This window comes from Dermacentor silvarum, chromosome 9, assembly GCF_013339745.2.
Source record: "Dermacentor silvarum isolate Dsil-2018 chromosome 9, BIME_Dsil_1.4, whole genome shotgun sequence".
NCBI classification, from domain to species: Eukaryota; Metazoa; Arthropoda; class Arachnida; order Ixodida; family Ixodidae; genus Dermacentor; species Dermacentor silvarum.
This window is the reverse complement of record NC_051162.1, coordinates 45,465,337-45,537,425: the sequence shown is the minus strand read 5'-3', so window position 1 is coordinate 45,537,425 and position 72,089 is coordinate 45,465,337. Positions and strand designations below refer to the sequence as shown.

General features: G+C 47.8%; 1 protein-coding gene across 2 annotated transcripts; it reads left to right on the top strand.

The window, feature by feature from the left end:
* Positions 1-14,351: 14,351 nt before the first annotated feature.
* LOC119464718 (uncharacterized) lies at positions 14,352-67,532 on the top strand. Of its 2 annotated transcripts, none has more exons than XM_049655568.1 (5): positions 14,352-14,509; positions 45,601-45,728; positions 45,797-45,885; positions 60,867-60,980; positions 67,334-67,532. In XM_049655568.1, the coding sequence occupies exons 1-5, from the start codon at positions 14,399-14,401 to the stop codon at positions 67,465-67,467; spliced, it is 576 nt and encodes a 191-aa protein (XP_049511525.1). In that variant the 5' UTR covers positions 14,352-14,398; the 3' UTR covers positions 67,468-67,532. The 2 variants fall into 2 exon arrangements, 1 of the variants encoding a protein (XP_049511525.1); XR_007463211.1 differs by lacking the exon at positions 14,352-14,509 and adding an exon at positions 26,353-26,530.
* Positions 67,533-72,089: the final 4,557 nt, after the last annotated feature.

Below are 72,089 nucleotides of genomic sequence, written 5' to 3'. Positions count from 1 at the left end.
GTCTACTTTTATGGAAAAAAAAATTCCGAAACTTGTTTCCGCAGCGCGGAATCGAACCAGGGACCCCTCGCTTCCGAACGCGCGGCGCTAACCACTACGCCACGAAGCGCACATGGACACACGCACCACGATGACAATAAATACCCAACATTAACGAAAGACTGCGCGTTTCTAACGCATTGGTGCTAGCGCGTTACGGCCCGTGTAAGAAGCTGGTGTAAGACGCTGTGGCCTCTCCGCCTTACCCCCGTATTCATAAACGCTCCTCGACTTGAACTTGACTTGCCACCGCCTTGGGCAGCGCGTTCGAAACGCGTTGAAGGCGGTGGCAAGTCAAGTTCAAATCGAGGAGCGTTAATGAATACGGGGGTTATACTCTCTCAGCAGTCATGTGATGGCGTCGGCAAACGCGGTGCACGTTCCGGCATGTGTAAACGGCTGCGTAAGACGCTGTGGCCTCTCCCCCTTACTAGAGAGTACTGCACGTTTCTAACGCGTTTGTGCTAGCGTCCCCTTAAGCGGGAGATGGTGCAATTATAATGAAGGGCGCTGTTATAAAATAGGAATGACGTCACATATGGCGCGTGTCATTGGTGGAAGTCAATCGTTCGATTTAGTGTGGCGAGACTGGGCGAATTGCACGGAAGATTCACGGTTTACCGATGGTTCCCTCCGGAGCTTCGCCCACTCATCATTCACCCCGTGGATATGCGGTGTTTTTTTTACATGAGATTACTAAAAAACTACTTGCGCTCTACAATGTCAGAGGAACACATTGTTAGGCAGGTGCTTATATACGTCCACAGAGACGTCGGCATCAACGTGTCCGAAGTCATTGACCGCTTCACTAAACTTCCCCGCCGAGTGAAGTTTGTCTTTTAGATAGCGAAGCGGCAAAAATCAATGCAAGTAAAAGTTCTGTTCCTTCAGGTCCATAAACTCGTAATTATGAAAACGTATGACTGTTCATAAGTTTCTAAAACCGCAGAAATTTTCGCCGTTTATTCAAACAGTTAGCATCATGATCAAAATTATTGTGTGAAAACGAAAATTGCCAGGACATCAATAACCAATTTTTACCGATCTTGTTTATTGAAAGCCCGGCCCTCGCGGCGTTTCCCAACAAACACACTCGGATATTGGGTAGTTTAACTTGCCGCATCATCTGTGGCTTTCGTTTGGTCTTTTCTTTCCTTTTTAGCTAGCCGCTTTTACTTCTTTTTTGAGCGGAAGCAATACCCTTCCTTAATTTTGGGTGCAGAAAATTTGTCGCCGCTCTGCAGGCAGTTAAATTATACATTTTCGTACTGATTTCTGCATTATTCCTCTATTATCTACCCATATGGTGCTGTCGCAACGGCCGCATGGCCCAAGTACATATCACGAGTTACTTTCAGACATAGCGCAAAAAAGTACGCTCAACACACACGAAGACACGACAGATGCGGACGAGCGCTACTACCAACCGTTTATTTCAGTCAACAAACCCTCCGATTTATAAGGTGAACCACGTACACCAGTGTCACGTCCCTTTCCCATGCGAGGTGATAAAAAGAAATCTAAAAAAGTTAACAGTACTTTCTGCCTCGGGCAACAGAGTTCAAATAGTTCAGTTCGGCACTGGGCAAAAGAATTGGCGCTACGCTTATACAAATGTCTGAGTTCTTGTGGATGTAGAATGCTTCTAGAGCCACTCGAGCCGTGTAGTGTGTTGATTTGCCTAAGATAGTGGTCTCATAAAATCGTGCCTTGCAACCACACGTAATGATGTGGGCAACCAAATGAGCATACTTGTCCTCTTCTTTCTTAACTTTTAGCGCATGCTCCCTGAGCCGGTTGTTTATGCACCGTTCGGTTTGGCCGATGTACACCTTCCCGCACAACAAGGGGATGGAGTATACCACTCCTGTCGCACACCCCACGAAGCGGCTGTCGTGGCTGGTTTGGCAACCTCCTTTCCTGTCACCGCAAATTCGAGGGCAGAGCCTGGATAGCTTATTAGGAGCCGTGAAGACCACAGGAATACGATGCCTGTTCGCGACCTTCTTCAGGTTGTGCGAGACCTGATGCATATAAAGCATGGCTACGGGTCTCGCCATCCATCGCTGGGTCTCAGCCCTTTCCGCTCCAGCTCTCTTCTTTACCCTCTGCAGGATAGACTCGGCCACCGCAACAACAAGCAACTCAGGGAATCCCGCTGCTAAAAGGCGACCAATCTGATTGTCAAAGCTATGCTGCATTGAATGCTGGCATGACTTACGGAGCGCAGCATCCAGACATTGTAATGCGATGCCCCTTTTTACAATTTTTGGGCGGGCAGAGTCAAAAGGCAGGGGACACTTCTTAACCAGTGGGAGGTACTCTCAGCGAACATGGCCTACACTAAATTTCAGCCTGAGATCCAGGAATTGTAACCCCTCAGTTCCAAGCAATTCATGAGTGAAACTCAAACCCTGCCCAGCTTGAATAAAACATCTAAAATTCTCCCAGGGGCAGGGAAACCGTCCTCTTTCTTTAAAAGAATTAAAAAGTCATCGACGTACCGAAACACTTTGAATACCTTCCCCCAAATAAAAGCCAAATTAAGCGCACTGTCAATATCAGCTAAAAATGTGTCGCATGGAATCGGAGCCACGCAAGACCCAATGCACACTCCTCTACGTTGCAGGAAAGGCTGCTCGTTAAAAACACTAAATGTTACACTAAGATAACATTCTAAAAGCGTTAAACAATGAACCGACAAGCAAGCGGAGTTTTGGAAATCGCATTCGCCACTCTGTTCAATGCGCTTCCTAACAGCAACTAAAAGCTTATCTTGAGGTACTGAATAAAACAAGTACTCAACGTCGACAGACAAACCATAATCGATACTCTCGTTGTGTTTCACATATTCAGAGACTTCTTCAGATTTCCTCACGCGGAAAGGATCAACAACCGTGAGTCACTTAAGGCTCTTCAGTAAAAACTGACTAACACTCTTTTGCCAAGCCCCCCCCCCCCCCCCCCCCCTTCGCTCACAATGGTTCTGAAAGGGACCTTATGTTTTTTACAGAAAAGAAAACCTTCAGACTGTTCCCCTTACTATTTCTAATAGCACTAGCAAGAGCGTTCACTTCCAAGTCCTTACAAAATTTGATGAACTTAGTCTAAACCCTCACTGCACTTTTTTAAACAGCCACAAGTTCTTGTCCACTGCCACTTGGGCTTTTTCATTGAACATGCCTTTCGGCATCACAACAAATCCACCTTCCTTGTCAGCTTCTAGGAGAACCAAACTGTTCTGCCAAACTGAAAGTAACTATGTTAGACCAACTAGCCCAACAGGCGGTCCTTCCGGAACATATCACGATTTCTGCGATCATAGTTTTGTTCTTGCCTGGATCGTCTGTCTTTCTATACGTAAAGCTACTACTATGTATGGCTGCGCAACATGTCTATTTGTCTTGTTTGACGCATTACATACAGTGACGCTTGCTTAAATACGTGGATTTATTGGATACTTATGCATATATTTAAACATCTTGTTGCGAGGCTTTGTGTATACAAACAGTGCATTTTGTTACCAGTGACATTTTTGTGCCCTTTATCAACTTGTATCTTCGCACTTATATATTCCATTCTATTTTCGCATTTCTAATGTACATCTTGCAGAACTCCTGCTTCTTACATGTACTCACTGTTGCGACTATATTATCGGTGTAATTACAATACACGACCGGTAACAACTGCTCATGCGCAATCTATTGCAACGAAGGACATCGTTATTGAGGTTTTTCTCTGGCGGTTGCATATGTACAGTCACGAGCAAAAGTTTGTGGACTAAAGGTATGGTATGATCGTATGATAAAACTTTATTACGGTCTCTCGGAACGCGCGTCAGCACGTAGCGGGCCACTGCCACGTCGGTACAGAAAGGCCGAGCCTCTCTGCTACCACAATTTTATTTTTTTCCTTCGCAGCCTGGGCATTCGGGCTGAAATCAAGAGCGCAAGCCTACGTGCGCGTGATGGACCAATACAACGTATTAAGCCAATTTGGGGCCGTGCAGCTGCGCTTGAATATATTTAAATTTTTTGCTGATGCCATGGTCTCCAAACTTCTGCTCGCGACTGTACAAAAAAGTAAACAAGGTTCTTTAATGACAAGGATTTATCAAAATATTTGTGTTTAACTTGTTATTTTCATGGCCTTTACTTTTTTCACACCAGCTGTATTCACTGCTTTGCTGCTTCGTGTGATATTTTCTTTACTAATTGAATTGACAAAAAAACGCGGAAGCATTGATATCAGTTATTTCTGCCACAATTTTTGGGACATGCTAATATATTCTTTTATGAAAAAATACATATTTTACTTGACAGTGGGTAGCATTCAGTAGTTTGTTTGCAGTCTCTAATATACTATGACATTGGCAATGGCAATGTAGTGATCATTGATGTATTTGATCCCTCGATAAATTCTCTAAGGAGGAGGCCGCGCTGTAACGTGAGCCCCCCACTCTTCGAACAAAATTTCTGGCTATGCCACAGTGCAGTGAAGCAGGTCTTTGAACACTGACCAGTTACAGATGATTTTCTGCATTTACACCCGTCGCTTACCAAGAGCTTAGAAAAGGTGTTCGGCTGAAATGTAGCAAATTTTCTTTACGAAGCCACTAATTTACTTTGTTCACAGGAACCTCCCTCAGAAAACTGACGTCAATCCGAGCATTTGTTGACGTGATTTTACTCTTTGCGGCGTCGGCCATTTTCTTTACGGCGCGGTTTCGCCGAGGTCACTGCCAATGGCACCGAAAATATAGCAATGCACCTAAGGCTTTCGCCTTCGAAAAACAAAAATTCCGTGGCAGTGAACATAACTCGACCAGGCACCTGCACGCAAATGCGCAAATGGACTCGTAAGCTGAGGCCAACCGAGATTAAGGGTGTCAATCGTGCGACTGCATATCCTGATACATGCGCCCATCGCGACCATTTAGCAAGCTTACATTATTATTTTAGAATCAGCTTTCGAGAAATGAAGCGACAAAAGGGCATTTTCGCTTTTTCGATTCGATCGGACAAAAAGTTGGACGAGGAAAAGATGGCCGGAAGGCGGGGGGGGGGGGGGGGGGGCGGAGGCCGCTCTTTCAAGATTCTGCACCCGCTTTCTCGAAGCGGGGCTGAGCCTCTAAACGCCCATCAATAGCAGCAAAACTGCTGATTCACAGTAGACTAGCTGGCCACTCGTCTTATATGCGCGGCGGTTATCAGATCAGCCGTTCCTGATTCGCGCTGGTCCATGCTCGACGGTGAAAGCTGTTGGCGTGGTCCTTTTTTTTCTTTTCTTGTTAAAACGTGTATTTTGTTATCGTCCAGTACACTTCGTGCGTCATCGCGCGAATTTTGAATCTTAAAGGTCCGTACGCCACGTGGTGTAAAAGCTGTGAACTAAAGGCGATGTCCGGAATTGCTGGGGTTGCCACGTAACTTGTGCAAAACTTTAATAATATGCAAATGCCATATAGCTGGACAGTACAAGGGTAATGTTGTTTGTCGTCGCTTGGAGATACTCAGATTATTTTCTGCTTTCCGCCTAGCGACATAATTATTCCTAATCAATTCTTCGACTTTTAAAATATTATAATTAGATGAAAAGTTACAATCAGGCTACCATAAGAAAATTTTAAAGCAACATGAAAAACGCCCGATACAGCTTTCTGTTGCTCAGTACGTGCTACATAAAAGTGTTTGGCTAACCAGGAGAGAAGCCCGCGAATACAGGCAAAGTGCCTCGAGCGGCCACTCGCACGGCAATTTTTGTTTACTTCCGTGAACAGTCCACAAGCTATGAATTTTGCCGATTATTCATGCGGATTACACCATATTTGTCTTGCAGTGCACATAAAAAATTTCTTTAAATGTTAGATTGAAACCACATTTTAATGTCAAACAATATGCTAGCTTAATCATAAATATAAAATCCTGATCAACTTTCACACATTTACATATACAATTACCATATTTCAGCTGTGTTCGTGCATCACTGAATAAATGTAACATTACAAGTGAATAATACGACTGAAGAACATTTTCGTGAATGTTGCGGCATGAAATAGGTCAACGTATTTGAAAATTGCGAGTGGCAAGAAATGTGAAGTTTGGTTGCTGTAAGTTGCAATATGGTATGTTCTAGTAGTCGCCAGTCGAAGAGTGAAATAATTCATCTAAACTACTTTTATACCAAGTGGACCAGAACTCCCTGTACATGTCTTTTTCCCTCTCTACTGGCAAAAGCCAGGCTTATGGACGCTGAATACGAGAGCGAAAAATAGCTGCAGGCAGCTAAAACATATGTGTTTTCTGCCATAGCAATAATGAAGTAGCGGTCCAGGTGTAGGCGCAGCTGTGGGGACAAAGCATGTGCGTCAAAGCGACTGTTCTCTCCCGGAGACCCCCTCAATTGTCTGAGTGCCCTTGCAGAGTTTCAAGGAAACGTAGTGGCACTTGTACTAGAACAGTCTGAATTCTATTTTCGCACAAGCTTCAAAGCGATATTAATCACTAAACAATGACGTACAAATCCTTGGATAAGTGCGAACACATTTTCTCTGAGGAGAAGCATACGACTCGACTGCTGTCGCCAGTAAATACATTGAAACTTACCGGTAAAATGAGCAAAATAAATATCACTGAGCAAAGCATTCTTCCGCCAGTGCAGAGCCGGAGCGAAAGGAATGTAACTTGTATTTGATAGCATAAAATGGGGTATTTAATGAAGCGTATTTTCACGTGACACAGCTTTTCATATCGGTCAGAGGCCGTCGCTTGCGAAAACCACAGGTAACGACAACATGGTATACAATTACCATTATATTTTCGCAACAGCACTTCCCACGCGCCTTGCTTTGGTATCATTATGTAGAGGAAATAAGCGATTACACTATTATGCATGTGCAGCCGGCAAAGATGACGCTGCTGTCGTGCCCCGCATGACGTAATCGCAGCTAAATTTAGTCACTGGCTAGGCACTCAGAGAAGCCTGGCGTGGCAGCACTTTGAGATCCGAGCGGGAGTGGTCGCATTTCAGATAACTGACTATTAGTACTACTGACTTAGTATTATTAGGCCACCACTAGTGGGGAAGGGGGGGGGGGGTCATTTGTTTGCCATAGTGCCCAAATACCCTCCACAGTGCTTCCGGTGCTAACATAAGGGTTAGAAACTTGCAGGTTAACAAAGAAGCTCGGGAACAAGGACCGCACAAAGAGCGATGGAACGAAAAATCTTAGAGAGTGGAAGAGAGCGGTGTGGATCAGAGAACAATGGGGGATAGCCGATATTCTAGTTGACATTAAGCGGAAGAAATGGAGCTGGGCAGGCCATGTCATGCGTAGGATGGATAACTGGTGGACCATTAGGGTTACAGAATGGATACCAAGGGAAGGGAAGTGCAGTCGAGGTCGGCAGAAAACCAGATCGGATGATGAAGTTAGGAAATTTGCAGGCGCAAGTTGGAATACGCTGGTGCAAGCGATAACCAGGGGTAATTGGAGATCGCAGGCAGAGGCCTTCGTCCTGCAGTTGACATAAAATAGTCTGATGATGATGATGATGACCCTCCGCAGAGGTAACGTACCCACTACGAATAGGAAGCAAGCAACTGTAAGACTTCCACTATTTGTAGCATCAGTTGGGCATGTATGCTTTCTAAGAATTGAAAAACGTAACATATATTTCGTTACCATATTTCTACCGTATCATTGAAAATACGTCCACCAACGCCGTCATGTCATGGTCGTCAATGGATACAGTAATATCGGCGCTATCAATTTAGTCGGTCGTCAACTAATCATACTGCTGTATCGGCTGCTCGTTCAACGGTAATGGGGGATTCTCGGCAAACTGACATGTGACAAGCTTTCTCCGGGACATCGTGCAAGTGAAAATGATGTCTCGGATATGGGGAGCGTGACCGGAAACCGGCGGAATCTACTCGCCAGCTATGACTATAAGCGTCGGGCTACTCTGTTTCCTTTCTTTTCGTATATTAGATGCGATCACCTTATGCGCCCGGGCTGCCGGCGTCTCCTGTCGTAATCGTCGTCGTGATCTTCGTAGTCGTCGTCGTTGTAGGTAAGCAAGCGGCTCGTGCTCGCGCTCCGCACGCACTCGTGCAACTGCTGCTGCGTTCGTCGTCGTCGTCGTCTTCCACAGCTGGCTGCGTTGAAGCCAAGGAGGTTTTAAAAAATTTTTATTGCGATAGCAATTATATGGACACTCCAAAGAAGATTTCTTCCGTCGGCGTCACCGTCGTCTTCGCCGTCGCCGTGAGGTTCCGTATGACGTCAATGGAGATGAAATCGTCAGCGCGCGCCGCAGAGCGCTGTGTGTGCGAGTGAAAGGGCGCGAGGGAGGCGCGCGTCCACGGGGAGTGAACCCACGGCGGAGAACAAACGCGCGGTCTGCGCCGTGCTCCCTTAAGGGCTGCAGAAGTAGGCGTCTCTTTCCTCCTTTACAACCACCATATATGTAGAGCAAACGCGCCTTCTTCCGACGCGCAAAAGGCCGTGGGGGGGGGGGAGGGGGAGGGAAGGGAGGCGACGTTTAGCTGAGGCACCAAGTGCCTATTTATATCAGAGGCTCCGGCAACAGTCACCAACGCCGCACGCATTTCGTGCGAACGGAGGCAAAACGCCGACGGCGTCGACAACAGTTCTGCGTGTTGCCGGTGCTGCTACATGCCCAAGTTTATACAGCTGATAAAGCTACTATCATTACTCCGTATAGCTCTCTAGAAATTTTCTATCGCAATTGATGCTTCGCCTTTCAGGTGAAACTGCGACAACTTTTTTTAAACCTCCTTGGTTGAAGCAAGCGGTTCGTGCTCTCGCTGGTCACGCGATCGTACCACTGCTGCCGCGTTCGTCGTCGTCGTCGCCTTCCACATCTGGTTCCGTTGCCGCTCATCCTTCCAGCGTAGAATTTCACTTCTGTTTTGTCGTCTTAATGAGGAGGCGGCGTTTACGGGGTTATGAGCCATTGCTTAAGACAGTGTGAGCCCATTAGCGGTGCATCACTGCATGCTTCGCACCTCCCCAGGTTTCACGTTAGTGGAGCTGCATTTCGCTCAATGAGTCATTCGAGCACCGAGTTTTTTCGGATAAGCACACAAAGAGGTGTCTCTCAAATTGATTTTCCCTTTTCCGATGGTTGTTGAAGTCACGCGTCACCTTCTTTCAGTAGATTTCAGATGTCTCATTGGGGCTGCCGTGGAGGTGGTTATGGCTCAGGGGAACGAGCAGACGCGAATATGCGCGGAATATTAACAGCGGAGCTGTTTAAGGTGGCCGTAAGTTGTGCCGGGAGCCGCAATACCTCTCCGAGCCATGATGCCACTGCGTTATATGGTGTTTATTATGAATAAGGAAGATACGCTTAATTCTACAGCCCATCAGGGAGCACGGCGCAGCGTTGCCTTGCAAACCCATACCAGCTGTGCGATAGCTTAGCCGAGCTGGGGGAGAGATAGCTGAGAGACAGTGAAAGCAGAGTATCGTGCAGCATAGCGGATGCGAGGAGGAGAGGAGGAGTGAGGCATGTGGTAGTGGGACGAATAGAGCTGCTGCTGACGCCGATCGCGTTTCTCCGCATTCGCGCCGAACGTGCCTGGTGTCCGTGACTGCAGCCGATGCCTCTGGCGGTGTCTCGGCAGGTTTCGAAAAGAGAACTGGATACTAGTTGCTTCCGAAAGACTGAAAAGAGAGCTAAGGAAGCTGAAACCAAGCGTCGCAGAAGAGAACCTCGCGACTTTAGATTGAGGGTGGTGGTGGTTGTGAAAACGTTTATTGAACAAAGAGAGAGGGTGAGGCCCGTGAGCTCCATGAAACTAGGTGTCGTCCTTAGTCCGAGACGTCATTGGTCGAAGCCGCTACTCGAGCCCGTTGGACCAGAGCTCGTTGTTTCTCTAGTCAGGAGCTGTTGAGCACGGTCGCATCCCAGTCCTCTCGATTTGGGTGGGGAATATGGGATAGTATGGGATTCTATTGGCAGGCCCAGCCCATGTGATACAAATCTGCCAAATCACGACACTGCTGGCATTGCCCATTGATTTTGGGATCGAAATGCTTTACTATAGCTTGGCAGAGCAACGTATTAGTTTGGAGGCGCCGTAGGACGCGTTCTTCAGTTTTAGATAGGCCTTTCACCGCAGGGGGATACACCCGGCGCTGCTCGCAGAAGTAATCTCGAATTTCACTGAGCCGTAGTAGGTGAGTAGGACAATCAGGCTGTTTAGGGCAACAGGGAGGTTCTCGGGGAATAAGTGCGCGGGCTGCTGCGTCTGCAGCTTCATTACCTCGAAGGACCTGATGGCCTGGAGTCGAGACTATTTGTTTTGGTGCGGGATCTCGATCCCTGATGCCGAGTCTGAAAATTTTGTTGGCTAGTGGAGAGATTTGCCCTGCCAAGTAGTTTTCACAAGCCCTTCGAGAGTATGTGAGTATGCATTTGGATTGAGGTTGTGCAGCCACCAAGGCGACAGCGACCTCCTCTGCTTGGTTTGGATTCGCGGCTCTCAATGAGAGTCCGTCCACGTGAGTTCCCTGATGTACAACCGCCGCAGTGTAATATCCCCTGGGCGAAGGTCAGGCTACATCCACATATTAAACCCCAGAACGGGAGGCAAGCTCTCTTTCTTGCGCTTTGGCAAGCGCCTGTCTTGTTCCTTCATGTGCTTCTTTCGTCATACTACGAGGGAGTCGGGGCACCCAGAGTTTGGTGCCCCACAGCTCTGGGATGCGCTCTGTGTGTTCAGGTTCGCAGTTGTGTTGAATACACAGGTGGTCCAGCAGGCGACGCCCCGGGGCGGTCTGCATAAGCCGTGTGTATTGATTTGTTAGGTGCGCCTCCCTGAGCTCCTGAATAGAGTTAAGGACCTCCAAGCCAGATAGTTTCTGGTTGGAAGTGCTGATGGGCAGGTCTAAGGCGCGTTTGGTTACTTTCCTGAGGATTACATCAGCCCTGTTCTCTTCGTGTTTAGTCATTCTTAAATACGGAGTTGAGTAAAGAATCCTGCTGGTGACAAAGGCGTGGGCGAGCCGAAGCGCGTCCCTACCTTGTAACCCCTCGCGTTTGTTTGATACTCGGCGGATCATACGTCCTACCTATTCCCCTACTTTGCTTAACTTGTCCAACGTAGTTTCGTTTTTTGTTCTAATATCGATGCGAAGGCCTGAGATTCGGATCTCAGAGACCAGCCGAAAGGAACCCCTTGATAGAGTCAAGTGCAGGGTCGTCCTGTCTTTTAAGTTTGCTCGGATATGTAGGAGTTCGGATTTAGCTAGAGCACGCTGCAATCCGCATTGCAGTCGTCTAGGTGTCCACGATGGAGGTGGCCTGCTGGAGACGGTCTACCATTTCGCCTATACTGCCCTGATTTGCCCAAATTGTGATGTCATCGGCGTATAGCGCATGATGTACCCCCTCCACCTGTGCCAAGACCCGCGGGAGCTTCGTCATAGTTATGATAAATAGCAACAGGGAGATGAACACCCATTGCTGTGTCCCTCGCGTACCCATTTTAAAAGGTCCATATTCCTCATCGTCTATGCGGAGAATCGTCAGCCTATCTGAGAGGAAGTCTCTGATATATGCAAATGTTTTCCTACAGCAATGAGTGTCACTTAAGTTGGTCAGAATGCTCTCATGTTTAACATTATCGGACGCACCTTTAAAGTCTAGAGCAAGAATTGTCCTGTCATTGTGTGTCCAATAGGTGGGTTGGATGATGTCTCGATTTAATTGAAGGAGGTTGTCTTGTGCAGAGATATGCGGCCTAAAACCAAACATGGTATCCGCGAAGTATCCCTTACTTTCGAGGTATGGAGAGAGGCGGTCTCGAAACATGGCTTCCATGAGTTTGCCTACGCACGAAGTAAACGATATGGGCCTGAGGTTGTCTATACTAATTTGCTTGCCGGGTTTGGGGATGAAGGTGACTAATGCTGTTTTCCAATCGATTGGAAGCGGTTGGCCGTCCCAGATCGTGTTAATGTATTACAATAGATGCCAATAGGTATTATCCGACAGATTTACTAGAAGTGTTACAGTGATATGCTCCCGGTCAGGAGCGGTGCCCCTGCGCATTTTGCCCAGCGCCGCTTTCAGATCATGCATGGCAAATGGAGCATCGAGTTGATGGTTTTGCCTGCCCGCGTATTCGTAAGCAGTCTTGTGGGGATCCAGCTTGAGGCATAGGTACTCATCGCAAAGAGCATCCGCCAGCTGGGAATTGGTTCCATGAAAGCCATGCAAGGCCCGGCGGAGCTATTTTTGTTTTTGTCGGCTTCCACTGCGCCAGCTGCCCTCCTCGCCTTGGAGAGTCGGAGGCAGCGCCAGCTGCGGGAGCCAATCCTGTTTTGCTTGCCTGTTTCTTGGCGGCTGCCGCAGAGCCCGTTGGCTTTATCTTGGCGAGCTTCTCTTGCATTCGGCGAACCATGAACTGAAGATATTCATCTTCTCCGGGTATAGGGTCTTGCCGTGCTTCCGTGGCCTCGAGTTCCATCCATTGCGTCGTGCTGGGGTCATTGCATACCTTCGCGGCCACCGCCATGGCTAGGGAGCCTCGGCGTTCGCCCCGCCGGCGTTTGGCTTAGCCGGGCTCGTGCGTGGCGGGAGCTTCAACCAGTGGTAAATTGCTGAAAAAAGGCCCACCTGGACAAATATTGTATCCAGAGGTTCCTGGTGACATCACGGAGACGCTGAGACCAGTTTCGAGTGGATGTAGGGCAAATTTCGGTGACACTCATCGATTTCCGACGGGGTCGACGTGGCATGCGTCCGACCGCCGCGTCCTGACAAATGCGTTCCCGCTGAGATTGAGGGAAGTCGAGAGTTCGGGTAGGCAAAGAAATCAAGATCCGGAGGCTTGTGAACGTGGCCGTTTGAATTCATCGCGCTAGTACGCAGAACATCGTGAAGAAATCCTGAGCGCCAGGAACCTAAGTGTGTGGTTTGCCACTACTTTACTAGGCTTTCCCCAGCTCCGCTGGTCTCTGGTGTTGGTGGTAGTAGAGCCACGCATAATTTTTTGTGGTCGATTTCCCCGGATTATGTTCAGTGGATTGTTGTGCTGCTGTAAGGCTGCATAGCCCTAATTCCGCGCTAAAGTATTCGTCCCAATATGATGATTGAGGGTTGTCACTGCAGATGAAACTAATTGCAGAAGGTCCTGTTTATTCTTACTATGAACGCTTTCACGCGCGCTGGAGGCTGGTGTATCTTATTAAATTAGGTCGAAGTGATGAATCAGGAACTCGGTTTCCGAGCAGCGTTCAAAATTTCTGTCTTCAACAACGTTTACAGCCATTGTTTGTGTACGCCAAGCATTACCTTTGTGCACAACCTAAGGCACTAAATGTGTAGGATTATTGGCTTTATTCGGAAGCATTGCAGCAACTAATTATTTAGAATTTTATGAGTTCACTTAATTGGTTCACAAGAAAAAACCCCGCATAATTGAGTTGTTTTCGCACTGATATGTTATCGCTTTGACAAAACGTTGTGATCCTGGGTCAGGAAATGGGGCTCACCATACGTATTAAAATGGTTTCGAAAAAAAAGCAGTTAGATTTAGTCAATAAAATGCAAAAATGATCGAATTACATTTGCCAGTAAAGAGTACTTTTAAGATGCAAAACAATTAAACACTTGTGTCACCACAACAATCATTCTACGTTAAAAGACACGTTATTGAATGTGCAAATAGTCCTAAAGTTTTAACCCTTGTAGCAAATAGTCAGTGAGTGGCGCACATTTGTCAGTTTAATAGTGATGGTATTTTTTGCACAGTTCCAGCATGCTACAGAAATGCATTACCTGTAGCCTACCAACAGTAATGTAAGTAGGTTGCCTGGGCAAACGGCAAAATGCATCCCTGCCTAACGCAGAATTTTGTTCAGAACCATTGTTCATGCACATGACGGTCTAGATTACTTATGTCTTTCTTTATGTTTTTTTTTTGCAGTGAGAATAAATATGACGCTGCGTTTTTATGGCGCCTGCACTATTGAACAAACAGACCTGAGTGCTGCCTGTTTAATCGAGAATCAAATGTTGAGTCTACACGATGAACATTTTTTCCTTTCGTGCAACATCTTTATAGACTTGTTGAATTCAGTATTTACTGATGACGGTATACAATCTCAACACTGCTTATGTTCTCGAGCAAGGCTGAAGATGACGTAAATTGCGCGAAAGGTTTTCGAAGAATGAGACGTTATGTTGGATTTGAGACCACCGAAGTTCGTGGAATACCACTTTCGGTATCCGCCATTGTTCTGCTTCCGACACAGTCGGTAAAAATAATTTCTTATAAAAGGCTGTGTAAGAACTTATGTCAACTTTCGTTCACGGAGAAGATGATGATGCAGAAGTGTGTTATTCCAGCGCTTGTAGGAATCATTCCAGTGCTACTATTTGCGCTTACAGATTCAACGGTGCAGGAACAGCCTCCCTATGACATAGTAATGGTAAGAACCCATTTATGTTTAATTGAAAAACTATAATTTTAGGCTGCGGAAATCCTCCAAAACTAGATGACAACAGCTGCTGGTGATATATGCTATAACAATGTCATTAGGAACCTTGTTTGAGTAATTGCAATGAGTTTACAGTGCCTAAATTGCACTTATATTAGGTAGACTTCACTAACCATACAGATAGCGAATCACTTCTTTTAATGAACGTTGTGGTTTTTATTGTATGATTATTAGTGGCGGACTTACAACTGAAGTTTATTATGAATACGAAATGTGTTTTTCTGCGCGTGAAAGAAGCCCGCGAATAGACACAATATTGTCGCGCGACTGGCCTCTAGAGGCAGTTTGCGTGTATTTGCGAGCTATTTTCACGCTAGGAAAAAAATACTTTTATGTAGCACGTATTGAGCAACAGAAACTGTATCGGTTGTTTCTCATGTTGCTCTACAATTTTCTCATTAATACTTTGTATCTAATTTTAATTATTACTTCACAAGTTTATTACTTATTAAGACTAATTTATGTTATTAGGCACTGAGTATATCTCCAAGCGCCGGCAAACATTACCTTGAGTCTGTCCAGCAACGTGGCATTTGGATATGTAATAGTATTGGTGCACGATAGTTAGGACACCCTTTATATAGCACGCATTTATTTCTGCATAATTATACACCACATGTGTAACGACTAGTACATAGAAGAGAGCGGTCAGTCAACAATAACGAATCTGTTCGAAACACAAGATACTCAGCTGTCATTCATAAATTGCATAAACAGCCTCTCAACAAAGACCCTAGTTGTAAACAAATTTTCGAAGAAATAATAGCTGCTGTGTGGAATGGAGCATCACAAGAACGGTAGGATAAATGCTTGATGGATAATAATCACAAGGTATGCACAAATGAGAAGTATATGTTGCTCAAGGACTTGCGCCGTAGACTCATGCAAAATGCCCTGTGCAAGGAAAACATCACCGTTCGTAGCGTTAAATATAAAATTTTAGTAAAGAGGCTGCCAAAAACACCCAATGACACACTACAATATAAGCTCACAGTTTATCATGCAGGCTTCCACCGCAATACTGAAGACAAGGTTTACATTACCCATTTCGTTTCGGCATTCTGTCGAATAACTTGACGTTGTTTCACTTCTGATAATTAGCGTTACTTTGTTTAGCTGGCGGTGAAGACTAACACCACTTTAATAGTTGTTACGAATATTTCGTTTGTTTTAAACATTCTAAAACATCGAATAGTTCATTTTTAAACACGAATAAGAATATTTAGTGTGTAATATTCGATGCGTATTCGAAACTAGAAATGTTTGCAAATTAGAAGACGCCTAAGCTGCGCCTTTAAGGGGCCCCGTCCGCATCGCATTTTTCTTTATGAGTAGGCTTCACCGCAACACACGTGGATAAGCCAGCTTACAAAGAACAAGCTTACACCAATCTGCCAAAAGTCGTCTTCACTTTTAAACAAAAGTGCATTGCTGGGAAGACATATTTACAGGGACAATATTGGCCGTCTTATATCAAAACGCGAAGGCCGTAGGACCTTTTTGATAATTTTATCGTTTGCTTTTTCCCTGAGGAGCGCGCGTGTCCCAAAGTCCCAGTCTGACCTGCCCAGGAGGCAAGCGCCATCTCGATGGTGTTTCTGCAAGTAAGCTACCCGGGCGCACGCCGCTGTTGTATGGTAGAAATACTGGTAAAGAGGGCTTGTGTTTGAGATTCCTCGTAACAGAACTATGTTGTCTCGTACATTCAAGTTACAATCCGACACTATCATGTACTGAAGGGTGTAGTTAGGTCGTACTTTACGATTTTTCCTACGGATTTTATTTTGAGCAATTCAATTAGTTCACTAACAACCCTGTGCCACGCGGAGGGCCTGCGTGGCTGGAAATTATTTTTTAGCCGCGGACGCCGGTGCCGACGCCTACACCGATGCCAGATTTTCTGCGACACGGGGCCCTTAACGCTGTCGCGTTAATGTGTCTAGACAAAAGACTCTTTTCCGAACTGCATTTTGTTTCACTGAAACATGTCCAATCCACCTTGTAGGTGTGTCTTCTGCCATCTCTCACTAAGCGACCATACGCTGGCTGAACACAGTGTTCTCAGTCCGGGTCAATTTCTAAGGCATATAATTCTACAGCCTCAAGAGATAGTGAGGACAACACTATGAGGTTGCTATTGCATTCTTTTTTGCATTACTTAGTAATTGAGGAGGAATACTACCAAATACTACAATTCATGTTCATGTAGCTCTTGTAAGTTGGCGTTAAACTTGAAAAATAAATCTAATCAAAAGAAAACAGCTGATTTACGAGTTAGAAATGGTACAAAACTTGTAATGGTTCGTAATTTTGCTGCCCACTTCAGAACACTTTCCTTGATCAAAATCGTCCGTGGTAACCTGTGGCTTTTGAGTTATGGTAAGCACGTCTAGGTCGCTGGTTCCGAGCTCAACCTCGGTGTCCGCATTTCTATGAGGGCTAAATGCAAAAATACTCGCCCCTTTAGATTAGGGTGCGTATTAAAGAACCCCTGGTGGTCAAAATCATTCCACAGTATTATTATGGCGTGCCTATTAATCAGATCCTGGTTTTGCAACGCACAAGCCCAGAATTTAGTTTTTGTCCTCAATCGACTCGCGTCAGCTTCCACTGAAGAAGGAAAACCTGGTTTCTGCGTGGTGAAAACAGCTAGCATCACACTCTGCGAAATTAACATCGAAGCCAAATTATCTAACAATGCCAACATCACACCAGTCGAAAAAAAAGATGAAAAGATTCGTGGAGCCACAGCATTCAGCATTTGCTAGGCTTAGATGACGACAAGAAGATCCTCCGTGATTCTGTCGAATTCGCTACCAACATTCCAAAACTGACATCAACTCAACCTTGCTTTATTCTTCTTTCCCGGCCGTCCACAATAAGAGCAATCAGTATACATGTGTAGTTCAAATTTGCTTTTGTTGCTCTTGCAGCTTTCCACTTTCAAATTCGCGAGGGCTACTGCAATGCTTTGAATCTGAGTGTCATTTTGAACTTAGGAACCTGTCTTAATTTGTGAACAATGCGTTTGTCTGGAGTAGAAGGAGTTCTTTTTAATAATACTGAAGCGTTACGCGTGAAGTTGGGTAAAACCATCATACACCGCCTGCCGGTCAGCAATATCTAAAAAAATAAATTATGCTGATCCCACACACGGCACAAGTCAGAGCCGGAAAAACAAAATCGTGCATGTTGGTAAGAAATCTGCAACAAAAGCCAGCGACCAACCGCCTTGCCGCCGCTCCCCAAGGCGGCGTAAAAGCGCGAAGCAGTGCCACAACCGACAAGAGCGTCGAAACCTTGGGAGAGCACTGGGTTCTCATGCGACTGCATGTGCGACTGCATGTGCGTCTGCTAGAGCCGCACTTGCGGAGAACTTTCTGTGGCGAGGAAGGAAAAGTGGCAAAGCGTGCACGAGAGTGCTGCTAAAAAAATCCAATATTCTCTGCCGCGTTACGTTCAGCACAACATAAACGCATTGCCTAAAACTGGAAAATAAGACAAAAACACAACTGAATTGCAAATTTGGCTAATTGTTATCCTTGTCTCTTCCACTTAAGGAGAAAGGCGTAATCGTGGCAGGTGGATGCTACGCTGATTCAGTATTGCCACCAAGAAACCGAAAGCGCTGTTTACCTCTGCTAGAGTACAAGGCGCAACAACTTATGTAAACATGCTCGCCCCTGTAGCTTTCTCTTTAGTGCCATCGAATGTTGTACGCATGTAAAGTTGTCGCGAGCAGGACAGGATTGAGGACAGATACTCGTACGATGATGACAAACAAAAAAACCGAAGCAACAAATTTGGTTTATTAACGCAATGTCGCCCTTCAGCGCGTCTATTACATGTAGTTAGAATATTTGGGTAGCGTTCGTTGTTTTATTCCGTAATTGTATACACAGAAAATACCTAAGTGTAGTACAGATTGCTATACGTGCACACTGACTCGTTATGTGTGCTATCCTAGGTTGAGTTATTCGGCCAAACACCGGAAGCATCCAGCCGCAACTTCGGTCACCAAGTCCGGAAGGTTTCGCAAAGAAGGCGTTTTTTTTTTCAGAACTCTCTTATGTTCTTCTATATCTATTGTAATACAGTCGAACCCCAATATATCAATTCTGATGGGGATCACAAAAAGTTAAATATATAGGTAATTCGATATTTCAAAACGAGTTTACTGCTGTTCATTATACACAATATTTTGTTATATGTGGGTTCAATATATCCGCATTCGACCGTAATAGTGTGTTATTCTTTATCAATTATAGGCTCCATTCAAGTTGAAGTTAGGAAGTTAGCACGCCAACTGCATATGTTATCTCTCCGCGATCGGCATCCAACGCCAAATCCACCTTTGACTGCTCCATAGAGGCAGCGCACTCACGAGAAACATTGCGAGTCCCTCGGTATTGGTAATCATGGTTCTCCCATGGGTGCACGTCCGACCTACTCACCAGTCGCCGCATAACGCGCGCAGCGGTTATTTTTATTTCAATTAGTCAATAAGTCTATTTATTCAGCTTTTATGTACGAAAAAAATGACAAACGATTACGATGCTCCCTAATGCGAAATTTGAATGCAGCTGCATAGTGTTTTCATTTTGCGATATATTAGAGATAAAAAAAAGATAGAGACCGTGTCACAGCTGTCCCCGATTTGGCGTCGGCGCGAATCGATCGACGGGGTAGACAAGCCGGTTGGTCGTTCCGTACTCGCGCGAACAAAGTTAAAAAGAGTCAGAGTCGGGAGTAAACAAAAAAACAAGATATTTATCGGCTGATAAATATACACAAAGTAATAAAATACAATAATAAAAAAACACAAGGCAGACTAACACACCTGAACTTAATATAACACAATTATGACGACAAATAGATAAGATGAACAATTAACAATGGATATAAACATGAAACAGGGCGTGGATGAAATGTACAAGAATAACACTTAACAGTAATTCACTAAACAAAGTTCAAAGAAATCAAAGTTCAAAAGAAAACAAATGGTGTCATACGAATGGCCCGGCAGCAGCATCAAGTCCATAAACCGTGAAGTCGGTGCACAAAGCTTTCCCGAAGAATGCTGGCGGTCCGATCCTGTCGAGGTGGATGCGATTGCTGGGCTGGGTTTCCCGGGAGTCTAGATCTGACGACTTCCCTCAAGCAGGTTGAGCTAACTTGAGGTGAACTACCGTGAGCTTCGTTGCAGACGCTGGTTTGACGTCTCGTACGTCAACAAGTTCTCCGGAGTTCCGACATGGCCAGGCGGCCCAGGCGATACTGGACGGTACTAGCCCCCCGACGGCTTTTCAGCAGCGCATAGGTTCAGCTTCTAGAGTAATCAGCAGGGCCCAAAACCTGCGCTTAAATAGCCTCTCCTTTCCCTAGTTTCCTATATAAGGAAACTGCCGGTATGCAGAGTTCTCCTAGTTAATTCACGGCTCCTCCCAAAAGTCTTGGCCGAGCCCCTTTCACCATGGACGAAGAACGGCAGATTCTCCTCTCTCCCAAGGTCAAGGGCTAAGGTCGAGCCCTGCACTACCACGCGGACGTACACGCACACTTCTGGGTCCGTAATCGGCGTGTCGCGTCTCGAATCGAGATGTCACCCCGTGAGGCCACGACGCTTTTGACGCCCGTAATTCGGCGTGTCGCTAATCGAAATAATACGCCGCATAGTGAAGACCCCATGTTTTTGACGTCCGTAATTCGGCGTGTTGCTAATCAGCGTCAAAATTCCTCGAAAACTCTCGAAAATATGTCGCTCCGTGACAGTCGCTAATCAAAATTATACACCGCGTAGTGCGCACACCACGTTTTTGGCGGCTGTTAATTGGCATAAAAAACCACTTGAACTCTCGAAAATATGCCACTCCGTGACAGACCGAAATCACCACACCGACTGGCAATTGGCCAGTGCCGTCCATGCCTTCGCTGAGGGAGGGGCAGTATGGGAACATTGGCATGATAAGCGGCAACGGAGCCAGCCGTGGAAGAAGGTGACGACCAACTCGCGAGCAGTGGCACAAGATCGTACGCCAACGCTGAAGCCAGGAACAGACGCCTAAAGCTACGCCCTAAATTGGACAGGACGGTGAGATAGAAGCTGCGTCAAATCTCTCCTTGACGGGCCTCACCATCCAAACATATTGACAGTGACGTCAACGCAAATAATAGCACAATAATTAGAAATCGCAATAACATTTTAGCACACTATAATTTGTCACTGTAAAAGTATCTTTAACAAGTAGGTAACCAAACAGTCATGCGCACCGAACAATCGAGACAAGATGTAATCAAGGTGTTGTATTACAGCACACAGTTATAACATCAATTAACGTGTGTTGGGTGCGCGTTAAAGAACTTTGCCCAGGTGGTGAAAATTGTTCCAGAGTTCCTCATTACACGCGCTTCATAAACAGATCGTAGTTCTGGCTTATAAAACCCCAACATTTATATATTTTTTTAACCATCAACAGAAAGCAAACAAATATGAAGAGCTTTTTTAATGCATAGCAGAAAACCGGTACAAAAATTCACCGATGAATACGATACTCCCTAACGCTCTAAACGTGTTTTCCATTCACGATATATTGGCTGGTGGGGACAATCTGTCTTGTGAGGCACGTTGCAAACGGACCGAAGTGTGGCGCGACCGCATCGCTAAACAGGACATCGAAAGAGGCAGCGCGTGGATGACGCGTGAGTGCGATTCACAGTAGCCGCCGCCTGCAGACAGACATCCACTCATGCAGCGCTTTGTTTCATATATGGTATCGGTGGACGCGCTCGCCGCGTGCCTTATCGTTGGCGTCACCGGCGAAGAGACTACGCGCGCTACTCTGGCGCCATCTTGTAGCCATTGTCACCACAGAGCGCGTCTTGCGCGGCACTGCGCTTTTGTTCTTATGTTTTCGCCATACACTCTTCCTCCGCGTGCCGCCTCATGATTCCGCTATACCCACTGCGCTCCGCGTTCGCTCTTTCATTCTTGGCTGCTCTCGGTCGCTCGGTTACGCCAAGGACGCTGACGATAACCCCAAGAACGGGAGCTGAAGAGTTGCGCTCGAGAAATTCGATACAACCAGGCAGACTGTACATTTACGGGAGATAATAAAATTACATGGCATGTATATTCTCGAAAAGTTTCTCGTTGCGAAATTGGTTGAAGCTTGAGCTGAGTATCATCAAACCATACTTGGATCGGCTGTTTTGGCAACAGGAAGGCATTGAAACTTCGAACTTATTAGGTTGAAAAGCCAGGAAGGAGTGTTGAAATGTTGTGCTGGAAACAAAAAAAGAGTCACCTTTGGATGTTGTGCCGCTATAAAAACATACGAATTTGTAGTTAAGAAAGCGTCCTGTTCAATGAACTTATAGCGGGTCGGTGGATTGGAAGGTACATTTGCAACAACACGAAGCACTTTATTTTGAAATGCAGCAAGTTTATTGCCATTTGAAGCTGTGGTATAGCCCAAGCAACGAAGCAGTCACTGAGTGACGAATAGCAAAAAAAGCATAGTAAAGGTTAATATTTAGGTTCATAGGTTGTGTATATGTGGCGCCGTATTATTCTTCATTTCAAGAAAGAAAGGTCGACGACTGACTTGAGAGTGGACTATGCCATAAATTTAAAGCTATCGACGTTAAGAGCTAAGTAGAATGGCTGTGGGTTTAACGCATGTCTTCCATTCGAGTGAACAAGTTCCGCAGCAGTTTCTTGCGTGTTTGTTTTATATGAATTATTGGAAGGCAATTTTGCTAATGTTACATTTAATTTGTGATGTTGGTTATTGATTCGAGCGGAAGGCAATAAAAATAAATATTTGTATCATCAGCCTATATCGCATAATCTTCAGTAAGGGCTGCCCTAAATTGGAAGCTCAAAATTTGGAGAAAAATTAAGCTTCATGGTGGAGCATTGCATTCCAAGCAGCAGGACGTACGAGCAAAAAAAAAGTGTTACACGTTTGTAAAACGCTAAGGAAAAAGCGTGATTGCACGTTTCGCACAATTTTGGCACACTTTTTGTCACTCTTAAAGTACGTTTATGGTGAATTGGGACAACTTTCCATCAGAGCGCACGACAGAACTCACCGAAATTACCACACCTACTGGTAGTGGGTCAGTTCCGGCAGTGCCTTCGCTGAGGGAGGGGCAGTATAGGACCTCTGAAATGATGAGCGGCGTCGGAGCCAGCTGTGGAAGACGACGACGAGTGCGCGAGCAGTGGCACGAGCCCGTCTCTGTGACCGCGTGACCTGTGCAATCAGGCACGCACTAGGCACGCCCTTAGTAAGCCGCAACCGTGAAGCAGTGGTGGCTTCAAGGAAGCGTGCTTGTCTTTGCACCCCGGAGGCCTGGCTCCATTCCCACTCAGACCGAATTGTGCCACTTTTTTTTTTCAAAGGCACTAACTTACTTTGTTTACAGGAACCTCCGTGAAAAACGTGACGTCATTCCGAGAATTTGTTGACGTGACTTTACTGTTTGCAGCGTCGGCCATTTCTCGTGACGGCACAGTTTCACCAAGGTCACCACCAAGGTCAACGCCAACATAAACACCTAAGGCTTTCGCCTTAATGAAAGGCAGTGTCGCTCAAAGGGCGGAGCACTGCAAGCGATAGGAAGGTTTTAACGATCATAAAGCAAGGAAGACGGACTTCATGAACGAGAAGAAAGAAGGACAGGGCAGAGAAGAAGACGAAGTATCATTCTGTATGAGTGTTCGTGATGGCAGAATAAACGGATGATTACATTTTGACGCAGTCGTACAGTTTTGGACTATGTGGGCGTTGTTCACGATCGCCCGACGCGAAGACGGCCATCTACTTGCCAAGACAAGCCAGAGAGACGAAGACGTTGCCATCGACCTTCCAGAACAGGTCAGCACAGCGGACTTGTTGACCTTCCTAGCTCGCAAGGCTAACATCACCCTTCAAAAATGGGCGGCAAGGTTTCAGTCAGAGTTGATCTGCAGGCGACCGAGTTCGAACAGTGGGTTCACAGATTAAGTAGCCACAACGCAGTGACAACCCAGGAGCAAAGATTTAGCCTAGTTGTGCAACACCTTTTGCGCACGCAAGAGCAGCGAATGCAACAAAGTGAACAGCTGTTGAGGGTTTTAACGTTAGCATGCAACGGGCGAAGTGGTTGTTCCAGATTTTTTTTTGACGATACTCAATCCAGACCCTTGATCTAGCTTCAGTTTTTGGAATGTGCATGCTCGCAGAACAAGTGTAATGATGACTGTGATCGCATCAACAATATGCATCGTTTTCTTACTGGAAATGCTAGGAAGTGGTCCGATGTGAGGGTACCAAGCCGTGCATCAGAACCATGGATCGAATGGAAATAAATTTTCGTTCGTGCATTTGACCGGAATTGTGTTGAATGTTGGGACAAGGCTGTTTTTTTCGAGCATCGAGAAGGTACAGCTGTCGAGTACTAGTTTGAAAAACTACGAATCTTGCAACTTGCCGACCCGACCCTATCTGAATCCTCTGTAGTCGCACTAATATTTCTTAGAATGATGAAGGCGTCTCAGCGCGAAGTTCTTCCTAGACCACACGCGGCGTTAGAGCAACTGTTACATTCCCTGAGGAACATATCCATCAATGTGTTCTCATCCTACAACCAGATAAGTAACACCAATGGCCGATCCTCCACCACAAGCTTAACGTGTCACCAGAAGTGCTCTTGCTGCAACGGTTCTTGTGGCCACGCCCCAGTGCAAGAATCAGCCTTCAATGGGAATCACGAGCAAAACGACAGGGACACGACTTCACGAGCAAAACGACAGGTCGCGACACGACTTCAGAGTACGTCAACGGTGCAGCAATCTGAGCGTACTGGTGGACTGGTGGAAGCAACCTGCTCGCGGATGACCTGCAGCACGGCCGAGGACAAAGGTTGCACAGGTTCCTGGGTGAGAGGGAGCAGCGAGAGCTGGCGGGCCACCTGTTCACGAATGAAGGTTTTGATCTGAGGCAGCAGAGACCCGTCATCAGCCTGTCCGCGAGCAGTCACCAAACTGGAAAGGGAGGCAACGTGAGGAACAGTTTGGCGGGCGAGCGCTCGTTGCCGGCGTAATTCGTCGAAGCTTTGGCCGTATGCGACTACGGCTGCAACGGTGGTAGGATTCTTGGCCATGAGCATTTGAAATGTGCCGTCGTCAATGCCCTTGAGGATTTCTTTAATCTTATCTTCCTCAGTCATCGTTCGGCTGACGTTGTTGCAGAGATCGATGACGTCCTCGATGTAACTAGTGAAAGTCTCGCCGGATTGTTGCACTGGGTGGCGACGGCGCTGTTCGGCGCGAAGCTTTCGCATGGCAGGACGGCCAAATACCTCCACGAATCCAGTCTTAAATTCATTCCATGTCGCAATAGTTGCTTCATGGTTGCGGAACCAGAGGTGGGCTACATCCGCAAGATAAGAAATAGCGTTGGTGAGCGTTGTCCGATTGTCCCATTTGTTGCGGTTGCGACGACGAAAGCCAGTCGTCGACGTCAGTATCAGTGGTGCCACTGAACACAGCTGGGTCTGGTTGACGAACGGCACCGCAGGTGACTGGCCCAGTTGACGAAGTGGGTCGCTCACCGGCGTTGTCTGGCATGGTCGTGGCGGAGCGGCGGGTAGAGTGCGGCTCCGGAGTTCCAGGGCGAGTCGTTAGGATACCCAGAACCTCTACCAAATGATATGATGTTTATTGGCGTTTATTCCCAGTCACGTTAGGTCCAGCGCAAAAAGCACCCGAGTAGTTCCAGCCGAACGCCAGCGCGAGGAAGACCAGTAACACGGATCCTCTTATCTTTGTCTTCCTCACTTCAGGAGCTATGCGACCACAGCGACGCTTGTGCTATCTTCGTCATTACAAAACAAATAATAAATTCAAGAGAGACAACGATTTATTAAGAAATTAACATGTTCTTACATGAGGACTGTTAAGTACAACTCTTCCCAATTTTCTCATATACGATCACATTATACGAATTATACAGGCCAGACGTCCTAACACTGCCAAATACACTTCCGGCCATTTGAAGTGCACATGTTTGAAGAAATCTGTTTGGTGAGCACACGGAACGTAGTCTAAGAATCACTGTGAATGTCGTGGAAACAATAGCAAACTACTACCATCTCCAGATTTTTGGATTCAAAATTGTGCCTCTTGTGACTGAGAATGATCTCATACGCTGAGAAGGAACGCCCGACGGCAGTGAACACCTTAAAAAGTAAATTACAAACATAAAAGCCGCATGCACATAACATTTTTTTTCTTCTTTTGCTCTTCACTCTCCTTTCCCCTGACGGCTCTCCGCGGTTTCGAATTCGCCAACCGCTCGCGCAATGTCAGCGCGGTGGCGTATGCTGGCCGGCGCTTCCCATTTCAATGCTGCTAGCATTGCTTTGCGGGAGTTGGTTGATCTAAAGGACTAGGTTGAACGCCATAGAGTTCCGAACAGTCAGTGTTGCCCGGTAACATGAATAACGGTCTCTAACTGCAATCGAAAGCGAAACTTCATGCTAAATAGTGTTCGTAAAGGCACCGATATTGAAAATAGGCATTTATAGGCATTTAGAGGTATTTATAGGCATTTAGGCACAAACGCCAAATTAGGCATTTATAGGCACTATAAAAACACTATAAAAGCCCTTCTTAACCTCTGATTCATGCTCATATATCCAAGTGGGGCGATAGGAGCGCAAGGAACAAAAAAGGCATTTACCTAAAATCCGGTCTCTAGTAACGATCATAAAAGGAGGAATAAGGACTTTGTGAACGAGAAGAAAGAAGGACAGGGCAAAGAAGAAGACGAAGTTTCATTCTTTATGACTGTTAGTGATGGCAGAATAAACGGAACATTACAAAGGTTTAGTTTTACGTTGAAGCACCTGGGACGGTGTTCCAAGAATACGCGTGGGCGACATGTTGGCGGCGCGACGAAACACGTGAGGAAACTGTGGCTGCGCAGTAGAAACTGCACCTTTTCAGCTGCGAGGCGCCTCAGAACGTTGGAATGATGAGAGGCACCCCAGCGGCGTTGCAGGTATCCCACCTCGATAGTGCATGAGATTGGACCGAATGGGGCACAATTATATTGCCTAGTATTTGACGGCACTAGTATTTGTGGGCACAATAATATTGCCAGCTCTCTGCCTTTCTTCAAATAAGCCTCTCTCTCTCTCTCTTACCAGCGGCGCAAGTGGTGCTGCCCTAGTTCCACAGGAGAGCCAATTCAGCACACCGTCACGCTGCGTTGAATTGGCTTAGCCGTTCTTGCTTCCAAATGTACCGCACTTCCCCCGAAGCTTCGAATAACCCAAAAACATCAACGAGTGGGCCATGGCTCCGTCATCACTATTGTTACAGCACGGCGGTGTAGACGACAAAAACGGCGCCTTTGTCCGTGTAACTGCTACAGTTATACAAGTTGCGTAAATTACTGACAGACGAGCAGAGCGGCCAAAACGTTCTCACATTGAAAGTTATTGGAATATCAATTTTAACAGCGGAGCTGTTTAAGCCGGCCGTAGTCCGTGATTCGCGAACAGAAAATGTGGCCGATCCTGGCGGTAATGCAGAAAGAGTCCTAGCGCAATGGCACAAATTCCTGTAAATTAGCGAAGCTGAGCCTGGCTAAGTCTATCTAAGCGTAGTTGGGATATTCATTGATAGCTAATCAATCGCTAATCAACTATAGATGAGTAATGAATTAATTCCGGAAAATGCTGGGGATGCCTTGGTAGTGTTTAGCCAAGCCCAAATACGTGGCCAATACCTTGCGATAGCCAATCGACAGCCAATCAATATCTAATCGATAATCGATCAATGATGAACAAGTTCCGGCAAATGCAGGGGATGACTTGGTAGTGCTTAGCCTAGTCCAAAAGCCAGGAGTAGCTAGGTGCCCATCAGCTCCGCTGCTTCTTTAGCATTGTGCCTCCAGTGCAAACTGCGCTATTTATTGAGTATTTTATTTATTTCTATTTTTATTTGTATATACTGCAGCCAAACTTTGGCTATGACAGGATTCTAATTTATATGTACTTGTTTACTAGCCTAGACGAGCGTTATCTCCGTGCCTATCTACTGATGCTAAATCGGCTGTAACTCAGCATGCCACCTGTCCTGTATTGGGGTTCCCCTGGTGCTGCTGTTTATGTTAAGTAGTGTAACAAAAAGACAAGGCATGCAAAGCGCCGGTTTCGTTCAGGTACTCTTTACTTCTGCATCCTCGCCTTTTACTGCTATAGCAATTATACGGACACTCCAAGCGGATTTCTGCCGTCGGCGTCGTCGTCGCCATGAGGTTCCGTATAAAGTCAAAGGCTCATAAAATCATCGCTGCGTGCTGTATGCTGTTGTGCGCGTGAATGCACGCGAGGGACGCGCGCTTTCACGGAGAGCGAACGCAGTGCGGAGAACAAACAGGACGTCTTCCGTTGCGCGAAAGGCCGTGGGGAATGGGAGGGTGGAGGGGGTATCTTACGAGGGGCGCAAGGGGTACTAGAATCTCGCACGCGAAAGGAGTAAAGCGGGAAGGCAACGCGGGTGGGAGGGGTAGTGGCTTCTGCTCTGCGAGACACTGCGCACTTGCACTTTGCGCGGCTGCGGGCAGAGGCGCGCACTGTATTTTGACAGCTATCTTCAACACGGCTTAATATGCGTTGTTCTTTCGCCGCTCAGTATCCGTTGAAGCGATAGACCGCACGAACCTTCGCTTGCTCACGCCAGCGTTTTGACAGTGGTTGTGTGCGGTCATCGGTGGTTTATTCATGTTTGCTTGTGCGCGCTGACACCATGCTTGTTGATTCAATTAGTAAGCGAATGTTTCCAATTGTATCAAGCCGATACAATTGCAATCCTTAATCGCAATTGATGCTTTGCCTTTCGGTCTAAACCACGACTTTTTTCTACGGTACGTGCTTCTGCACCCCTTTCTATACACTCGGCCAAGACTGCGTATACTCTCCATCTGAAAGAAAGCACAGCTTAGTACTCGTGCACGCTGTAGAAAATCATCATTATAATCGTGTAGCGGAATGATCCAGCGTCCGAACGTGTTTAAAGTGTTCCTTTGTAAACGCACTCGATTGCTGAATGTTAACTTGCGTCCAGACAAGTAGATTCGGAACTTCTCGTCGACACTCCGGGCAAGAGCTAAGCCCTTTAGTTCGTTGGAATGGTAATGGCACTCTGCGTGCGAGAGTGCGGCTGGCGTTGGCGACGACATGCTCACGTGTATTTTGGTAACGCTGAATCAAAACTGCCCTACACAAACCTGGCTTGCATTGGTGTGAAATTCTGTGACCCAATCTTATTTGAAGTGGCACTAAACAGGGCTAGGCGTCAGCTGCTGCTTGAGTGTCCGGAATGCGTTGTCCTGTGGCGGTCCCCATTCAGAATAGACTCTTTAATTAAGGAGGGTTGTGAAGCTGAACGCACAATTTTCGACAAGAAGACGCATTTTTTATTTTTTGTTTATTTTGGGTTCCTAGACGTAAGAAGCTCATTACCAAGTTTGGTTGCAGTCTGAGCTGTAGAAAAGAAAGGTGAATTTTACTCTCGTAACATGGGGGCGCACTAGCCGTCGAGCGCGCCCATGAACGCTGTATTTAAGACGCGGCCGCACGGCAGACAAGAAACTAAACAGAGAGTGAACGGCCACGATAGAAAGCGTTTTCACCAGCGGAGCTGTTCAAGCCGGCTGTAAGTTGTGGCTCGAGCCGCAAAACCTCTCCGAGCTATGAAGTCACTGCGTTGCCTAGCAACCCCATACCAGCTGTGCGATAGCTTCGCAAGACTCCGCGCCCAGATACTGCGCGCAGCGCGTCTGCTCCGCTTGCCATAAACGTTCCGTGTAGCAGGTGTGAAGGCGGGGTTGCTCGTATGGGGACGGTAGTAGCAGTCATGGGGAGACCGATGAAGAACCACAATCCCGAAGACCCCCGCAGGGGCGTCTGCGTCAGCAGGCGTTTGGTGAGTTGCGCCACCACGTACCCGAGCACACGAGGGTTGGACCCTCCCGCGTATAGCCGTGCGCGGCTTAGCCGTGTCTGGGGAAAGGGGGATCCTGGGGGTTGAGCCGATGCTGGGTGTTCGGACCTTTAAGGCCCCCCGGCGGAGGCAACACACCTCTTCGGCCTCTGCTTCACATAGACGGCACCCCCGGACTGACCCACCCGGGGGAAATCGGCAGTCGCCCTTTCCTGTCCTCCTCCTCAATCTTCGTCTTTCTCTCTGACTTTCAATCTTTCCTGTCTCCTACTCACTTCCTTTTACTTCTGATCTTCTGGGCGGCAAGGGTTAACCTTGTGTGGGTAGCCAACCTTGGATATTCCATATTTGGTTATAGTGGTGACGTACAGCTGGCGTCTGCAGGCCTTGTGTTTACAGGCCCTGCAGCGTCCCCTTGTTGGGCTCCATGGTGGGTGGCTGGCGTTGCTGCCGAAAACCCAGATATTCTTATGGCTAGTCCTTTTCCACCACTCCCTGATCGCCGTCTGAAAAGAGGGCGCACCGAAGATGTGTTCCAGTTTTTTGGACGCCAAACACAGAATTTCCCCAGATTTCATGTCATTCACTCTGAAACCTCAAACAAATCGGTACGAACAATGTCACCATTTCTTGTCTCAAAGTCTTTGACTAATATTTTTGGACCAGGCTTTAAAGCATCCAGGATGGCAAGCGGGGATCTCCTCTTGGAGCTCCGTCATGTGAAACAATATGAGAAACTGCCCAATCTAGTATCATTTGGGGACACCCAAGTGACAGTAACCCCACATCGTACTATGAACACCACCCGTGGCGTTATCTCAGATGATGATTTAATGGAGCTAACCAAGGCTGAACTCTTGGAGGGCTTCAGTGAGCAAAATGTGATAAACGTTAAAAGAATTAAGATGAGGCGCGACGGCAAAGAAATCAAGACCAAGCACCTAGTACTTACTTTTGGTTCAAGTGTCCTGCCCGAGTCCATCGAGGCCGGCTACCTCAGACTTCGTGTTAGGCCATACGTGCCAAATCCTCTTAGGTGCTTCAAGTGCCAGCGATTCGGGCACAGTTCACAGAATTGCCGAGGCCGGCAAACTTGTGCTAAGTGCAGTGCCAATGAACATTCCTCTGAAACTTGCAATAACACTCCACGTTGTATCAACTGTGATGGTGAGCACGCCGCATACTCACGGTCGTGCCCGTCATGGAAGAAAGAGAAAGAAATTGTGACTATTAAAGTCAAAGAAAATATCACATTCAAGGAGGCACGTAGGCGGGTATCATACCTGCCCAAAAACACCTTTGCCGATGTGGCGCGTCAGGGGGCAGCGACACAACGGCTTCCGGCGCCTGCCCGGCCCGCAAGCAGCGAGCCCGCAGTGACGCCATCCGCCCCCTCGGCGGCTGCAGCTAGCGCTGCTCCGCCAACTCACAAGAAGGGGCCATCGACCTCTGGGCTGGTGGCCTCCAGGGCCTCGTCCCTCGAGGCGAGGCCTTCCCGTCAAACCAACCGCTCGCAAGAGCGCGTGTCCAGCGCCTCGCAAGAGGCGATGGACACAACAACTGGCCAGACGGCGCCGTCAGCGCCTAAGGAGCCGCGAGAATCTCGCGATCGCTCCAAAAAAGAAAAAGCCCGCATCACAGGGCCCGACAAGGGCTCTGTAGCTTAAGTTAGTCTCCTTTACACACAGCACAAAAAACACTTTCAACATGAATACACAAATTATACAGTGGAACGCCAGAGGACTCCTACACAACCTCGATGACGTCAAAGAAATCCTACAAAAGTTTAATCCGAAGGTGCTGTGTGTACAGGAGACGCACCTTAAACCTACACAATGTAACTTTCTCCGGCAATACGCCATCTTTCGCAAAGACCGCGATGACACCTCCGTGTCATCCGGCGGTGTTGCTATCGTAGTTGACAGAGGTGTTGCCTGTCGAGAACTGAAACTTCATACGCCCCTAGAGGCAGTTGCTGTCCGAGGGGTATTGTTTGACAGACTAGTCACTGTTAGCTCTATATACATCCCTCCTAATTATCATCTTAATAAAACTGAATTTCAGAACTACATAGATGAACTTCCGGCACCATATATAGTTGTCGGAGATTTAAATGCACATAACACATTGTGGGGAGACTCTCGTTGCGATGCGAGAGGACGCCTAATTGAAAACTTTCTCTTTTCTTCAGGAGCATGTTTACTTAATAAGAAAGAGCCAACTTACTACAGCATGGCGCACAACACATACTCCTCCATAGATTTAAGTATCATGTCGAGTACACTGATTCCGTACCTGGAGTGGTCCGTTCTGAAGAACCCTTTTGGGAGCGACCACTTCCCAATCATGTTAAAACTGACAAAACAAGATCTATGTTCCCCACACATTCCCCGATGGAAGGTTGACTCGGCTAACTGGGAACGTTTCCACGAACAAACTTATTTAAGCAGGGATGATATTGCCTTTTTAAATATAGATGATACTGTAGCATATATAACCGGCTTTATAATTGAGACTGCCACAACATGCATCCGTCAAACTAACGGACTGGCTAATAAACGTCGTATCCCGTGGTGGAACGAAGAATGCAAGGAAGCACGGAAAAATCAAAACAAAGCTTGGGGACGACTTCGCGACTCTCCAACCGCCGAAAACTTGATTAATTTCAAACAAATAAAGTCCCAGGCTAGAAGAACACGTCGACGTGCTAAAAGGAAGAGTTGGGAGAAGTACATCTCCAGTATAAATTCTTACACGGATGAGACGAAAGTGTGGAATCGAGTAAATAAATTAAAAGGCCGGGAGGTACACCCACTCCCCTTAGTAAGTACTCAAGGAGAGAGCCTGGAAGATCAGGCTGGTTGTCTGGGCCAACAATTTGAATATATCTCCAGTGCGTCCCACTACACACAAGCATTTTTGAGAGTCAAAGAACGCGAAGAGCGACAGCCCCTAAAACGTAAAGGTTCATCGAGTGAGGTCTACAACTATCCATTTACTTTAACTGAACTGAAAGCATCCCTCGCTTGCTGCAATAACTCTGCGCCAGGCGGTGATCGTGTCATATATGAAATGATTAAGCACCTGAATCCTGAAGCGCTGAAAACACTCCTGTATCTTTTCAATGTCATGTGGGCGCATGGATATATCCCGTCCTCGTGGAAGGAAGCTATAGTCATTCCCGTGCTTAAACAAGGCAAAGACCCGTCCCTAGCCAGAAGCTACAGGCCAATAGCGCTAACAAGCTGTCTGTGCAAACTATTTGAAAAAATGATCAACAGGCGCTTAATGTGTTTCCTTGAAAATAACAAATTACTAGACCCCTTCCAATGTGGTTTCAGGGAAGGTATGTCCACAACAGGCCACCTTGTTCGCATTGAGTCTTATATTAGAGACGCTTTTATACATAAGCAGTTCTGTCTTTCAGTGTTCCTCGACCTAGAAAAAGCTTACGACACGACATGGCGCTACGGCATTCTCCGAGATCTCTCTGCGATGGGTGTCCGTGGCAACATGCTAAACACAATCGAAAGTTACCTGTCTAACCGCACATTCCGCGTAAGAGTGGGCAACGCTTTGTCTAAGTCATTCACCCAAGAGACCGGTGTGCCACAGGGAGGCGTGCTTAGTTGCACACTATTTATTGTAAAAATGAATTCCCTGCACACAGTCATTCCACGGTCAATGTTTTACTCCGTTTATGTCGACGATGTGCAATTTGCCTTCCAGTCATGCAATATTGCCATCTGCGAACGACAAGTGCAGCTTGTAATAAACAAATTGTCCAAATGGGCAGATGAGAACGGTTTTAAAGTAAACGCTCAGAAGAGCACTTGCGTACTCTTTACAAACAAGAGAGGCATAATGCCTGTCCCCATTATACAAATTAAAGGAGATGCACTCTCTGTCAGCAGCGAGCATAAGTTTCTAGGCATTATTTTGGATTCCAAGCTTACATTTATTCTTCATATTAAGTATCTTAAGGCCAAATGCCTGAAGACAATGAACCTTTTAAAGCTTCTGTCACGTACGACTTGGGGTAGTGACCGAAAGTGTCTGCTTAACCTGTATAAAAGTCTTGTCCTCTCACGCCTTGATTACGGGTCTATTATTTATAATTCTGCAACGCCAAGTGCATTAAAAATACTAGACCCTGTTCACCACTTAGGTATCCGCCTCGCGACTGGTGCTTTCAGGACAAGTCCAATCCAGAGCCTCTACGTAGAGTCGAATCAGTGGTCACTTCATCTGCAGCGGTCATACAGCAGTTTTACATATTTTCTGAAAGTGCAAGGAAATATTGAACATCCGTCTTATTCAACAATAAACGATGTGACCGCTGCCACACTATTCCACAATCGACCTGCAGCGAGAAAGCCGTTCTCTTTGCGTGTGAGGAATCTTAGTGAGGAAATGGGTGTTCCGCTGCTTGATCATCGTCCTATGGCCCCAGTGAAACTGTTACCTCCGTGGCAGTGGCAGCTCATAGATTGTGACACATCAGTTTATAGAAGTCACGAAACACGCATCAGAGGCACACATTAAAATGCATTTCCTAGAACTTCAGTCCAAGTACTCGTGCACAGAGTATTACACAGACGCTTCTAAGTCACACGCCGGGGTTTCTTATGCAGCCGTCGGCCCATCCTTCTCGGAATCCGGTGTACTCCACCCGGAAACAAGTATTTTTACGGCTGAGTCCTATGCACTTTTATCAGCTGTAAAGCATATAAAGAAATCAAAACTTCAAAAGACTATCATATATACAGACTCTCAAAGTGTCGTGAAAGCCTTGATGTCATTCTGCAAACTAAGAAATCCTGTACTCATTGAGCTCTATTCTGTTCTTTGTAGAGCTTACGCAACTAACCAGCATGTCATTATATGCTGGGTGCCTGGGCATAGAGGCATCGAGGGCAATGTTCTTGCAGACCAAATGGCCACATCAGTGACATCAACCGCTATTAACTCTACAGCTGCTGTTTCTGCAACAGATTTGAAACCTTTCTTGCGAAAGAAACTGCGAAGCCACTGGCAACGCTTGTGGGACACACAAACAAGTAATAAGCTTCATTTGATTAAGCCACAGCTAGGTTACTGGCCCCCCATAACTAAAACACGACGAACTAATGTCCTGTTCTGTCGTCTAAGAATAGGACATACATATGGCACCCACAATTTTTTGCTTATTGGTGATGAACCACCAACCTGTGGTAGATGTTGTGAGAGGCTGACCGTCCTCCATGTCCTCGTGGAGTGTCGGGAAGCCGAAGCCGAGAGAAGGAAACATTTTCCGGTAGCATACCGCTACAATATCCCTCTACATCCCATGCTATTTATTGGTGAAGAACCGCTTTTTAATGCTAAAGCAGTCCTCGATTTTTTTAATGATGTTGTGCTACATGTTATTAGCCCAATAAGTTCGTAGCACATCCTCTCTCCAGAGGATTTCGCTGTGATAATTTTTGATAGCACATGCCTCCAGGCCCTTGTGGTTCAAGGGCTCTGTTTAGGTAGTAGTGCTTCTTGCCAATTACTGTATCTTAAATATTTTAAATATATTATTCTTCCTTCTCAATGCATTCCTCATTTCATAGTACACATCATTAGTCATTGCCATGATTTTAGTACATATATATTTTACGCACTTTACAGCGATAATTTTAGGCCCCTTTACAGCCATGTTTCATCTACTTCTCAGAATTCATTGCTCGACGGCACATTCACAAACACTGGCATGGCGCTCTTTGGCCATAACTGGCCCTTGCGCCATAAAACACCACACATCATCAATCCCGAAGAGGAGGCCGCTTTCCGGGAATCATGCCGCTTGGTCAAACAAGAATACAATCGCCGGCGTCGAACTGATCCTGCAGAGAGCGCCGAGGAAGCCTTTGCCAAGCGACGGCGCAGAATCGAAGCTGCGCCTCGCTTCTCCTAGCCCCGGCATTGCTCCTCCGCCGCCGCGCCAGCGATGGCGTCACTGCGCGTTGCATAGCGCAGCTTGCAACACCTACACGGCGTTCCACCGCATTGCAATGCAGACACCGCGTTCCGGCAGACCCTCTCCGTCAATGCGGTAGCCCAGAAATCACTTACCCAGTTTCGCCCAGACATGTCATTGCTTCGGGCTGCAATTCTTGCTTTGCTTAGTCATGACAACACTTTGTGAAGCTTGGCCATGACATCACATTGATCATAAAGATCATGTCGCCACGACGGCGACACACCCGACTCTCGTACACTTCGCACTAAGTAAATGTAGCATGGGACAGCCGAAGAAGTACAAGACTCCCGAAGAAGCCGCTCAGCTGTAAGCTCGTCGTGCCGCCAGCTGGGAACGAATGCGGCGATTGCGTGCTACTCCGGAGTATCGCGCCGCAGCCGCTGCTGCTAAACACGCCAATGCACGCCAACCCAACGTGGAAGAAGCGAGGAAGAAGCGATCACCAGCTGCGCTGTTTACTCCAGCCTTGCACCGCTAGTGCAAGCTGCCCACTTTTTATTGCGATAGCAATTATATGGACACTCAAAAGCAGATTTCTGCCGTCGCCGTCGCCGTGAGGTTCCGTATGACGTCAATGAAGATGAAATCGTCGCCGCGCGCCGAACGCTGTATGTGCGAGTGAAAGGGCGCGAGGGGCGCGCGCTTTCACGGGGAATGAACGCACGGCGGAGAACAAACGCGCGTTCTGCGCCGTGCTCGCTTAAGGGCTGCAGAAGTAGGCGTCTCTTTCCTCCTTTACAATCACCATATATTATTGCGATAGCAATTATATAGACACTCAAAAGCAGATTTCTGCCGTCGGCGTCGCCGTCGCCGTTGCCGTCGCCGTAGCCGTCGCCGTCGCCGTCGCCGTCGCCGTGAGGTTCCGTATGACGTCAATGGAGATGAAATCGTCGCCGCGCGCCGCCGAACGCTGTATGTGCGAGTGAAAGGGCACGAGGGATGCGCGCTTTCACGGGGAGTGAACGCACGGCGGAGAACAAACGCGCGTTCTGTGCTGTGCTCCTTTAAGGGCTGCAGAAGTAGGCGTCTCTTTCCTCCTTTACAATCACCATATATGTAGAGCAAACGCGCCTTCTTCTGACGCACGAAAGGCCGTGGGGGGATGGGGAGGGAAGGGAGGCGACGTTTAGCTGCGGCACCAAGTGCCTATTTGTATCAGAGGCTCCGGCAACAGTCACCAACGCCGCACGCATTTTGTGCGAACGCGGGCAAAACGCCGAGGGCGTCGACAACAGTTCTGCGTGTTGCCGGTGCTGCTGCATGTCCAAGTTTATACAGCTGATAAAGCTACTATCATTACTCCGTATAGCTCTCTACAAATTTGCTATCGCAATTGATGCTTCGCCTTTCAGGTGAAACTGCGACAACTTTGTAGAGCAAACGCGCCTTCTTCCGACGCGCGATAGGCCGTGGGGGAGGGGGGGGAGGGGGAGGGAAGGGAGGCGGCGTTTCGCTGCGGCACCAAGTGCCTATTTATATCAGAGGCTCCGGCAACAGTCACCAACGCCGTACGCTTTTTGAGCGAACGCGGGCAAAACGCCGACGGCGTCGACAATAGTTCTGCGTGTTGCCGGTGCTGCTGCATGTCCAAGTTTATACAGCTGATAAAGCTAATGTCATTACTCCGTATAGCTCTCTACAAATTTGCTATCGCAATTGATGCTTCGCCTTTCAGGTGAAACTGCGACAACTTTTTTTCGCTCTTTTTAATCATTGTAGACTTTTCATAGTTCACTTAATTCTCTCCATAGAAAATCAGAGTGCGAACCTTTTCTCGGCTGCATCCTGAGAATGCTCGGAAAATGTGAAAAGAATGGTAAAATAATTCGTCTCTGTTGGGTTCCAAGTCACCTGGGAATCCCGGGAAATGAAAAGGCGGACAAATGTGCAGCACTCACAGCCTGTAACAAAATTAGACAAATAAATCTTCCATTCAAGGACTGTGTCCGGGTGGTCCGTGCTGCGATCACCTCAAAGTGGCAACACGAGTGGGGCTGCCAAGTAAACAACAAACTACAAATAGTAAAACCCATACTACAGGAGTGGAAGACATCTTATCACCAGGAACGTTTCATGGAAGTCATTCTATGTCGCATTCGCATCGGACACACACATCTCACACATAACTTTTTATTGAAAAATGAACAACAAACGGTTTGTGATCACTGCCAAGAATCCCTAACTGTGAATCACATTTTAATAACATGTCCGGCGTTGGAGGAAAAAAGACAGAAATATTTTTATGAACTTTACAAAACACTAACACCACTTCATCCATCCCTGATCCTAGCTGAAAATGCACTTATATCTCTAGACGATGTTTTTAATTTTTTAGATGAAACAGGGTTCTTAAACAAATTTTAAAGCAAATGATCTTTGTTGCTTGAAGCGCTTTTATCAAATTATATATTTTCAACCTGTGCATGGCGCATCATAGCCTTAGTTGCTTTTGCGCCACAAAACCTTACGTAACTAACTAACTTTTCATCGAACGTAAAGGAAACAAACAGCAAACTAAATACAAAAAATAAACTCATAATTGCATCTTCGGCGCCCTTGTCTACGAGCGAAGACGAGTTGAATAAATTGCCGCAGAGGAGGTTCGCATAGAATAGGAAGGTCAACCCTATAATACAGGGCACTTTAAATTATTAGTTTTTTGGGGGGCGAAATAAAATATCGTTTTCCATAATCTTCGAGCGCATTTTTCTCAATTTGCACTTTTTGGCCGAACGAAACCTTTAGGAAAAGTTTGATTGCCAAACTTCTTCGCCAAAACCTGCTTCGAAAGTAGTCTTGGGACTAAAATATGGCGACGAACAAGATGAAGTTCTTCTTTTATATTTCAAGGTTTTATTACCACAAAAAATGATTGCATATCTGTCACACAATCACAACGAAAAAAAAAGTTGTCGCGGTTTCACCTGAAAGGCGAAGCATCAATTGCGATAGCAAATTTGTAGAGAGCTATACGGAGTAAGGATAGTAGTTTTATCAGCTGTACAAACTTGGACATGCAGCAGCAGCGGCAACACACAGAACTGTTGTCGACGCCGTCGGCGTTTTGCCCGCGTTCGCACAAAACGCGCGCGGCGTTGGTGACTGTTGCCGGAGAGTCTGGGGGCGGCTCGGAGGTTTTCGACGAGATCAGAACGGGACACACGTCGAGCAGCGTCGGAAGTCTTTACCACCTTCTCGCCTCACAACGTTTTATTGCGATAGCAATTATATAGACACCCAAAAGCAGATTTCTGCCGTCGGCGACGCCGTCGCCGTGAGGTTCCGTATGACGTCAATGGAGATGAAATCGTCGCCGTGGTAAGTGGTTCTTGAGGGAAAGGGAAAGGTTGGCGCTATCTTCTGCAGCCCTTGAGCGTCGCCGTGCGCCGAACGCTGTATGTGCGAGTGAAAGGGCGCGAGGGGCGCGCGCTTTCACGGGGAGTGAACGCACGGCGGCGAACAAACGCGCGTTCTGCGCCGTGCTCCCTTAAGGGCTGCAGAAGTAGGCATCTTTCCTCCTTTACAATCACCATATATGTAGAACAAACGCGCCTTCTTCCGACGCGCGAGAGGCCCTGGGGGAGGGGGGGAGGGGAGGGAAGGAAGGCGACGTTCAGCTGCGGCACCAAGTGCCTATTGATATGAGAGGCTCCGGCAACAGTCACCAACGCCGCACGCATTTTGAGCGAACGCGGGCAAAACGCCGACGGCGTCGACAACAGTTCTGCGTGTTGCAGGTGCTGCTGCATGTCCAAGTTTATACAGCTGATAAAGCTAATATCATTACTCTGTATAGCTCTCTACAAATTTGCTATCGCAATTGATGCTTCGCCTTTTAGGTGAAACGGCGACAAGTTTTTTATATAAATAGGCATTTTGTACCGCAGCTAAACGTCGCCTCCCTTCCGTTCCACCCTCCCCCCCCTCCGACGGCCTTTCGCGTGTCTGAAGAAGTCGCGTTTGCTCTACAGATATGGTGATTGTAAAGGAGGAAAGAGACGCTTAATTCTGCAGCCCTTAAGGGAGCGCGGCGCAGAACGCGAGTTTGTTCTTCGCCGTGTGTTCACTCCCCGTGAAAGCGCGCGTCCCTCGCGCCCTTTCACTCACACATACAGCGTTTGGCGCGCGGCGACAATGGCCCCTGTCGCTCCTCTTCCTGCAGCAGGGGCTGAGGCACGTCGACCGCCTCCACCATGCTCCTGATGGCAGAGGCCTGCTGCGTCGCCTCCAGTCCCGGCCTTCCTCAAGGATGGGTCAGCTGTGCCGCCTCTACGAGGAGGTGGTTGGCAACCCACCGCCGAATGCGGTACAGCTGCCCCCACCGCAGAGGCCTCCTGTCCCCATCGCCACGGAGCTGCCCGGGATTTCGAAGAGGCGCTCACCCGCTTGCGCCCTGCAGCAGACGGCCGCCTGCCTCCTGGACGAGACCCTCGGAGACCACCTCCTGGTGTACGTCGACGGTTCGGTGGTACCGGACACCGGCTCTGCCACGGCGGCCTGCACGGCACCAGCCCTGCAGAAGAGCAGGCAGCGTCGACTGCCCAGACACGCCAGCTCGACTGCAGCGGAGGTGGCAGGCCTTCACCTGGCCGTCGACCTACTCTCTGAGGAGCTTCCTGGGGTACCAGCGGCCATCCTCTGCGACTCCAGGGCAGCCCTCCTCGGCCTGCAGAGGCCAGAAAGCGCCAGCCTTGGAGTCGCACTGCTGTCTACCCGGCTGACAGCGCTGCAGGACGCAGGCCACCCGGTGTCCCTGCACTGGATCCCCGCCCACGTAGGGATCCCGGGCAACGAGGCAGCCGACACCCTGGCGAAGGACGCCCACCACACCACTGTGCCCCTCAGTCGGGCCGTGACGGAGGGCGACTTCACAGGACTGAGGCTGCGGCGACACCTGGCGACCCACCACCCAGACAAACGGGTGGCACTGGGATGCCCCCCACGACCACTCCCCCAGCGAGGCCTGGCTCGCAGGGAGACCTCGCTCCTTCTCCGGCTCCGCATCGGCTGCAGCTGGACGGCAGCACGCAGCTACCGACTGGGACGAGCGACGTCCCCGGCCTGCAGCTCCTGCGGGGAGCCGGAGACGATCGAACATCTCCTGCTGGCCTGCCCGGCGTACCTCCAGCAGCGGGGCCCACTCCTGCAGGAGTTCCGCCGCCTGGGCCTCCCCTGTGGCAAGGAGGAAGATCTCCTCTTCCCCGGCCGACACCACCTTTCTGCACTTCGAGGCGTCGTGGAGTTCCTTGACTCGTCAGGGCTCTCCGCACGCCTCTAAGGACATTTCTACAAGCGGGAAGGCCTCACGGCCTCCCACTCCACCCCGGGCCTGACCGGCCTGGCACAACACCCCTGCAGACTCTGCAGCACGCCAAGGCCTTCCATCTCGGCCTGATACGTGCCGCCTATGCCTGCCGGTTTTGCTTCGCCCAGCCATGGCGTCTCCACTCTATCCCTTCTTTCGCTCCCACTTACCCCTCCCCGTTGGCGCTGAGCCGTGCTCCCTCAAGGGCTGCAGAAGATAGCGCCAACCTTTCCCTTTCCCTCAAGAACCACTTACCACGGCGACAATTTCATTGCCTTTGACGTCATACGGAACCTCACGGCTACGGCAACGGCGACGACGACGGCGACGGCAGAAACCTGCATTGGGGTGTCCATATAATTGCTTTCGCAATAAAAATGGAACTTGACCTCAAAGTGATGGCATTTAACAGCAATTTCTTGAAAAATATGTGACTGGCCTTATCCTGCACTAAATCCCCGCCCCCCCCCCCCAGAAGGTATCTAACAAAAACTATCAGTGTGCCTTCATTATTTTTCCAATGATACTTTTTCTAAGATGACTTGCCTAATTGGTCCGTATGATGACCGTCACTTTTTATATTTCATCTGTATTAATCAATTTTAGATGATGTACTTAAAACAAGGAGATGCAGAAACCTGTAATTTTTTATAAATATGTATGCAAGGGTTCACAACTTAACTTTCAGCCCTGATTCCCCCTTTGACCAGGTCTATGAGTGGAGCTGTCGTTTATGTGAAGTTGGGGACAAATTTGCGCAAGTACGACACAATTCCTAAAAGAATATGTCGCAGTTTCACCCGAAAGGCGAGGCATCAATTGCGATGGCAAATTAGTAGAGCGCTATACGGAGTAAGGATAGTACCTTTATCAGCTGTATAAACTTGGACATGCAGCAGCACCAGCAAAGCGCAGAACTGTTGTCTACGCCCTCGGTGTTTTGCCGGCGTTCGCACCGAACGCGCGCGGCTTTGGTGACTTTTGCCGGTGCCTCTGGGGGCGGTGTAAAGGCGAAATCCTTTTCGAAGGAAAGAGCAGGCTTCGTCGTCGGGGACGGACAAGCCTTTATACCAAGAGACAACACGTCAGCTCGCCTTCAGGGTTTCATTTCTTCTTTTCCCATGCACGCAATTCCGCGTGCCACGCGCCCTCCTCCAAACCTCGTTCTCGTCGGCTTCTATGCGCCGCACACTGTAGCAGACGACGCTACCACTATACTTGAAACAGGCTTTTCAACAGGCGGCTCGGAGGTTTTAGAAGAACGGGACACATCAAGCAGCGTCGGAATTCTTTACCACCTTCTCGCCTCGCAACGTTTTATTGCGATAGCAATTATATGGACACTCCAAAGCAGATTTCTGCCGTCGCCGTCGCCGTGAGGTTCCGTATGACGTCAATGGAGATGAAATCGTCGCCGCGCGCCGCCGAACGCTGTATGTGAGAGTGAAAGGGCGCGAGGGACGCGCGCTTTCGCGGGGAGTGAAACCACGGCAGAGAACAGACGCGTGTTCTGCGCCGTGCTCTCTAAGGGCTGCAGAAGTAGGCGTCTCTTTCCTTCTTTACAATCATCATATATGTAGAGCAAACGCGCCTTCTTCCGACGCGTGAAAGGCCGTGGGGGAGGGGGGGAAGGAAGAGAGGCGACGTTTAGCTGCGGCACCAAGTGCCTATTTATATCAGAGGCTCCGGAAACAGTCACCAACGCCGCACGCATTTTGTGCGACGGAAGAAGTCGCGTTTGCTCTCTTTATATGGTGATTGTTAAAGAGGAAGGAGACGCTTAATTCTGCAGCCCTTCAGGGAGCACGGGGCAGAACAAGCGTTTGCTCTCCGCCGTGCTTTCTCTCCCCGTGAAAGCGCGCGTCCCTCGCGCACGTTCACTCCCACATACAACATACGGCGCGCGGCGACGATTTCATCGCCGTTGACGTCATACGGAACCTCCCGACAGCGGCGACGGCGACGCCGACGGCATAAATCCGATTATAGTGTCCATATAATTGCTATCGGAATAAAATGTCTGCAGCTGCTTAACACAGGTTGACGTATGATAGTTGTGTACGCCTTCTATCCTTTCGGGAAAGGGCTGTACGCTGTTTTGCGAAAGGGCATCCGCTCAATAAGATATAAGGGTCAACCCAAACTGATATTTGTTGCGGGTTGAGCCGGAACCCAGCGCCATGTAACATTTCTAGCACATTGTCGAGATTTCGCAGACCTTCTGTTTCACCGCCCACTGGAATGCCGTCCAAATACACTACGCAGGGCTGGTCTTTCAGAAGGCCCAGTACGGTGTTCATGGTGCGCGCTGAAATGTACTTCGAGCTGGAGCGGTTCGCATCCCGAAAGGCATTCAATTCATCATCATCATCATCATCATCATCAGCCTATATTTTATGTCCACTGCAGGACGAAGGCCTCTCCCTGCGATCTCCAATTACCCCTGTCTTGCGCTAGCGCATTCTAACTTGCACCTGCAAATTTCCTAACTTCATCATCCCATCTGGTTTTCTGCCGACCTCGACTGTGCTTCCCTTCTCTTGGTATCCATTCTGTAACCCTAATGGTCCACCGGTTATCCATCCTACGCATTACATGGCCTGCCCAGCTCTATTTCTTCCGCTTAATGTCAACTAGAATATCGGCTATCCCCGTTTGTTCTCTGATCCACACCGCTGTCTTCCTGTCTCTTAACGTTAGTCCTAAGATATTTCGTTCCATCGCTCTTTGTGCGGTCCTTAACTTGTTCTCGAGCTTCTTTGTTAACCTCCAAGTTTCTGCCCCATAAACCGGTAGAATGCAATGATTGTACACTTTTCTTTTCAACGACAGTGGTAAGCTCCCAGTCAGGATTTGGTAATGCCTGCCGTATGCACTCCAACCCAATTTTATTCTTCTGTAAATTTCTTTCTCGTCATCAGGGTCCCCTGTGAGTAATTGACCTAGATAAACGTACTATAGATATAGATAAAGAAACCCGTCCAAATCAGAAGTTGTACGGAAGGCTGCCTTGCATTATCTTCATCAGAAACATTCATTTGCCAATACCGCGTTGTCAAATCCAGAGATGAAAGAAGAACGTAAACTTTATTATCAAATCGATAATATTTGAGTCCAGCGTATTTTTAGTGGGTCTGGGCACCCGCCGCGGTCGCGGTTCCGAGACCTTCTCTCGAAGCGGCTTCCTCGGCTCGCTGGACGGCCCAGAGTTGTACTGTCAGGTTCGAGCTGAAAGAATCTTGAATTTCGTACTGTGTCGCAGCGTGGCAGCGCGTATGAGTAGGATACAGTGTGCTTTTTGAGCTCCAGGTGCTCACAGAAAACCGTAGACTGCCATTCTTTTTTGGGAAAAGGACAACAGGTGCAGCCCACGGACTAGAAGATGGTCTGATGACGCTAGCGGCGGGAATTTCTTGTGTTTGTTCTGTAATAACAGCCCGTTCTCGTTCAGCGTACAGTCACAACGATACAGCCGCTGGCGGATGGTTGTGGGTTGGAATATGTTGTTCTTGCAAGCTAGTTGCAGGAAGCTGCGCAATAGTTTTGGCAAATAGTGAACTATGTCGTTCGAGAACAGATGAGAGTGTCTTCGGGTTCAGGTGCTCACTGAGGCCCTGACTCGGCGGCTAGCGGTACCTTTGTCACTGAAGCCCTGATCTGGAGGACAAATAACGTAGGTTGACTGCATCGCCCTAAATGGTGATCTGAGCGTCACCGGAGAACAAATAGTCACCTACGAGAATTAAGTCGGTGGAAAGTCATCGAAAACTGGAACCGTGGTCATCTACGTCCTTGCGGCTTCAGTGTAAAGGTGGAGGTCAACAGCACCTACAGGAACCACGTCGCGGCCAAGCCCTCGAAGAGGTGACTTTGTCCAGGACGTAGGGTACAAGCTGGGCGGGGCGTCAAAGCAGTGCCGTACGCTCAGCTCCAGTGTCATCCATAGCCGTCAGCTTTCAGCGCCGTTGAGACCAAAGCCGTCAACGCTAACTTGTATTGCTAAAAGAGGCTGCGTTTGAGACTGAATGGCCTGTGGTGAACACTGGGCTATTCTTAGAGTCGGTCCCAGAGCGCCAACACGAACAGCCTCCACGCCGCATTGGCGCTTGTGGTGCTGGTGGATTCGCTGCAGTAACAGCCGAACGCCGATTTGCAGTATCCTGCAACTCCGTCGCATTCCGGATGAAAGTCTCGGAGGTAGGTTCTATCGCCGGCCCACTCAGTATAGCAACATGAGTTGCATAACTAATGGAGTAAATAACGTACTGTCTGGCTGCCGGGGTAGTCCACGCAAGGCTGTAAGTTTCCTAGAGGAGCATCCTTCATATATCCAGACAACGATGTCCTCGTTACCTGCTTGCCAATGCGCACATCTTCATGAAGCGGATTTATAGGCGCTCGGTAGGGGCGAGAACGTAGATAATAGTGCTGTGCTCCATGTTGCTGATGTGGAGTACTTCCTACCTTCGAGTTCGTCCAGCCAATTAACTGCTTCTCTGAGCGGTTGATGACAACTGAGTTCACGGTGCCAACGAAAGTGCTAAGGTCCTCTTTGAAACCATGAAACTCCGGAAGCTCTGCATCGGCTGTAATTGAAATTGCCCCGCAACAAATTACTGAAGTCATTGTTCATGTGCTACCGGGTCATGCCATGGTATTCAACTCGAGTTTCTTACTTTAGACCGCATGTTTCGCTTTCGTTGCAGTTTTACAATACCAGTCAGCCAATAATAACGTACTACACTACTGGAGGTAAGGACATGTGCAAGGACGACATCAAGATCAACATAACTAATCAAGATATTTACTTGCTCAGAGGTTTCAAGTCGTGGTGGTAAGTATTTTGCATCCTTTTTGTAGCTGCAACTATGTTTACAGACAGGCAAACTTTCTTATTATTAGGATGCCTCCCACTCTTCTATACGGCCTTTTTTGCGGTAATACCAGCTACAAACCGTCCACCTGTAACTCCATGAAACTAACTTCTACCAGTAAGTCACTTCACATTTTATATCTTGAATGCTTCGCTTCTAATCTTTTTTTAGATAACGATCTATCACGTGCTATAATGCCTGATTGTCTTGGTTAGAAATTAGTTTTTGCCTTTTTGTTGTTCAAGGCTCTATTCAACCAACCTTGGCGTTCCTTGACCTAAAAACTGATGAAAGCCCTAGTTTGAGGCCGTTCAAACTTTTTATTTGCTGTGTACAAACTAATACAGACAGAAAAATACCGACAAATGAACAGTGCGCACCGTTCGTTTGTCTGCGTTTTATTGCTATAGCAATTATATGGACACTTCAACCGGATTTCTGCCGTTGGCGCCGTCGCCGTCGCCGTGAGGCTCCCTATAGATAAAATCTGCGCCGCGCGCCGTATGCCCGAGCGGAAGCGTGCGGGGACGTGCGCTGTGACGGAGAGCGAACGCACTCAATCTCCCACGCGCAAGCAAGGAAGCGGGAAGCCAGCGCCGGAGGGAGCGCGGGGGGGGGGGCACTTCTACTCTGCCAACAACCGCGCTCGTAGCTGCGCCCGCACCGTCTCTTATCTCCCCATGGCTCTGACCTTTATGCGCCGTGCATTCGCCACTCAGTTTCCGTTGAAGCGATAGACCGCACGTACCTTCGCCGCTGCGGCGCTTGCTGCCAGCGTTTTGACAGTCGTTGTCTGCAGTCATTCAGTGTGATCTATTCATGTTTGTTTGTGCGCGCTCACATCACGCTTGTTCATTCAGTTAGTAATAGCCGGGCCACATTTTCCAACGCACGCTATACATGCAATGCTGCCCGGATCGGCAGTGCAGCGCTACAGGTGTGTCCCTTCGCACGCGCTGCCCACGGGAAGCGCTTCTCATCAACACCACCGTTTCACACGCGCCTTCTTGTGGTCATCGAGTCTCTCTTCATGTCGGTCTACTTACGCCGCAGCACACCTGCTTACTTATTCAGCTCATGTTTACTACATTCAATTGCTACCAAAGCCGCTCACCTTACTTCGTATGACATTGCTGTGTTGCTATCGCATTCATTGCTTCGCCCTTAGGGCGAAACTGTGACATTTTTTATGCCCCATGATTTCGTGCATTGCATACAAAGAACGTATAAACATCCTTTGCCATATTATCACAATGATGACTTAGGTATAATTCAAACAGTCTAAACCTTGCATCATGAAAAAAGTTCAAGAAATCAATTTTTTATTGATCTCCCTATCCAGAAAACTGGCAGGTGTAGGAGTCCCCGAACGTCGTTCCCAAGCGGCGTGGTATACACCGCTAATGTCAGAATTGAGCAAATGTTGCCAGTGTACTTAAAGACCTTTGCTACATTCGCAGCAAAATAAGATTTGGCAGTGGAAGAACCTGACCTATACGAAAGCCCATACGTGGTGATATGAAGCATTCAACTTGTGTTATCTTACAATAGCTAATTTGAAGCGTATATTGATGTAAAAAATATATATATTATGTAGAATTTGAAATCTGAAACTTGGGATATAAAACCTGCTGACTCTCCCGTAATTGAGATTAGATCTAAGCATGAAATGCCTAGCGGCAAAGCAGATTGATTGGAGATGATCCTAGCCATAGTCATTAAATGGTTATAGTGCATGTTCGCAAGGGCACACCCCATTACACCACACCACACACAACCATTCGGGGCGTGCCGGACACTGCCGGCCTGGTCACGCAGCGTGGCGCCATCTCCCGAAGGAAGCTGCGCCAATCTCCCACCACGGAACTCGCGGACCGCTGGCGCTGAAAATACCAGAGGTAACCCTGTCTCAGCGTCAAACGATGACAATCTAGTATATTGTGCGGGGGGTGTATTATTAATCAAGTGTATTATGTAGTGGGGTGCCCTGTATCTCCCTTTTGAATGTCGCTATTGAAAATGACAAAGCTTCAACGTACAAGAAGGTGGAGCTTCAGTCACATTGTGAACAACCATTAGGAAGAACTCGAAAACAATATTTTTGTAACTTGTTTGGGCAGTAACTAGCGTATGTAATGCGGTCCTGTACGAAAGGTCGGCGGCCAGAGACCTCATTTTCTTATCTTTTGACTGGTTGCCTGATGATCTTGTTTTGTTTTCGCAACGATGCCCGGATGTTCTCGTTTGAACGCCCGGATAACGGCGCTGGCTTTTTGGCTCAAGGTGACTTGCAGGTCAGCGACAACGGAAGAAGAACGCTTTTCATGGTTAATAACGTAGAAAAGCACACGGTCGCATTAGGATACAGATTACACACGGCGAAATGTAGAGTTAGGAAGTTTTAAGATTCATGAAACTTCATTCATGAAACTTCCAGCCTTCGCTCGGGGCGCTTCCAACGTCACAGCCTATGCGCTATTAGTAGCTTCCTTGGCGTGTGAAAACACTTTTTCCACATGTGATTTGCCGTGCAATGGGTAAAAATAGGATAACCCGGCATGTAGGATAAAACTGTAGCGCTTGGCATGTGTCTGTGTGAAAGTAGAGAAGCAACAGCTTTTCTCGCTAGGATGAGGTAGACAAGACCTGGAGACGTGGGCACAGGATTTGTCTCACCTTCTGTACGCAGAGGTAGGCTGGCCAGACAAATCCATGAGTGGTAGAGCACGGGTGCTGCCGTATAGTTTGCATACAGTGCCGGCTACTTTACGTTTTATGGCTCTTCGTCGATGCGAAGTTTGGAGCTGGGGCTGATTCACGCTCGTGCTCGAAGTCTTGTGCAGTGAGCTTGTCCGACATTTCTCGTTCAGCCAAATTCTCTCGCTTCCTTGATGCCAGTATGACGCGTTAGCCTACACAATTCTCTCCGCAATGCCGCTTCTGCGGAGAAACCGGGTCCCTTAGGCATATAGTAGGGGGTGGCAGACAGGCACCACTAAATGCTCCGAACCCTGATCACACCAACGAGCTTTGGGAGAAAGCATTGGCGTGCTCCGCCTTCGAGGAACAGCAACGGCTGATCGTCAGGGCCCAGGACATGGCAAGATCTCTAGGCATTCTGCAATGAGGACGCCTCTCCACAGCTACATTAACAAAATAAAGAAGTTTATTCTCTCTCTCTTAACCTCTTAAAAACTGTGTTTGGTGCTGAAGGTTGCTGCTCGAATCATGGAAATGGTTCCAAGAGCAGGCTTTCTGTTCTGTGGGAAGACCAAGCTCTCATTGTGGGTGATGATCTAATGCACATGAAACTGTGCCATAGTTTTGTTTTTATTTCATGAAGATAGCCTGCTTCCAGATGTAGGCGTTTTAGTGAGCTCGAGGTCCACGCAATGACATGCATGTAAAGTGCTTATTTATATATTTATCTATTTAATTTACCCTTAAAGGCCATGTCCCTGATGGTATTTGTGTGATACGGGGATTTATTAACAGAAAGCGACAGGCGAAAAACCAACGCAGCTCCAAGGGAACAACGGTATCGGCGCCAACAGCTCGTGATCCGAGTTCGCGTTGTACATCGATGATAACGCCCCTCTACTGCTTGCTTCCTGTTCTTCTGCATTACAGGAGGGACAAATACAAATAAAATGGGCAACACTGCAAACAGCGATTCTAATTACAAAATATTTAACAACTTAACCGCGCAGATATTCCACAAAATTAATAATCTATGAAAGCCATATAGAGAGGTTGATTGTACACCGCAGATTTCTCGATTACCTGATTGATGAAATGGATATGATCCATCGTAGAATATCCCTTCCTGAGGCCAGCCTGTTCCCTTGGTTGGCTGAAGTCAAGTGTTGCCCTGATTCTTTTGGAAAGTATCTTGGTGAATATTTTATACAATACTGAAAGCAAGCTAATGGGTCTATAACTCTTCAATGTCTCCCTTCTTAGGTATTAGTATAATGTTGGCGTTCTTCCAGCTCTCTGGTAGACTTGAAGTTGCGAGGCATTGCGTATAAAGGGCCGCAACCTTTTCAAGCATATCTCCTCAATTTTTTATTAAATCTGCTGTTATTCCATCTACTCCAGCATCTTTTCCCCTGGTCATGTCTTTCAAGGCCCTGCTAACTTCATAGCTAGTTATAGAAGGAGCCTCTGTATCCGGTTCATCACTATTTTGAATGAAAGTAGCTTGGCTGTTTTGGGCACTGTACAGGTCCGTATAAAATTCTTCCGCTGCTTTTACTATGTCCTCGAAATGTCGGAGTCATGAGGGAGGTAGTGGCCGAATACTGCACCAGGGAGGCCAATTCCTGTTCTGGTGAGGGAGTGAATTTGATGCAGCTTAGTGGGCCTTCCTAGTTTGGTTGCACCTGAAGTAGTATAGCCCCACTAGCTCTCGGCAATATATTTTTTCTTGCTGGTGTCAGGCACCACTCTATGCCTGAAAATGTAGTGGACTGGAGTAGGATTTGAACTTACGACCTTTAGATTTGAAGCCGGGTATTCTACCTCTGCTCCACGCCACCACGCTTAAGCACTAGAAAACATAAATATGCGCAAAAACGCGTAACGCTTTTCGAAAGCTTTCGTCGCCCTGCTCCCTCATACGAGAGCGTTGCATTACCTGCGGCAAGTGCATGGGCCGCTGTGCCTTCCGCTGTGTGCGAGCGTGCAGCCGTCATTTGGCTTTACGACAACAGATTCGGAATTGTACAGAATATTTCACCGCACGGCATAGATAAGCCATGTGTACGCATTTTAAGTAGTGCGTGCAACTCACTTCTGCTTCACTTACGCCGGTGCAAACAGGAAGCGGCCTTGTACCTCACAGAATCTCGACTGATTGGTGTACTAGTGATGCAGGAATGAACTCCGGTCTTGTTCAGTGCATAGTGCACATAATAAATTTCTAGCACGCATGAACTCCGACGAGAACTGTCAGCGCCTGCAACAAGAGTTTACTTACGCTGTACTGCGCACAGCAGTAATCCATGCTTGTCGGCTGTCTGTTTCGTGCATTCTGTTGCGAGTCGGTGGAATTTCACTGCTGGCATCAACCCCTTCGTCTGCACATTGCGGGTTTGGGATTCCACAACACAACAGTAACTACCAGCCTTCCGTAGGGGCGCAACCGCAAACAAGAGACGTTTCGCGCGCAGACTGAGGCTACGTTCACACTTGGCAAGCGGCAAGCGGGCGGAAAGGCCAAAGCGGCCGGAAAATCTTTTCCGCGCATGTCCAAGTTCACATTTGTTTTGGCTACCACCACGGCCGCCGCTGCCGCTTTCGTTCCCATCCATCTAGTCTGCGTACGTTTGTCAGCGTGGTGGCGCTCATTATCGCATTTCGAGTGGTATGTTAATTCATTGACCCACCCGTCATCAAAAGGGATCATTTTGCGCAACTTCGCGTGTCATCTGCGACTTTCGGCAAATTCCTCGTTGGCGTTCAGTAATTATCCTCACACGGGCACGGTAGCGCTGAGTCACAGGTTGGTGCCTAGGTTTGATCATATTTCTTTAACAGCTTTTATTTATAGGTTGTAATAGCATTTTATCATTTCGTACTATTGTCGGCGCCTCCAGGACACCAAAGCGGTAATGGGAACACCGGAGCTAAAACCCGGGCTGGCCCTTGTGTTGGTGCTCGCCGAAGCCTGTGCGTCCTACGTGAGACCTACGCTCCCAATCTATCGTCGCGACGAGAAAAGCACCCCGCGACTTCTGCAACATACCGTGCACGTGCGAGGAGAAATATAGAGCGCCAACGAGGAATCTGCCTATTGTCTGCCATTTAAGTGGAAGAAGAAAAAACCCGCATTTCCCCAAAGGGGAGTATGAGGAAGTGCGAAGCACGGGGTGATGCTATGAGGGGGCGCGCGCGACTAAACTGCAGAGCCGAGCGAAGGAGACGGCAGCGAGAGAGCACGACTGACGCGCCGGCGCCACACACACAACACGTGACGGCGGAGCGAAACACGCCAGGCGGTTGGAGAGGGGGTGAGCGGTGGGGAGAGTACGCACACGAGGGGCTGCTACCGGGCGAGGAGGGAGCTGTCAGCGCGAGGGGAGAGGCGGCGGCCGAGGGTGAGTGCAAACCTAACGGGGGGAGAGACACACCAGCTGCATGGCGCCGTGACGTCACGGCGCGGAGAGGGTGCGAGGAGCCGGCGCGGCGCGCGCAGCCACGGCGCGGAAGCGCCAGCTGCACAACGCGCCGTGACGTCACGGCGCGGAGAGCGGTGCGGAGCCGGCGCGGGGCGCGCGCAGCCACGGAGCGGAGGGCGGAGCGCGCGCAGTCACGTGAGGCGTGACGTTGCTGCGCCGTTGCTACAGACGCTCCTCTCCGCTCCTCGCGCCGTTGCTAGGGGAGAGGAGGAGGAGCGCGTATGCCGGCGGAGTTTTCGGGGTCGCTTAAGAAGTGCATTCGCAGTTAAAATGGCTTTTATACTTCTACCTACTTGTTTTCTAGAAGTGGACAATGAATAAATAGAAGACGCGGACACCTCGGAAACGGCGGTGGTGGGTTCGCCTGGCTTTGCTAAAGTGTTAGAAGTTGGGTCACGCCAAGGCTTCGTTGCCGCACCTCCGGTCGCGCGACGTTCAATACTATCGCGAGTATTGCTGACAGTACGTTTTCGTACCACTGTTGTCGCAGAGCAAGGGGTGGTTCTTGATCGCGTCGATCAGCATTGCAGCCTAGGCTTTTTGTGCCATGTTCAATTTTACGACCAGATGTTTCCATGCTAGTGTAGCTTCCGGTCGAGGAGAACGACTTTCCGCCGCGTTTCCGCTTCACCACGGCGAAAAAAAATCGGTCTGCGACCGATTTGGCTCACCGTCTGTTTTTATGCGTGTTTTGCCGCCTAGGCGGGCGGGTGTTTGCAAGATTTTCCCTCAGCTTCGAGACCAAGTGTGAACGTAGCCTCAGATCCTGCGCGAGCGCGGCCTAACCGGCACCTGAAGGGAAGCGGCGGCAATGTATACCGGAAATTTCGACCACCTGGAGTCGTTAAGGTGCACCTAAATTTAAACGGGCCTCGAGCATTTTCGCCTTCATCTAAAATGCGGCTGCCGCATTTGTTGCTTCATTTGTTGCGCATTTGTTGCTTAAGAATACGGCCGCCACATTCTTGCCCAAAACCTCACAGAGTGTCAAAGCCTTGACAAACACAGTGACAGTTTTTTCCATATGCAGACATGATTCGCTCTAAATTCCCAACCCAAACGGAAGCGCCCAGGAATGAAATTGTGATAGTAGCAACGGTTCCTTGAATTATGTCAGTGCGAACCGACAAGAAGAAAGGGTGGGTGTGTGTGTGTGGGGGGGGGGTCGAAAAAAATATTTGGGGGGGTTGAACCCCTCCAGCCCCCCCCCCCCCCTCCTGGCTACGCCCTTGAACGAGAACGTACAAAATATTCTTCCTCGCTGGTAAGGTGAAGCGAGGATTTCGTGTTAATGTCGTCATTGCAGCCTCACCTCCACAAGCTGCACTGTCTAGTTGTGCCGTCGGGGATGCAGCGAGTAGGTCGGAGAAGAAGCACGGCGTGACGGGGGCGAACGAGATTTCACGGCGGGAGGGAGAAGGCGAGCGGGAGTAACGGGGTCGTCTCAGAGGTGTCGCAGGGTCAGATGATGGGTCGTGCATAGAAGGAGCGATGGAAAAGGACACGCTAGAGGGACGAGGGAGGTAATCAGCCGAAAAGCACGTCGGAGATGTCCAGCGGCTGCGGCAGTGGCGAGCGATATTTCCAATGCGGCGGCAGTTAAAACAGATCGGCTTGTCGTACACGGTTCGCCATTCAGACGGGTTGCGCTGTCCATAAAAGGAGTAAGAGCAGAGAGGTGGGAACGTGCGTGGAGAAAGAGGTTCCGAGCGCACGGAACAAACGGAGTGCAGGACGACGTTTGACAACTCTTGACGGCCCGGATCAATGGCCCGGATCAAGGTGATCGTCGCCGGAGATTGATCAAGTGACGGGAATGAATGGGCCGCCGTTTGTGCTGCTTCGACCTCATGACGAATGATGCGGGTTAAGTTGTCACACCGCGTAGGCTGGTGGAAGAGGTCGTCACAGGATGACGTAGCAGCTGTGCTGGGAAGTCGCGTGATGTGCTAGGATACCTGGTGGCTTTTAGCATGCTCGAAACGGCGGCACAGCTTGGGGATCGTATCGATGCTGGTGACGTTCGTAAACACAAGTACATTTAAGTAAATTGGACTCTGTCGACGTCTGAACACGTGTGGCAAGGGCCTTCTTGGCATCGAGGTGGCGACCGAACGGATTGCCAAAAAGGTCTCGGAGCTTTCCTTTGAAGAGATCCTAGCTCGAGATCTCTTCTTCGTGAGTCGGGAACCATGCCCGTGGAGCACCGTTGAGGTAGAAAAGAACGTTCGCCAGCATAACAGTGGGGTCCCACCTGTGACTGGTGCTGACACGTTCATATAAGCGGAGCCAGTCGTCGAAATCAGGACTTCCGACTCCGGTGAAAACACCAGAATCCCGGGGGGGGGGGGGGGGGGGCGACGACGTAGGTCGGAGCTGTAGGCGGAGAGGCTTGCGTAGATGAAGTGCCGGCAGCAGGAGCTGATGTTGTATTGGTGCCGATGCGACCGCTGCGAAGCTCCAGGACGGGTAGGGGGAACGTCTGCACTTCCACCAAATAATGTTACGCGATGCTTATATGAACGCGACAGTCTCTGCTAGCAACCCGGGATTGGATACTTCAACGAAACAAAACCGTCAGAAGTGGTTTGTCATGGATGTGCGTAGCAAAGGACTGCTTATCAGCCAACGCCATCAAGTCGCGGCTAGCATTCCGAAAACAAGGTATCCCTTGGGGACATCCGATGGATTTGAATCTCGTGAGATCTGAGTATCCGGATGCCACTTTCTGACTGCTTGCGTCAAAACGAAGGCGATTTCACGCGTGCTAGTTCACATAAGAAAAAGAAAAAGACATTAAAATGAAAGATGCCACAACACATGGCCACAGAGGTAGCTAGAGCTTTGTACGGAGCAGTACGAAGTGCATGATTTGCCCCGCATAAAAGACCGAAATTATCCCTAATGCCCTCCCTGAAATCGCGCGTGCCTAAATCCAGAACCAAAGAGAGAGAGAGAGAGAGAAGAAACTTTTATTTAATGATAGATATAGATTATACTCAAGGGGGAGCACTAGTCGAGAGCCCCACTAGCCTTAGCCGACCGTCCAACCTGGTCGATCAGCGATAGCTCGTCGACCAGGTCACAGCTCTACAGTCGCGCCACCCACTGCTCCAACGTGCGTTGTGTGGCGATATCTGTGTCTTTCAGGTGTGGGGGCTGTTTGAGCAGCCCCAGGTACTGTGAAAAAGTGTAGGACTTCCTCAGCACCAGGGGCAGGAACCTCGATAGGACGTCGGGAACATGGCGTGTAATCTTTTTGAGTGGGAATAAACACCTGTTTGAATTTTTCTCCAATTGATGGCCTCCTCTCCTGTCAGATGTATATGGAGAGGGGCGTATACTTGTCGGTTAAAATGCTGATGAATGAGCAAGTCCCTTGCGATTGTAGGGTTTAATTTTGATAAGAGTCTGTAGTTTCTAACTCTTCCGAGAGGGCCAGTGTAGCTGCTCGGAAAGTTAACAGAGGTGCGACTTTAATCGACCAAAAATGTGAACAGATCCGGGAGATTGAGCAGAGTAAATTGTGCGCCGTCTCCGAATTTAGTGCACGCTAAAAACACGCCAAATCACACACTAATGCCCCTTACATGACCTTGTCTTTTTGTCGATGTCAACCACGGTTCACTCGCCTTTTTTCTCGGACATTTTTTTTGCCATCAAAGTATAGCTTTATTCTTACTGGAACTCAAGCACAAAACATGATTTAGCTGAAAGTGAAGCCTGATCTACCATAGCGCAATCATGATCCGTTATTAGAATTGCTTAACGCTTTTCTTACGTGTATGGATAACGGTAGCGCAGCAAGGGCTATGCAGCGCTGTTGAAACAGCTGTTAAGGAGCTTCTTCTTTTTCCACATCTGCTGTAAAAATTGGCTATGAAGAGTTCCCACTGCGGCTTAATTGTTATGGTTTTATTTGTTTGAAACAGACGTCACTGAAAGAGTGGGTAGAAGCAAAGTGTTCTTGGGAAGGGTGATTATTCACTTGATTGATTGATGGCTTACTGGCTCTTACGTCGCCAAATGCGGGTATGTTCGTAGGTTCCATTGTAATTTCGACCTTGCTTCTGCTCATAATAACAGTTTCTATAATGTGTCTGACGCATCACCGGAGACGTCACTTGAATTTTGGTGCCGCAGCGCCGTACTGTCGTAGGATTTTTCGACCCATGAGCCATCAAAGGCTTTAGTACCATGCCTCGGATACTGTAATGCGGGAGTTTACAAAAGAAAATAGCGTGCTTGATGGAGTCAAAGGCTTTTTTTTAAATCCGAAAATGTTCCCACAGTGTATACTTATCGTCAATATTATCAACAATTTTTTTTCTTTATCATCCAATATTACCATTGCTGTTGCTTTCTTTTTACAGAAACCTAATTGTTGCCTACAAGCATTTATCGATCACCTAGGAGTTTCATTAACCATGATTTTATTATGTAATCTAAAAGCTTTAAAAATAAAGGCAGCACGAATATAGGTTCAATTCATTGTGAGAGCAACACGTGTTAACGACTACTTTGGCGCTGAGCCGTGCTCCCTCAAGGGCTGCAGAAGATAGAGTCAACCGTTCCCTTTCCTCACGAACCACTTACTTAACGACTACTACCTTAGCAAATTTCATGCCTTCAGGAAAAGTACCCGTGGCGAAAGCTTGATTCGAGATGCGCTGCAATGCACCACATAATATATCAGCAATATGTATAATTGGTCTGGCCCTGATATGGTAATAACCAGCAGTAGTATTTTTATTTAACAATTTAAGATATGTCATGAATTCACGTTCACTACCTGGGGTCAAGAAAATAGAGCTCGTGCAGGAGGAAGCTGTGTACTCTCCCATGCTTTTTTGGTGTGTCAAATGTCTGAACTGCTGCACCTGAAGTTAAAAAGAATTGTTAAATTTGTCCGCCAAGCTAACTTCACTGTACTCAACACCACCAACCGTATCGTTGTAGGCAGTCTATCTTTTGTTTCCTCTATAAGCGAACGGGCCGAACACCAAGTTTTTCTGGAATCATGCGAGACCAGTGCAAACCGCGCGTGGTAATACTGAGTGGGAGCTCCCTTTAGGTCTGAGTTTAATTTGTTTCTAAGCTTTCCGTATTTATGTAGCATATATACATTTCTTAGTCGATTAAAGTTATGATGCATGTTATCTCCCTCTCTAATTCTGTTGTAAATATTCATCCATGATTTTCTGGACTTACTGGGTTGTTCACCATTAGCAGTGCTTTAAACACTACAAAAACCAGTCATACAATGTGCTGGGCTATTGCTATCTGTAAACATTCCAGTCAATATCCTCAACTGTGGCATGAATAACAGACAAGAAAGTTATACTAAAGCGATAGGTAACATGAGCATCGCTTGCACGCTTTGTTTTGTTTATCGCTGGGAAGAAACAAAACACCCAAAAGTGATCGCTGAAATCAGTCGTGAGCACACCAGCAATGACATCAATTTCAATATGGCTTGTTATACACTAATCTAGTAAGGTTTGACTTCCTGCCGTTATTCGAGTAGGCAAGCCTAATATGTGTTCACACTAAAATGACTGAATCACCTCTAAAAATTGGTGTGGTTTAGCTTTGGTTAACCCTGGTTGATAGCGAAAGCTTCACTGCCTTGGCTAGGCCCATTGTCCAACTTTGGCCGAAGTGTCGTTTCGCAATGATGTACAGACATGTTTGCAATGAATACAGTGTTCATTCAACATACTTTTATGCCTATGAAGACACTGGGGTGATTACTAAAGTAGTGAGACTTAGTTGCAACTCGCAGCCGGGCCTAACTCTACTTGGGCAACGACGGCAATGTCTCTTTCAGGTCTCTGTAAAGGCCTAAATATAGTCCGACGTAGCGTGAACGCGCGCACACGTTATGTCACGTTGGCGAGAACAACAGCGACTATAGTTCGACCGATGGTTAGACGTACTGGCGCCGCCAACGTAACAGGACGCACGGCCAATGCGCTCCGACGCGCCCGGCGTCTGATGACGCTCGCCCGCATGCCGATAACGTCGGACTATAAACACGCCTTAATGCTCTCTTGTGGTTTGACCTCTAGCTCTCAAGGTGAAAAATGTTGAGTCGGCGACGGCTGTCCGAGGTAGCGTAATGAAGCTTTCGCTTCAAAAATTGCCTCTATTGTGGGCTATGAGGTAACAGATAATTTGAAAATCCCCTACAATTAGGGGATTTCCCCTAATTTAATTAGGAAGCATGATCAAAAAAAAAAGTCACAGGCCTGCGCGTCACACGCAGCACAGTCACAGCATAAGATGGTTGAGCGGCGCAAGAGTAGCTCCAATTTCGGCACCACGCACAACAGGATCTTCGCGGCAAAGTGTCTTCGCCTCGATTTTGACGATAACTATCTGAACTGTCCGCCCGGCGTCGACGGCGAGATGCGGCTTCTAATGCTCGCTGCACAGCAGTTTCCTGAGCCCGATGATGCCTGGTTGTAGCCGCCAACGTAGCTCTATGATTCACTTCTTCCGCAGCGGTTCGTACCTTGCAAGGAGACCTCATAACGTGTACCGAAAGTACCCAGAATACGTGGCGCACATCTAACATGGGGATAGCGTTGATTGCGCGCCTCGCCTGAATCGCATCTCATCGTCTGCGCCTGCGCGTGCGGCGGTTTCAGGCACATTAACTTGATGGCGCCACCATACTGGCGGAGGCTTGGGTCGTCTGCGCCAGCACGCCTGCCTATGGGGCGCGTTTAAAGGAAATATTTCTGCTGCCTTATAGCAAGCGCTTGCGTGGCTCAGTGGTTAAGTATCCGAGTCCCACGCAGCGGGCCTGGGCTCGATCCCGGCGGACAGCGGTTACTTTTTTCGCATTTCCGGCGATAGCGCTTACGGCCCAAAGCCGGCGGCGATATTATCGCGAACCGAAACGGCTATTTGAATGAGCCCATAACAGCTTACGCTGTAAAACTGAGGTCATAAAGCATAATAATTCTTGAATACCCCTGATTGGGGGGATTAAATAATGCAATCATTGATGACATACATCAAACAGCAATCGATTCATAAGTGTGAACCAATTTAAGAAAATTTAGTAAGCACCTCATGCCAGCTGTCCTGTGTGATATGTAATGGCCCTTAACGCCCTCTGCGATTCAATTTAGAAACAGCTTCCGGTTTATATCCCTCATCATCATCATCATCATCATCATCATCAGCCTATATTTTATGTCCACTGCAGGACGAAGGCCTCTCCCTGCTCAGAGTCGTGGCGTGGAACAGAGGTAGAATACCCGGCTTCAAATCTGAATACAGGTCGTATTCAAATGATACAGGTCGTAAGTTCGAATCCTACTCCAGTCCACCACATTTTCAGGCATGGAGTTGTGCCTGACACCGGCAAGAAAAAAAAAATATATATCGCCGAGAGCTAGTGGGGCTATACTAGTTCAGGTGCAACCAAACTAGGAAGGCCCACTAAGCTTCATCAAAGTCGCTCCCTCAACAGAACAGAAATTGGCCTCCCTGGTGCAGTATTCGGCCACTACCTCCCTCATGACTCCGACAATTATATCCCTCAGAAGACACTAAATCGTGCGCACATATGCAGCGAGTTTCAGTGAAAGCTAATAAATCAAACCTACTATCTATACATTTCAACACTGCTTCGTTTTAAAACTGCTTCTTTCTCAGAATACGTGTATTTGTATGGAAAATAGAAGTTATGCCCTGTTTCTTGAAAAAAAGGGGTCTGCAAAGCAGATTTGAAGGATGAAGTGATACATGGCTTCGAAGCAAACAGCCATTACAAGTGAAACCAGAAATTTACAGGTGAAACCAGAAATCACACCACCGCTGAGCAATGAATATAGTGTCCCAACATACGTTAGCGACGGTGATCAACGAAACAAAAGCGTGATTTAGAAAACATGGTGCAAGATGCAACTATAAAACATGCAGTGTTCGCTTCTCACAGGTCTGATGGCCCATCACCATAGGCTTTGTGATTTTATCTCACACTGTGTTTTTGAAATCTTTTTTTTACATTGACAAGATTGGCTAACGTTAGCTGGTACACCCTAGATATAAGCACCACAATGCGTGCACACGAGGGAAAACATGCCAGCAACCGCGGCGAAGGCGGGCATGCACTTAACTTCACTTCAGTACCTCAAGAATCCCTCTAGGGGGTAATATATAAGAATTGATCGCACAGAAATAATTAACAGTGTTAAGCACATGTTCCCAACGCAATAAGCAATCTGCTGCATCGCGTAAAACGTTGACGGGGAGGTGATAGTGGCAATACTAAGGGGAAGGTCGTTCGATTCAGAAGCTACACGTGAAAATAGGGAGGTGGACAACGTAGCAGGAGAACGTAAGATGTGCGTTGCCGGCCGACTTGAGAGACACGGCCGGTGGGTATTACATCTGCGTGCAGTCGGTGTAATAAAGTTTGCACGATCACGGGCGCTGTAAAATCCTCCGGTTATCTCACACTACTCAGGCACACTGCCGGAGCTCTAACTATAGAGAAAGTTCAAAGAAGCTTTATTTAAGCACGTGTTTTGTGAACGTCAATAAAATTGCACCTTATTCTAGTTGAGAAAAAATCGAGATATATTGAGTTGGACGGGTGCAGTAATGCTTAAAACCAACAAATGATTATTTTTGCCTCGGGTGAGACATTGGTTTCTCACGGAGGGCAAAAGTAATCGTTCCACTCATATTGTCACAGATGTCTTGAAGATTCAGAGAAGGATTCATTGCGTTGGAAAATTCGGTGTATAAAGGACTTTCTTTCGAACCTGTACATGGGCAATTGAATTATTTTAATAGAGACTATGATCCAGCATTCGTCCTGATGTTATCAGATTGATAACAAAGATATATTTTATACTAGACATATCAAAAATATTACATTCCTCATTATTACAGATGATACAAGTTTCCCACCTCGGAATGGGACTCGTTGGAATAGCCAAGAAACTTTATTTTTTGCAACAAATGACTTCGTCTGTGGCGTGTTTCGAGTCGATTTGTTCAGCAATGGTACGTATCCGGCTGGGTTTATCAGCAATAATAAAGCCAAGAATAATTGCAAACAGTTGAAATACAATAGTTTGTACCCCGTCAGCAGCAATATAAATGTGTCAAGCCACCATTCAGGGTGTGAAACAGTACCCTTCCGTTTATAGGCATGCACAAATACTGCTGCGCTACACAGTGCGCACTCTGGAAACTTGTTAGGTGCAGATGTGCACACAGTTATCGCTTCATATAGCATAAATGTTTTCTGGTATACGTAACGCACAATAACGATGGAAATATCAGGGTAAACATACGTACCTACGATTCTAAGCTTAAGACAAACACATTACTTAATAAGTACATTTTAGGCCTTGTGCAGATGGCACAGGAGCACCGCTATTAAAAGCGTCAGGCCAAATTCAAGAGCAAGCTTACCGGTACGTCACAGGAGGCGTGCCCATGAAGAACACTGACTCATGATTATTGATATCAACGGACTATAAAGCAATAATTAATAATGCACTAAATATACGACACGGTGTATCTGCTATCTTGTTTAGAGGTTATTAGTGAACGAGAAGGAAACTCCTGAGTTTCCGTCAGACGTTAGTAAATCATAGTAGTGGAGACAATGTGTCATAGTGTACACAATGCTTAAGCAAATTCCCACATAGGTCTTAAAAATAATAAAGTTTGTGTTTGAGGCTTCATCTTCTCTCACAAGTTTTTTTCAAATTCGTCCATGGCCAAAAGCAGTAAACCAATAATTCACCGAATTACTTCATATGGTGCCGCTAAGGAAGAAATTTATTTATCTTCTGAAAGGTCGCCATACATTAAAACAATACAGATGATGCACAAAATTGTATTTTGAACATGCTTCACGTAAAACACTGTACATTCTGCGTTAGTGCTCGGAAATGCCTTCAAGTGCTGGTGTGTTTGCCAAGTTTAGTTCGAGACTCAACGCCAATAGGAATATGAAAAGCAAAAACTGTTCGAGGAAGAAAGGAACAATGTACATCATTGTTTCGTGCCTTACTTCCAGTCGTATTTTGCAAGAGTTGGAATCCAGTGATGCGAGTATATTATTCCCACACATTCATCTACGAAGTCAATTATTTCCACCGCTGTCAAAGTGTTGTGACATGCGCACGGACAATTTGCGAATTTGTTACATTTAATTCCACGACAACTGTGCAGAGGGACGTTGCTTCCTATAAGAATGTAATTATTCAAGAAAAATAGTAAGAAATAGGGAGCTATTGACATTGCAGTATACTTTCAGAATTCTGTCGCAGTGAAGACCTGTACTTTGTGAGCTCCGAAAAGCATGAACCTTAAAAGCTTGTGTAATGAAGAAGAACAGGAAGCAAGCAGTAGAGAGGCGTTATCATCAATGTAGGACGCGAACACAGATCACGAGCTGTTGGCGCCGAGACCGTTGTTCCCTTGGAGCTGCCTTAGTTTTTCGCCTGTCGCTTTCCGTAAATAAATCGCCTTATCAAAGTGGTGGAGGTGCTGGGTACCGTCTTCTAAACCTGGAGCTCCGAAGCCGCACGTTGCCCAATGCCACTCCGGCAATGCGTGATGCCGCCACCCAGCAAGGCGCGGCCCAATCTCCGTCAGTCACCGTGTCAAGCGTGCTGCGCCAGCGCGATCCTGCTTTCTTTAGCGGCACCGATGTCCATGACGCAGAAGATTGGCTGTCGTCGTTTGAAAGGGTGAGCGCGCACAACAAGTGGGACAACGCTACGAAACTTTGCAACGTCCTGTTCTACCCAACAGACGTCGCGAACCTCTGGTTTCGCAACCGTGAGTCGGACTTCGCCGCTTGGACTACTTTGAAGACGAGCTTCACTGAAGTGTTCGGTCGCCCCGCAGTGCGCAAGCTTCGCGCTGAACACCGTCTACGCCGTCAGGCCCAGCAGCCGGGCGAGAACTTCACGAGCTATATCCCAGACGTCATCGACTGGTGCAAGCGCGTGAACCCTGGCATGATTAAGCAAGACAGGATCAAGCACATCATGAAAGGTATAGACGACGATGCCTGTCAGATGTTGCTGGCTAAAGACCCGCGCACTGTGTCTGAACTCGTGAGCCTGTGCCAGAGCTTCGACGAACTACGTAAGCAACGCTTCTTACCTCGGCGGCAGACGTCAACAGACGATTTCCTCGCCGCGTTGACCATCGGCGGCGACCACACGGCGCTCCTGGCCCATATCAAGGAGCTTGTGCTTGAGGAAATTGCTCGACAACTTTTTTTTTCTTCCCGCTCACGCAAGCACCTACGCACTATCGGGCTCCTACCATTCGACAGGTGATACAGAAGCAGGTCACCGAGGCTTTGCCGTCTGCCTGCCAGCCGACTCCTGTCGCAGCGCCGCTATCCTTTGCGGTGCCGTCTGCCTCTCCGCTGACTCCTCTCGTCGCGCCACTTGCGTGTGCGGACGCTGTTATGAAGTCAAGTCCTCTGTCGGTATCGACCCTCAACCACCAGTTCAACTGCCAATGACACCGCCGCTTTTAGGGGCACAGCCTAAGTACGGAAATCCTTGGCGCACTGCAGATCTGCTACGCTTGCGGAATTCCGGGTCATGTTGCCCACAATCGCGCCCACAAGTGCACCGAGATATCCGGGTTACTCATTCCGACCTCCTCATTGCACGCAGCCAGAACAAGAACCTGAAGCATGCAGCCGCGATCGTCAGCCGACTTCCGATGTCCAACCTTTCGCATGTCATCGGTCACCTTCACCGTGCCGTCGTTCTCTTTCGCCTATGCGTCGCCAGTCAAGTGCTCTTGAGGAGGAAAACTGACTGCCGTAGTTTCTGAGGCAGGAGCTGCGCCGTCGTCCACCTGTCTAAGTCCTCGCTTGGCCCCCGCCAATGTTATTGACTTGTTTGTTGATGGTGTACGAACTCTCGCGCTCGTGGGCACTGGTGCCGCTATTTCCGTAATGAGCTACAAGTTTCGCTGCTCCATCCGCTCAGTGACGACGCCACCTTCATGGTTTTCTCTCCGTACTGCGAGCGCACAACATATTCAACCCGTTGCAGCATGTACGGTCCAGGTGCTCATACAAGAGGCAATCTACAGCGTTGCGTTTCTTGTGCTGGCTTCGTGTTTTTATGATCTGATCCTTGGGTGGGATTTTTTGTCGCCCAATCAAGCCGTTATCGCCTACGCTCGTACTCAGGTAGAGCTCTCTGTATTTTGCGAGACGCCTTCCGCCCATGTGCCCGCTCCTGGTAATAGCAAGCTTGTCGTCACCGCCGATACTGACCTGCCACCTCGCAGGGCCGTCATTGTTCCAGTTGCCTGTGCCACACTTCCCAATGCCACTGTTCTGTTCACGCTATCTGACATATTTCGTCGCCGCTGCAATAGGTCCCTGCCATTTGCCATCATCGCGCTTCATCAGCCTAATCCCTGCAACCCCAACTCAGGCCCTCTGACTTTGCACCACAATGAAGCGCTTGGCCACGTGAACACCCGTGTAATTAGATTTAGGTGCACGTTAAAGAACCCCAGGTGGTCCAAATTTTCGGAGTCCCCCACTACAGCGTGCCTAATAATCAGAGCGTGATTTTGGCACGTAAAACCCCATAATTAATTAAATAATTAATTAATTAACCTGCAGTCTGTCGACGCGGATGTTATCGGGCCCCTCGATCGCTGCGAGCCTTAGACAAAATATCAGCTGAACGCCCTGGCCCGCACCTTGCGTCCGACGCCGTGCCCTCGGATTCTTTTCACCGTTCCATCGACAGCGACCGAACGGACGCAGCTTCTTGCCCTTCCACACGAGTTCCGCACTTCGTTTGACTTACCGCAAACGTCACTAGGCGAACTAATACAGTTGCTCACACGATTGACACCGGGACTCACGCTCCTTTGCCACAGCGCCCCTACCGTGTGTCACCTGCAGAGCGTCGTGTCTTCACGGAACAACTTGACATGATTCAGCGCGGAGTCATCCGTCCTTCTTGCAGCCCCGGCTGGTCTTCCACCGTTGTACTGGTCAAAAATAAATATAGATCTATCAGATTCTGTGTGGACTACCAGCGCCTCAACAAGATTACAGGCAAAGACGTTTATCCTCTCCCTCGAATACACGACGCCCGCGATTGCTTTCAATGTGCCGAATTTTTTTCTTCCCTCGACTTGCGATCGGCATATTGGCAGGTTTCTATGGCGAAGTGCAGTCCTCGCGCAGGGCAAGCCCGGCTTCCTTGAGTATGTCGTGGCATATGCAAGCCGTGCCCTCACCAAGGCAGAATCAAATTATTCCATCGCCGAAAAAAGAGTGCCTTGCGATTGTAAGGGCGTTAGTAAAATTTCGGCCCTTTCTGTACAGCAGGCCTTTCGACGTTGTAACCGACCATCACGCACTCTGCAGGTCGGCTTCCCTAAAAGATCCCTCTGGTCACCTCGGTCGTTTGGCACTTCGTGTAGAAGAATTCAACATTCGCTTTGCTTACCGATCTTTGCGCAAGCATTCTGACGCGGATGCGCTCTCTCGATCACCCGTACAATCCGACGAAGGCCAACCTTCAGCGGCCGCCTTTTCCCTGGATGGTCTCACCATCACAGACGTGCCTTCGGAACAGCCCAAGGATCCGTTGGTCGCTTTCCTCTTGAAAGTTATCTGTGCCTCTACACCCGCTAGCCAACCCCGTGCTCTTCGTCGCCAAGCCATGCATATCGCCATATGAGATGCACTTTTATACCGCCGCAACTACCAGGCGGACGGACGTAAATGACTGCTAGTCATACCCAAGCACTTGCGAACCGATGTGTGTGCATCCTTCCAGGCTGGTTCGCAACATTCCCATGCTGGTGGGCTGAAAACGTATGAAGGCCCCGCCAACGCTACTACTGGCGCAGGCTGCACAAATTTGTCCGTAACTATGTTCGGTCTTGTCCTGCATGCCAACAACGGAAGACGTTTCACCATACACCATGTCAGCTGCAGCCTTTACCATGTACTGCCCGCCCTTTTGAACGCATTGGAATTGCCCTTTATGGACCGCTTCCGTGCTTTGTTGCTGGCAATCGCTGGATTATTGTCGCGGTCGACCATCTCATGCGATACGCAGAAAATGCTCCACTCTCTGCGGTTGGTGCTCATGGCGTCGCTTCCTTCATATTGCAACATTTCATACTCCGTCATTATGCACCACGGGAATTCTTAGGGACAGAGGCCGTGTGTTTTTGTCCAACTTCATACGAGAGCGGCTCCGCTCATGCCGTATTGTTGATCGCACATCTACTGCCTACCACTCTCAAACCAATGGCTTCAGGGAACGTTTCAACCACACGCTCGAAGATATGTTTGCGATGTATATCGATTCTGACCATAGTACTTTGGACGTTGTTCTCCCCTTTGTGACTTACGCATATAACACCGCGACACAGCATACGACAGGCTTTTCACCATTTTTTTTTCTTCTTTAATATGGCAGTGAACCGTCCGTTAAACTTGACACAATATTACTGTACCGCCCTGACACCTCCGAATTCAGTCTGATTTCTGACGTCGCACAGCATGCTGAAGAGTGTCGTCAGCTGGCCCGCTCGTTCACGTCCGACAGACTCCAGAAAGATCGCCGCGACAACGATCAGCAAGTGCAGAGTTTTGCCGTTTGATCCCTCGTCTGGCTTAGACGACCATTCAACTCTCCTAGCCTCACTCCCAAGTTTGCTACCAAATACCATGGGCCACACCACGTCATCGAGAGCCGGTCTCCCGTCACTGATGTCATTGAGCCAGTCAACCCCTCATCGGACAAGCGCCGTCTTGGTGACGACACGGTTCACATCAGCCGCCTCAAGCCGCATCACGACCCTCTTATTGTTTCATCGCCTTGAGTCGCCAGGGTGGCTCCCCTTCGCCGCCGGGGTTATTGTAAGGAAGAAGTACTGGAAGCAAGCGGTAGAGGGGCGTTATCATCGTGGTAGGACGCGAACACAGATCACGAGTTTTTGGCACCGAGACCATTGTTCCCTTGGAGCTGCGTTGGTTTTTCGCCTGTCGCTTTCCGCTAATAAGTCCCCTCATCACTTGAAACAATTATGACCGACTTGTTTAGAGTGTTTTACTCCAGGGATTGACTCTCCTAAGATCAATGCTATTATCCGCGGATGAAGTGTCATTTTGTACCTTTTCCCAGAAAATGTATCCTAATGAAACACAAGAAAAGAATTCTTAGCAGACACAACATTGCAAGCAGTAGCTTTGTTGCATTGCATAACGGGGCTGGGCGGCATACGTGACTAAAGCAATAAAGTCTATGGCTGTCATTGATAATTATAACTAAAAAGTTTCCGGTGATGTTTTTGTAAAGATTACTTTTTATTTCAATTTACAGGAGGCCGAACTGGTATTTATGAAGTCCGTGTGAGAAACGCATACAAGATGGATGAAATAGCGCAACAATGCTTGAATTACACAAGTGTACATTTCAGTGGAGAGAATTTTACTGACTGTAAGAAATTTAAATAACATTTCATAAAACAACCTCCGCATGCCATACGAATTTGTAATTGAATAAATTGCAATCAGTGTCTGTCGGCCTACTACAGTTCATGTTGAATATCTTGTAAAATTGTGTTGAACTTATGGTAGGCGGGGTAGAATACATATACCTAAATAAACGGAGCCTCACGGTAACGTGAACGACGACGCCAAGGCAATAATGACGGCGAAAATTCGCTTAGAGTGTTCATCTAATCGCTTTCACAATAATAACATCCCGCAAAAATACCTCAAGCCGCATATGAGGACCTTTAAGATCTGCAGCATTCAACAGCAACCACCGAACACGGACAACGCTGGTGTCACTCCGTCACTGACCGTCATTAAAAATCTTTCGCTTTCCCTCTAGTATAAGTGGTTCCATTTATAGACCTTTCAACCACTTCTTTTATGTATAAAGATTTATGACCGTCATATTTGAATGGTAGTGTTAAGCATATTTCGGTTTTCACAGGTACATAGAGTGGATAATCGCGTACAACAATGTTACTGCTCACGATGTCTACTATTTGCCAGTGTTTCCAGCGCACGTGCTAAATTAGAGTCTACAACAAAGAGGAAGACCAATGTACGTCGCTAAGAAATAAAACTAATGCATCGCGTATTATCGCGTAAAGGGGAAGAAGTCAGCAGTAACGAATTCTGAAGCACCACATTATCTTTTATTTTTTTTATTGCGATAGCATATTTATGGACACTTCAACCGGATTTCTGCCGTCGGCGTCGCCGTCGCCGTGAGGTTCCCTATAGATTCCAAGGGCGATAAAATCGTCGCCGCGCGCCTTATGCACGAGCGAAAGCGCGCGGGGGACGCGCGCTATCACGGAGGGCGAACTCCCCCGCGCGCGATTGCGGAGAGCGAACACACGGCAGAAAGCAAACGCGACCGTCGCGCGAAATGCCGTGGGGGTATGGGAGGGAGGGAGGCGGGGCGGCGCTGTGCTCCGGCACCAAAGGCGTATCTTGCCACTCAATCTCCCAGGCGAAAGCAAGTGGGAAGGCAGCGCGGGAAAGAGGGGGGGGGGGCAGCTTCTCCTCTGCCAACAACTTCTCTGCACTTTGCCCGGCGGTGCCCGTCGCCCGCACCGTCTCATATCTCCACACGGCTCTGACCTTTGTATGCGCTGTGCATTCGCCGCTCAGTTTCCGTTGAAGCGATAGACCGCGCGAAGCTGCGCTTGCTGCTAGCGTTTTCACAGTCGTTGGCTGCGGTCATTCAGTGTGATCTATTCATGTTTGCTTGTGCGCGCTGACACCACGATTGTTAATTCAGTTAGTAAGCCAATGTGTCCGAGTTTATGCAGCCGATAAAACTACTGTCCCTACTCCGAATAGCTCTCTACTAATTTGCTATCGCAATCGATGCTTCGCCTTTCCCGAAACGCCCATTGGGCATTACTTAGGAGTGTTACAATAAATCAATGATAGTGACAGTAGACGCATTCAAACAGGTAATGCATGTTAAGAAATAACTAGAACACAAGCGAAAAAATAAAAATTCTAACCGTAAAAGCAATTAAAACGACACATCCTAAACCTCGAAGAACCATTAAGATGGGTGTTACACAAAATCAATGTTACTTAGAATTAGTAATTCAAAAGAAAAATGTTTGTTAAAATAGGCACACATACCAGGTCGATATAGCATTTAACGATAAAAAAATATCAAAACCACAAAAAATTTTGGCAGTAAAAGGAACTCCGTGCGCACCTAAAGCAAAGCCATTTGTGCAAGAAAGATCTAAATATGGTCAGAAGGGGGGATCTAAAACGAGAAAAGAAAGCACTAGAGAACAATGACGTCTTGAACGATTGAGCAAGAAAATGCTACGTGTGTACGTTAAAATAGTGTTTTAGTTTTGCTAGAAAATCATCATGACTTAGAGCGACGGCGCTTTCATTTGGTAACATATTCCAATGATACATCGCGAGAAAGAGAGGCGAGTGACTCAAGAAGTTAGTGCGCGCAAGAACGGGCTGCACTTTAAAGGGATGATCAAGGCGCGGGAAGATACGATAGGCGGGCCTGATGTGGCATGCGCTGAAAGACGACCTACAGTGATAAAGCTTGTGAAAGTGGGAAAGAAGTGCTATGAGTCTACGATTTTCTAGAGAGCGAAGATTTAGCGAATTTTTAAAGTTGGTGATGCTGGACGTTCGGGAGTAATTTTTCGTAATGAAGCGGGTTGCTTTGTTTTGGACTGACTGGAGCTTGTTTATGAGGTACAATTGATGCGGGTTCCATATAAAAGACGCATACTCCATTTTTGTGTCGTATAGGCTAATAATTTGGTGGACTGGTTTGCCGAATAAACGTTACGCCTGATTTGGCCAAGGGTTTTGCACGCGCTGCTAGTAATCGCATCGATGTGTTGATTCCATGAAAAGTTTGAAGCGTGAGCGCTATTTGGCCATATCGCCGTCGTCATCTGTACATACGACTCATCATCTTGTGTGAGCGCTATTTGTGCATATCGTCGTCGTCATTTGTACGTACGACTCATCTTCATATTTTGGCTCGTGTGGTGCTTCGGCTCTGTCTCGGGCGGCTGCTCGGATGTAAAGGCATCGAATCGGTCGACGTCTCACAAATGGTGAAGTGTGCTTCGATTCCCACGTTCTCTTACTACCCGATTCCCTTGGAGCTCCGATCCGGTCGTCGTTTTCTCTCGCCTACCACGGTGATGGCAGAAAGCAACCCGTGCACCAGTGCTGCTACCACCTCTGCTCAGCCAGCTGGGCCAACCTGGACCATGCAACGAGACCCTCCCGTCTTTGCCGGCCTCCTCGGCGGCAAAGACGCCACACGCGATTACACGCCGGTTGCCGACGCTGGATTTTCTGTGACACGGGGCCCTAAACGCTATGGCGTTAAAATCATCCAACCACATCGACCGCGCAGGCCCTCCACGTGGCGCATTGTTTTGGTGAACAAAAATTGAATTTCTCACAGTGAAATCCACCAGAAAAATGGTGGAGTACGACTGTACCATTCGGTGTCGGATTCGTCGTCGGATTGTAGTTTGAATGTACGAGACAACTTAAATCTGCTACGAGGAAACTCAAACATTTCTACCAGACATTGTGCGCGTCGAGGCAATAGCAAACAATTAATAAAATAATAAAAAAGGTCATACGGCCTTCGCATTTAATATAAGACCACTTATATTGCCCCCGGAAAAACGTTTTTTCAGCAAGGCATTGCAGTTTAAAAGAGAAGCCGACTTTAATGGATCGGTGTGAGCTTGGTTTTTGTAAGCTGGCTTTCCCACGTTCAGCGTTGCAGTGAATGAAGTCTACTTGCCGTATGCGAACGATGCGATGCGAAGGGGTGCCGGTAATGCCATCGCGTTCTACCCTTAAAAGCGAAGCTTAAGCATCCTGTAATTTTTATTGTGTGAGCATGTGCAATAGCAATGTCATTCATCGAGTAATGGGAAACCGCGGGGTAGTAGCTCTAGTGAAAGCTATCGCCTTAGTTTTTGAAACACCTATGTGAAAGCTATCGCGCCTTAGTTTTTGAAACACTTATTTCCATTTGCCACTGTCGACACCAGTCCGGAAAATTTTCTAGGTCAGATTGCAAAGTCTCAGTGCTGGAAGAGTGAATCATTTGTCTGTAAATTCTACAATCATCTGTAAACAGTCTAACTGTGGACATAATGTTATTACTGATGTCGTTGACGTATATCAGGAATAAAATAGGTCCCAATACAGGGCCCTGCGGCACCTCTGATTTTACTAGTGATCACGGAGAAGAAAATTCATTAGCAGTTACAAATTGGTACCGGTTAGTTAAAAATTACTAATCAAATTCGTAGTCGTACTGTTTATATTAAAATAGCGAAGTTTTATTAATAAACGGTAATGAACTACCTTGTCGAAAGCCTTCGCAAAATCAATAAATATGGCGTTTATTTGTGATGAGTCGTTAATAGCTTGGTATAATCCGGAGACTAGCTCAAATAACTGCGTCTCGCATGCACGAACCTGCTGGAACCCGTGTCGGTTAAAGAAAAAAAGATTGTGCTCTGTTAGGTATTTCATAATTGCTGGTGATACAATGTGTTCTAATAGCTATACATGGAATACTGGTCAATGACATGGCTCTGTAGTTAAAGACAGATCACAGGTCACCGCATTTGAAGATTGGAATTATTTTAGCTATTTGCCATCCCTCATAAACACATCCCGAATCAAAAGAGAGTTAGCTGAATAATAGAGCCGAAAATGCGAGATATTACTGATTTAGTTATTTTTAGTAGTTTTGGACAGATTACGTCTGGAACGGGAGCCGAGCTGTTAGAAAGAAGATCAACATCAGCTTCTATGCCTTTCTGAGTGATTATAATATTGTTATAGCCTACGCAAGCCGGTTTCTGACAACTGCAGAGCGCAACTATTCGATTACCGAGCGCGGATGTCTTGCTCTCGTCTGGGCTGTTTTAATTCGCGTTACAATATTATTAATGATAGAGGTAACAGAAGCGAAGTCAATATTAGTCGGAACAGGAAGTTCACTTGTAAAAACGGAACACAAAAAAGAATTCATTTCAGTAATTACCCTCTGATGGTGGAAGGAATTCGTT

Coding starts and splice junctions, on each gene's coding strand:
- LOC119464718 (XM_049655568.1), top strand. CDS start 14,399: ATGATGATGCAGAAGTGTGTTATTCCAGCGCTTGTAGGAATCATTCCA. Junction 45,886..60,866: donor CATGAAACTAACTTCTACCA/GTAAGTCACTTC, acceptor TCATTATTACAG/ATGATACAAGTTTCCCACCT. Junction 60,981..67,333: donor AGTCGATTTGTTCAGCAATG/GTACGTATCCGG, acceptor TTCAATTTACAG/GAGGCCGAACTGGTATTTAT.